The 72089-nt window shown below is 41.5% G+C and overlaps 1 protein-coding gene across 1 annotated transcript; it reads right to left on the bottom strand.

The window, feature by feature from the left end:
- Positions 1 to 26683: 26683 nt before the first annotated feature.
- On the bottom strand, positions 26684 to 49158 carry EMP2 (epithelial membrane protein 2). Its single transcript, XM_084295635.1, has 5 exons — positions 49025 to 49158; positions 33957 to 34068; positions 31505 to 31598; positions 29700 to 29846; positions 26684 to 29144 (listed from the first exon to the last, which is right to left on the bottom strand). The coding sequence occupies exons 2-5, from the start codon at positions 34032 to 34034 to the stop codon at positions 28960 to 28962; spliced, it is 504 nt and encodes a 167-aa protein (XP_084151761.1). The 5' UTR covers positions 34035 to 34068; positions 49025 to 49158; the 3' UTR covers positions 26684 to 28959.
- Between the last annotated feature and the right edge of the window lie 22931 nt (positions 49159 to 72089).

Raw genomic sequence — 72089 nt, 5'->3', positions numbered from 1 at the left:
TAAAAAATTCCCTATTTGCTAAAAGGGCCAGCCTCTCTGCTTCTGTTCTCATGTTTAATTGGTTTAAGTTTCACTGATTTTTGGAACCAGGATAGTCATCATGAACAACTAGAACAAGTTTAAGTTCAAAATGTGAATTTCAGGGTGTTTTGTCCTTGTCAATGTGTACTGCTAAACGTTATCATGATTAAACTGATAAAAATATTAACTATCATTTACAGGTAAAAATGCTGTTCTTCTAGATATTTTCTGAAATCATGTGGGTCTCTTGTCTGTAAGCAGGAGTTTAGAAAGGTTAGTGCTTGTGCTCTGGACATATTTTTGGTTCCTCATACATGGTTATGTGTGTGGGACATCCTCTGAAGCCTGCACAAAATCTGGGCAGAATCTTTTCTCATTGAAAGATTAAAATATTAAAACCAACAGTCCCTTTTCTAATACAGATTTTGAATATAGTCAACATCCCTGTTCATTATGAAGATCCAGACTGCACAGGGAGGACCATCTGAAAAAATTGCTATAGGGATGACAAATGTACTCAAAATGTTCTTGTTTCCAGATCAATTATTGGGCTAACACATTAATGCCTTACAAGCTTTAATGCACTGCTACAACTTTAATAAAATATGTCAGTGTTCACTGTTTGAGACATACTCTGTTAAGCAAGTAACATATCTACCAAAACTAGACCTCTCGGAAGCCTAAGTGTTTTCTTCCTGCAATATCAAATCACAGAATCACAGAGTCATTAAGGTTGGAAAAGACCTCCAAGATCACCTGGTCCAATACTTCAATATTAGCAATATATCATAAAAAGTTCACTGGGTTTAACAGAGAAATGAAACTCTTGTAATAAAGACTAGATATCCTTTAATAATTTAAAGATATTGGAAAGGATTTCTAAAAAGACGTGGGAAGACTAGCTAATAGCCACCATAGTTCCCAATCTTATTAAATTAAATACCACCTATATTGCAGTGAGCGGTGATACAGCAACAGATTTAATCAGCATTTAACATATTGATAACGTTAAAGTCTTACTTTAAGACTGGAAAAGCTAAAGAGCCTGTTATTTTAAAAAGTGGCAGGATATGATAAGATAGTCTAGGTAGTTTTGAAACAGAAGACTGATCACTTTTAGAAAAGAGAATCCAAAGGAAAGGCTGAAGAAAAAGTCCTTGGTCAATAACAAATATTTGTTGTCCTTGACACAGGAAAACTGTTCTAAAATTGACCTTTATTGTTATAAGAAAAACAAACTGATGGTATATGGTATGGAAGAAAACAAATAGAGAAGGGAGACCCCCTATTTCAGTAGTTCTTCAAAGCCAGCATATAGATCATTAATCAAACTTCTTTCAGTCACTAAATTTTATCTTTAAAAATAAAATAAATAAATAAATAAAACTCTCACTTCTAGATTCCTTTCACAGATAATCTTTCTATCCTACATCAGGTCTCTGATTTTTCCTGTGTTCCAAACAGGAAAAACCTTAGGCTGTACCCTGAGGAACACCTCACCCACATGCTGGTACTGCTGCTGAAAGAAACAGCTCTGTCCACCCTGTCATCCCCGGAAGCAGCAAATGCCAACAGTACCAGGAGGAGACAAAAGGGTTCATATTTAGACATTGGAACAGGCTGCCCAGGGAAGTGGTGGAGTCACCATCCCTGGAAGTCTTTAAAAGACGTTTAGATGTAGAGCTTAGGGATATGGTTTAGTGGGGACTGTTAGCGTTAGGTCAGAGGTTGGACTCAATGATCTTGAGGTCTCTTCCAACCTAGAAATTCTGCGATTCTGTGATTCTGTGATATTTGTAGATATTGATAAAGTGGCACTGAGTTTTAAAAATTAAGGTTTTACAAAAAAATTAAAGTTTTTCTTTTAATGTTTTAACAATATTTGATAGTATTTTCTGTTTCTTGAATGTGCATCTGCTTCATGTAAGATAGCAGTAAATTACAGAGATGAGCTCTTTTACCTTTGAATTACACACAGAGGGATTTACCATGCCTGGAACCAGCTTAGGACAGCTGGAGCTTTGCCTCTGCTATGCATTTTCTCTTGAGAGAGGTACCCTGGGTCTGAGGTAAGGGACCCCCAGGTCCCACTGAAAAGCTGGTTTCTAAGCAGTTTTTATTCTGCTCCCAAGGCAGGGTTTTACACCTGCCTTCATCATACTTCATCAGGTTCCTGTCAGCCTACTTCTCCAACCTGGCAAGCTCCCTCTGAATAGCATCCCTATTCACCACTGAATTCCCTTGTGCCCACAGGGAAGTCAGACTAGTTGAGGGAACCAAGGAGCGTGCCTCTTTCTTCCTGTCTCTGCCAGAACCCTAAATCTGCCAGATTCCATCAATCTCTCTTCATCACCTACAGCTCCTCTGCCTGCAGTTTGCTCTGCTCCTATTACCACAAACAAACTGAATTTTATCACTTAAAGCGTGTTGACTATGGTAAGAAGCCTTGAAGCAGCCTTCTGATAACGAACCATGGAGGAGACCTTCATGACTCTTTTGATATGAGTGAGAGCAGAAGACAAGCTGCTGCCAAGGGAATCAGCATGCCGAGCTAGCCCCTCAGCTACATGGCTGGGCTAGCACAGGGTATGATAGGAATGTGAGCATAAAAAGCGTATGTGAATAGAATATCCTAAGCAGTCTGTTCAGAGGGGATGTTTGCTCAAAAGAGGATGTTTGCTCAAAACCTGGTAAAGCTAAGAGGAAACTAGCAATGATGAAGTTTGCCTAAAACATCCATCAGCTGCATCCAACAGTAACCCAGGGATTACCAAGAGGTTTTTGAAGTCAGCTTACAAACAAGTGTGAAATAAGCACAAATACTTGTGATTGCAAACTCTTGTGGTGAGAGGAATGTAACAGAGAAGCCACCAAATCAGGTTTGGCACTGCCATGAGTCACCCTGCTGGGATCACAACCCCTGCCTAGGCCCACAGGGCATCCTCCCTGTGGTAACATCCCTCAGTAAGTTTGCAGATGACACCAAGTTGGGAGGCAGTGTTGACCTGCCTGAGGGTACAGTGGCCCTTCAGAGGGATCTGGATAGGCTGGACTGCTGGGCTGAGGCAAATGGGATAAGGTTCAACAAGCCAAGTTCCAGGTCCTGCACTTTGGCCACAATAACCCTATGCAGCACTATAGGCTTGGGGCAGAGTGGTTAGAAGACTGTGAAGAGGAAAGGGACCTGGGAGTGTTGATCGACGCTCAGCTGAACATGAGCCGGCTGTGCTCATACGGCCAAGAAGGCCAACGGCATCCTGGCCTGTAGTAGAAATAGTGTAGCCAGCAGGGCCAGAGAAGTGATCATCCCTGATACTCAGCTCTGGTGAGGCCGCACCTCAAGTACAGTATTCAGTTTTGGGCCTCTCACTACAAGGACATCAAGGCCCTGGAGTGCATCCAGAGAAGGGCAACAAAACTGGTGAGGGGTCTTGAGCGCAAGTCTTATGAGGAGTGGCTGAGGGAGATGGCATTGTTTAGTCTGGAGAAGAGGAGGCTCTACATTGTGCTCTACAACTTTCTGAAGGGAAGTTGTGATGAGGAGGGGGTCAGCCTCTTCTCCCAGATAACTACTGACAGGACTAGAGGAAATGGCCACAAGTTATGCCTGAGAAAAGTTAGATATCAGGAAAAAAATTTTCTTTCAAAGAGTGGTCAGGCACTGGAATGGCCCACCCAGGGAGGTGGTGGAGTCACCATCCCTCTTGGTGTTCAATAAGCACCTGGACAGGGTGCTACGAGATATGATTTAGTAGTTTAGTGGGTAGTATTGGCGATAGGAGGACAGTTGGACTAGATGATCTTGTAGGCCCCTTCCAACCTTGTGTTTCTATGAATCTGTGATTCTCCCTGGGCACAACAGCAGCTTCAGCAGCAGGGACCCACAGCTCCAGTGTGTGCATGTGAGCTCCTGGAGTGCCTCCTTAATACCCAGTCAGTTACCAAATGCAGAGAGCATTATGAGCAGATGTAGAAGCAGAACACCTTCACACCTCCATGGGCAGACACATAAAGAGAGGACGCTGCACTCTTAGGAGATGGGGCCATGACAAGGGGTGTACATGCAGCAACGTGGGGTGGAAGGTGAGATGTTGGAACAGTTTGTATCTAGTTGCAAAATGGTGTTAAGGAATTGGTGTTTATCAACATGTTGGAAGTGCATAATATTTATGTTTATGTGCTGAATGGCAGATAGTGATCTTGCACATACAGCTCATTGGTTGCTGGCCCGTAATTTAATAAATCACTTCATCCCAAGCTTAATTTGAACCAGATGAGTTGAGCATTTTTGCCTTGAGACATGAACTCTTTGAAGCACTGCATGGACTCTCTCTTAATTATGGCTGCTACATGTCCACAGGCAACATGTGCTGATGTAAAAATAATTGTTTAGAGTGCATTTTCTTTCACTTATGCATATTAGAAAACATAAATTAAAATATTAAATGTGGTAATGCCTTTTCACTAGAGAGGATTCATGTTCACAGAGTGAGATCATGTCATTTCAATTTTGGCTTAAATGTACAGTTCCATTCAAATGTAGGGAACTTGAAATGTTCTGAACAAACTCTGGCCACAAAAGTTTCACTTTGAATGAAAGCAAGATTTGTAATGAGGTATCTATGTTTCATTTGAAAAAGATGAATTTCTAAGCCTTGGAAGCCATCCCATCTTCTTATGACTTTGGACTCCCCCTCGCAGTGATAAACATATGAAATACTACTTGAAATCCAAACCTTGAAAGCTAATGCTACTGACACTTAAAAGAATAGCAGATAAATCAAAACTAATACGAAATGACTGAATATCAAGGGCAAGGCTGAAGCAATGAGAAGATCGGGCAGCCTTAACTTTTCAGGTAAGTGAAGGAAGGCAGTGTCTCGAGGAGACGTCTGCTTATTGTGCACCGTGAGCTGCAGGGACATACATCAGACCTGTGTTTGTTATTTATAATAACAACAAATAAGCAATAAATGTTATTTTAGAAAGAAAACAGAGAAAATATTCTGCCCAGAGGGGACAGAGAACAGGAACTGGTGGCCTTGGCTGCGCCCGCAGCAACGTTTCATCACTTCAGCCGGCCGGCTGTATGTCACCGCCTCGGAGGCGTCATTGTCATGGCTCTGCCAGGCAGCACGGAACGCCTGTGGCCGCACAAAGCTCGCCCGGCTCCGCCAACCGCTCGCCACGCGAGGAGAAACAGATGGAGCCGCCGCATCGGCGGGGCGCCGGCAGCGACCAGGGCCCGCAGCCCCAGCCCCGGGGCCAGCCTCGGCCCGCCTGCTCGGCTCCGGCTGAGGGCCGGGGCTCTGCGGACAGCGGCGGGCTAGGGCCCGGGGTGAGAGGAGTGGCGGCGAGAGCTGCGCAGGACGCGAGAGGTGGGCAACGGGACGGGAGCTCTTCTTCTTAATCATCACCAAAGTATAGGTGGTAATTAAAGTACATCTTCAGTTTGAAACATATTTGTTGTATATAGTCCTAATTATCTTGTTTTGATTGTGTTTGCTTAATAGCACTCTGCATCTCAATATTCTATTTAGAAAAAACAACTTCAAGTTTTTCACCCTTAGTATTGTAATGGTAGTTTAGTTATGTTTCTAAATGATCAAATATTCAAATATTTTGGAGGTTAGTATTTTTACTAGCCTATTAATTTTCAGCTAGGTTACTGGCTTTTACGTTGTTCAGGGTAGGGAGTTATTCTTCCAGACCTGCCTGTTACTTCAGTAACTGCCTCTACTGCCATTGCTGCTGCTTTAGTGGTGATCAGTGGAGTAAAACAGAAATGCCCCATTCTCTGGATGTGCTTCTGCTTGGGTATGATGCAAAACACCTGTTGTATGGTCATTAAATTTACATAGAGCATGGCCAAGTAACAAGACAGGAATAGTTATTTTGGCAAGGTAAGTAGAATCTTTAAGTTTCAGGTTCAAGATTCTTTCTTGACTACAAAGTATTACCTCATTGAAATCCCTAAAGATTAATTATCTATTTTTCATTTGAATGTGGCTTAGAGAAAGAAGGGTAGGAAGAAAGTTCATTTGCTGATGATAAGATGACGGTTCCTGACATGCCTCAGAAGCTGGCTTCTCAGGTGATAAGCCTTAAGGGATCCCTGTTCCCAAGAGAAGGGCTTCCATGGTATGTCAAAGAGCTCTTAGTAAAGGAGAGCTGAGAGGCACTAACCTAAAATAAGGTAAGCATAGCCCTCAGGCAAATTTTGCTGTTTCAGCAAAAGAAAAACATTACTTTCTTTTATTTGCTTGTCTCATGAAGGTAGAAAGAGTGCTGTTGTCACTGGGGGGGAAAAAAAAAGGGGGGTAAAAAGGAAAAAAAAAAGGGGGGGGTAAAATAGATCTCAGTATCTCTGATAAAGTTTAGTAGTGAAAAAGTTAATACTAGCAAACAAATCTTGTTTCTGTCATTGTCGTCGTCATCTTCTGCTACCACCACCACCTCCTCCTCCTTCCCTCCACACTTTTTCCTGAGTTCCTGATTTCTGTGCCTTTTTGTACAAAATACTGTGTCCCAGTTCTAGTTCAAACTACTGCAGTGTTTTTAGGGGGGCACATCAGGTGATTTGATTGATACTGTTCCTTCATGTGTTGTAATTCTTTATGTTGTACTTTAGAAGGAGGTTTGAAAGGTTGATGTAGGTTTCTCTTTTTTTTTTTTTCCTCCTCAGTGAACATTCAGAGGAAGAGGGTAAGCTTCGTAAGCAAGGAAAATACCGCTTGTAAATACATGAAAACTTCTAGTGAAATCACACAAAAAAGTATTTGTACAGTGTCAAAAAAAGAAGAAAAACTTTTGGAAAAGGTAATTTGCAGTGCTTTGAATGTTTGAAGTGTTGTTTTGTGTGTGTTTTAAAACAGATTCATTAATGTTTATAACAAGGTGTGTTTGTGGCGAGGACTAATGACTTCAGGGGAGGACTAATGAGTTGGTGACAGTCTTTCTAGGGAGAATCATATGGGTGTTTGAAGGGGGGATTATTTTGAATGGATTCTCTGTTTATCTGAAATTTAAAATATTTTTGATTGCCATATAAGGCAAAATTTCACATAAAATATGCAAGAATTGGATGCACTCATATATAAGTAACATTTTCTTTGTGAGTGGATCTTGGTATAACTTGAAAGTGTGTCAAACAGTAGGTTTGCTCCTGCATTTGGTAATTTGCTTTAGGCAAACCAGACTTATGTTCTTTCCAGAAGATAGAAGTAGGAATAATTACTTGAAGTAATAACAATTTCTTTCTCCATTTGCAGAGAATATCTGAAAATTCTCCTTTAGCTCCATGACTGCTGCCTTGCCCTGGTCCAACATAAAAAGGAGATTTTTGTTAGGAGGAAAATGTGCTCAAGACTTGGTAGAAAGGGGGGAGGGAAATACTGAAGGGCTGTGGAAACAGGTTAAGTGGTGTTCGGTGCTGGTAGGAAGGGATGAGGAACCAGAACTGAGTGAAAAAAAATAATAAAAAAATAAAATAAAATCATGTGATTATTTATGTGATTTCAGCAGAATCTGAAAGAAGTAGTTGTGTTTATACAAAAAAAAAAAAAAAAAAGACACGGAGAGCATGGGGTTGTGGAGGTGCTGATGCATTCATCAGTTAGATGTCAGGAATCCTTGGGAGATGGGGAATTTAAGGGATACCAGCTTAGTCCTCAATTGACAGCAATTTCTGCTAGTACAAAGCTTTCTCCTCTCTGCGTTGAAGCTGGAGAGGAAAGACTGACAGATTCTGAAGGAGGGGATAGAGTGCAACTTTCTAAATTTTAAAATTAACACTGTGTATATATGTGTACACATTTAAATGTTGATCAATTTTTAGATTTGAAATATTTTTTTTATTTTTATTGTAGATCAGACTTATAACTTATGAATGGATGGATATTTTAAATAATGACTTCTTTAATCAAAAATTAGAAAGTTTAAATAGAAGACTTCTACAAGCTCAATGCAAAAAAAACCATGGAGAAATAGCTATGACGTTCCTAGTAAGTTTCTTTGGATAACTGTGTGAATGTTTTGCTTGTATTGCATATGATTGTGTCGTGGTTCCGCTCGAGTGGGCAGCCGAGCTCCACCACAGCCGCTCTCTCACTCCCCCTCCTCAAAGAGGAATGGGGAGAAAATATGTGAAAAGGGCTCAAGGATTGAGATAAGGACGAGAAAATCACGCAATAATTATTGTAACGGGCAAAACAGACTCGGCATAAGGAGATAGTAAGATTTATTGCCTACAACTAACAAGCGAGAGAAGTGAGAAAACAAAGGAAAAAAAAAACAAAAGCACCTTCCCCCCATCCACCCTCTTCCATCTCCTCCCCCCGAGCGGCGCAGGGGAACGGGGGAATGGGGGTTATGGTCAGTCTACAGCACTTCTTCTCTGCCGCTCCTTCTCGATCACTCTCGTCCCCTGTGCTGTGGGGTCCCACCCACGGGATGCAGTCCTTGATGAACTGATCCGGCGTGGGCTTCCCACAGGCAGCAGCTCTTTCAGAACTGCTCCAGATATGGGTCTGTACCACGGGGTCCATCCCTCAGGAGAAAACTGCTCCAACCTGGCTCCCCTACGGGCAGCAGCTCCTGCCGGGTCACCTGCTTCTGCGTGGGCTCCTCTCCACGGGCTACAGGTCCGGCCCGGAATCTGCTCCGGCAGGGGTCTTCCACAGGCGGCAGCCTCCGTCGGTGCAGGGCCACCTGCTCCACCGTGGTCTCCTCCACGGGCTGCAGCGTGGAACCCTGCTCCACCGTGGTACTCCATGGGCTGCAGGGGGACATCCTGCTTCACCATGGTCCTCACCACAGGCCGCAGGGGACTTCTGCTCCGGCGCCTGGAGCACCTCTCCCCCTCCTTCTACACTGACCTTGGTGCAAGGCTGTTCTCTCACTCCCTTGACTCTCCTGGCTGCTGTGTGGCGCAGCGTTTTTTCCCTGTCTTAAATATGCTCTCACAGAGGCGCAAAACAACATCGCTTATTGGCTCGGATCTGGAAAACAATGGGGCCCTTCCCAAACATGGGGCAGCTTCTAGATCTTTCTCACAGAAACCACCCCTATGGCTCCCTGCTACCAAAACCTTGCCACGTAAACCCACTACAGATTGTTATGTTACCTTAGAGAAAGAAGACGCTAAGCGTATACAATCTTTTCATCTTGTGTGACATAAAGATAAGTTAATAATAGCTTTATTCTCAGCCTTTGTTTGTTGCAATTGTTTCACCATCTACTTGTCTTATATAATAATAATAATATATAACTTTATTTCAGGTGAATATTTGAAGTAATACTGTTTTTCTTTTCTGTTGCAGAGGAAACTATCAAAACTTGAGAGACATATTAATGCTGTGATAACACTTCATGAGGAAGTGTTTTCAAAAATAGCTGTTCATCGGGTATGATGTAGATGCATATGCTAGTATAGGCATTAATGCCTAGTTGTAACCTGCTAGATAAGTGTGGATGTTTACAGTGACTGCTACATTGCTGTCACTTACATTAAGAACAGAAAAATCTGTGCAGAGATGTTAGGTTGATCTTTTGAGGATTTGTTTATTTTCAGTTGATTATTATATTTCTTTTCAGTCATCATGATTAAACAAACTCAGAACAGCATAGATGCTGCATGTGTTGACAGCTTTTGCTTTGATGCTGTTTTGTTGGAGAGACATTGGAATTCTTTCTGTCAAAGGGTCAGACTTCTTTTTTACAAAGCCAAAGCTAAGTGCAGCATACTTACCCCTTTGCATTACCTTTGATCAGCCACTTAGCTATAATCTGCCAGGAATTGCAAATCAAAAACTAATTTCTTAGGTGATTTTCAAATTGAAAATACGATAAATTTAAGTGTTAGCAAAATAGCTGTTAATACATGTGTACTTTCATGGAAGGTATTGATACATTAGTACTAAAAGAAGCTTATAGATGTCCTGGTTTCAGTTAGCACAGAATTAATTTTCTTCCTAGTAGCTGGTGGAATGCTGTGTTTTGGCTTAGAATGAGAAGAGTGCTGATAACACCCCGATGCTTTAATTGTTGCAGAGCAGTGCTTATACTAAGCCAAGGACATCTCAGCCTTTGCTCTGTCCTGCCAACGGGCAGGCTGGGGGGTGCAGTAAGAGCTGGGAGGGGACAGACCCAGGACAGGTGACCCAAACTAGCCAAAGGGGTATTCCATACCATCTGACGTCATGCTAAACAATATATAGGGGTGGCTAGCCGGGGGGAGGGGGCCGGACTGCTCGGGGTTAGGCTGGGCATCGGTCAGCGGGTGGTGAGCAATTGCATTGTGCATCACTTGTTTGTACATACTATTATTACTTTCGTATTATCCCCATTGTATCATCATTATTATTATTGTTATTATTATTTTTGTTTTTTTTTTCTTTTCCTGTCTTATTAAACTGTCTTTATCTCAACTCACGGGCTTCACTTTCCATTTCTCTCCCCCGTCCCAGAGAGGGAGGGGGGAGGGTGAGCGAACGGCTGCGTGGTGTTTAGCTGCCGGTCGGGTTAAACCACGACAGTCTTTTTGGCGCCCAACGTGGGGCCCGAAAGGTTGAGATAACGGCAGATCTGATCAGAGTGTGTTAAACTAAAATTGGTGTAAGGATTAGACCTGCTTAATAGTCACTTGTCATGATGCTGATTGCTTTAATCACAACTCTGCTGCGCCTGTTTTCCAAATTGAGTATTATAGTACATTATTTTCCGTATTTGCTCTCTGTAGTGTTGTTTCTCCTCTCCGGGCCCTGGTTTCAGACCATTATGGTACTAAGTGTTATAGCAATGGCTTATGAGACGATAAGATATCTGGTCATGACTCTAACTTGGTATTTATACTCAGTAACATCGTGGACTCTGTACTTTGGAAACAGCATCTTGGGAACTATTAGCAATTATACCTATTGTTTTTCTCCATTAGAGAGTCAATCTGTGGAGGGGAAAGGGGAGGATATTTTTCCTTACTTGCTTACTCTCCCTTTCTCCTTCACCACCCCTGTATCCTCCTGGGTCACTCTGCCTTCCTCCTTCACCACCCTCTTATCCCCTGAGCTTGTTACAATAGCTCTCCAAGATATTGAATATTTCTGGAATACTCAGAATACCATAGTCTTGTTGTTCTGCCTCATGAATGCACTTCAGATTCTGCTTAAAGTTAAACAACTACTTATGAAGCTCATCCGGAGATCTGCCCGGAGGCAGTATAGTTGTGGGTGGCAGGGAGTATGGGTGGATATGGGCAGGCATCTAGAGCAGTTGGCACCCCCAGTGTGTTGGAAATTCACCCCTGAACAATGGCAAAATCCTCAAAAACTGGCAGAATGCTTGAAAAAAAGGTGTAATGATTCTGGCAGTTCCAAAGTAACACAAATCATTGTAACGTGCTGGGGCCTGGCTCATGCCTATCGAGCTGCCATTGATACTGCTGTCAACTTAGTGACAGACCCTGCGGCCACTCCAAACCCTGTGACAGATCCAACGGCCACTGTGACCCCTACGGTGGATTCTGCAGCCGCTCCAGTCCCAGCTCCTGCAGCCGCTCCAGTCCCAGCTCCTGCAGCCGCTCCAGTCCCAGCTCCTGCAGCCGCTCCAGTCCCAGCTCCTGCAGCCGCTCCAGTCCCAGCTCCTGCAGCCGCTCCAGTCCCAGCTCCTGCAGCCGCTCCAGTCCCAGCTCCTGCAGCCGCTCCAGTCCCAGCTCCTGCAGCCGCTCCAGTCCCAGCTCCTGCAGCCGCTCCAGTCCCAGCTCCTGCAGCTGCTCCAGTCCCAGTTCCTGCAGTCGCTCCAGTTCCAGCTCCGGCCGCTACTCCAGTCCCAGTTCCTGCAACTGCTCCAGCTCCAGCTCCTGAAGCCGCTCCAGCTCCAGCTCCTGCAGCTGCTCCAGTCCCAGTTCCTGCAGTCGCTCCAGTTCCAGCTCCGGCCGCTACTCCAGTCCCAGTTCCTGCAACTGCTCCAGTCCCAGCTTCTGAAGCCGCTCCAGCTCCAGCTCCTGAAGCCGCTCCAGCTCCAGCTCCTACTGCTGCTCCAGTCCCAGCTCCTGCAACTGCTCCAGCTCCAGCTCCAGCTCCTGTAGCCGCTACAGCTCCGGTTCCTGCAACTGCTCCAGCTCCTGTAGCCGCTCCAGCTCCTGTGGCCGTGTCAGAGAAACGAGCTGTAGCAGTGCAAGTTGACCCTGCAGAGGGCATTCCAACCCCTGTGGCAGACCCTGTAACAAAGTCAGAGAAACGAGCAGTAGCAGTGCAAGCTGCCCCTGTAGAGAAGGTGAAAATATGGTACAGAAATTCAAGTCGTTTAGAACGCAGAGAGTCTTCTGCCAATCCAGGTAAGGCTTCTGCCAAAACTAAGTATAGAGATGACGAAGATGATGACGACGCTGGGCCGTCAAGGATTCAGGAGGAGGAAGATGAGGATGCCGAAAGAGCAACAGTAACTACCCGAAGCCTAAACGAGCGCGAGCTACGAGATGTGCGAAAAGATTTTGGTCGCTGTATAGGTGAGCAGCTTGTCACCTGGCTGCTCCGGTGCTGGGACTCTGGAGCCAATTGTGTGGAATTAGACAGCAGGGAAGCCAAGCGGCTGGGATCCCTTGCTCGAGACGCCGGCATTGACAAAGCAATTGCAGATGGAGCACGACCCACCAGCCTCTGGAGGCGTCTCCTCTCAGCTGTGAGGGAAAGGTATCCCTTCAAGGAAGATATTTTATGTCTACCAGGCAAGTGGACCACTATGGAGAAGGGAATCCAGTACCTGAGGGAATTAGCCGTACGGGAAGTGATTTATGAGGATCCAGACCTCAATCAAACATCCACAGATCCAGATGAAGTCAAGTGTACACGACCCATGTGGCGGAAGTTTGTACGGAGTGCACCATCATCATATGCCAGCTCATTGGCAATAATGGCCTGGAAAGAGGATGAGGAACCCACAGTGGGTGAAGCGGCTAAACAACTCCGGCAGTACGAAGAAAGTCTCTCCTCTTCCTTACAGGCCTGCGTCTCAGCTGTGGAGAAACTTTCTGAAAAGGTTCACCAACTTGAAGAGAATCTATTGTCCTCCCCACCTGAACCAACCAGTGCCCACCGACCAAAGGAGAACACTGTGGAGAAACTTTCTGAAAAGGTTCACCAACTTGAAGAGAGATTATTCTCCTTCGCACCTGTACAAAGCAGTGTCTCAGCTGTCAGGGGTAGGCGTTCACCCACACAAGGAAGACGATATGGTGGGTACTCACCCCGTGCCACCCTGTGGTTTTACTTACGAGACCATGGAGAGGACATGAGAAAGTGGGATGGAAAATCTACCGCGACCCTAGAGGCACGGGTACGTGAGTTGCAAAAGAAAACAATCAGGAAAAAGGGATTCTCCGAAAAGTTTGCTGCTCCAACTTCCAGCAGACAGTCCTTCAAACACAGAAACGAGGAAGATTCTGACCAGGATTAGGGGGGCCCTGCCTCCAGCCAGGGGGAGGAAAGGGACAATCGAGTTTATTGGACTGTGTGGATTCGATGGCCTGGCACATCACGCGCACAGAAGTATAAGGCTTTAGTAGACACCGGTGCACAATGTACTATAATGCCATCGAGCTATAAAGGACCAGAGCCCATCTATATTTGTGGAGTGACAGGGGGATCTCAGCAGTTGACTGTATTGGAGGCTGAAGTGAGTCTGACTGGGAATGAGTGGGAAAAGCACCGCATTGTGACTGGCCCGGATGCTCCATGTATCCTTGGCATAGACTATCTTAGAAGAGGATACTGCAAGGACCCAAAAGGGTTCCGGTGGGCTTTTGGTATTGCTGCCTTAGAGACAGAGGGCATTAAACAATTATCTACCTTGCCTGGTCTCTCAGAGGACCCCTCTGTTGTGGGGTTGCTGAGGGTCGAAGAACAGCAAGTGCCAATTGCTACCACAACTGTGCACCGGCGGCAATATCGCACCAACCGAGACTCCCTGATTCCCATCCATAAGCTAATTCGTCAATTGGAGAGCCAAGGAGTGATCAGCAAGACTCATTCACCTTTCAATAGTCCCATATGGCCAGTGCGAAAGTCTAATGGCGAGTGGAGACTAACAGTGGACTATCGCGGCCTGAACGAAGTCACGCCACCACTGAGTGCTGCAGTGCCGGACATGCTGGAACTTCAGTATGAACTTGAATCGAAGGCAGCCAAGTGGTACGCCACAATTGATATCGCTAATGCATTTTTCTCCATCCCTCTAGCAGCAGAGTGCAGGCCACAATTTGCCTTCACTTGGAGGGGAGTCCAATATACTTGGAATAGGCTGCCCCAGGGGTGGAAACACAGCCCTACCATTTGCCATGGGCTGATCCAGTCTGCACTAGAGCAGGGGGAAGCTCCTGAACACCTGCAGTACATCGATGACATTATTGTGTGGGGTGACACAGCAGAGGAAGTTTTCGAGAAAGGGAAGAAAATAGTCCAAATCCTTCTGAAAGCCGGTTTTGCCATAAAACAAAATAAAGTCAAAGGACCTGCACGGGAGATCCAGTTTTTAGGAATAAAATGGCAAGATGGACGTCGTCAAATCCCAATGGATGTGATCAACAAAATAACAGCTATGTCTCCACCAACTAACAAAAAAGAAACACAGACTTTCCTAGGTGTTGTGGGGTTTTGGAGAATGCACATCCCAAATTACAGTCTGATTGTAAACCCACTCTACCAAGTAACTCGCAAGAAGAATGAGTTTGAATGGGGCCCTGAACAACGACAAGCCTTTGAACAAATCAAGCAGGAAATAGTCCATGCAGTAGCCCTTGGGCCAGTTCGAACAGGACCAGATGTAAAGAATGTGCTCTACACTGCAGCCGGGGAGAACGGCCCCACCTGGAGCCTCTGGCAGAAAGAACCTGGGGAAACTCGAGGTCGGCCTCTGGGGTTTTGGAGTCGGGGATACAGAGGATCTGAGGCCCGCTATACTCCAACTGAAAAGGAGATATTGGCAGCATATGAAGGAGTTCGATCTGCTTCGGAGGTGGTCGGTACTGAAGCGCAGCTCCTCCTAGCACCCCGATTACCGGTACTAGGCTGGATGTTCAAGGGAAGGGTCCCCTCTACGCATCATGCAACTGATGCTACATGGAGCAAGTGGGTTGCACTGATTACTCAGCGGGCTCGAATAGGAAACCCCAGTCGCCCAGGAATATTGGAAGTGATCATGGACTGGCCAGAAGGCAAATACTTTGGGATATCATCAGAGGAGGAGGTGGGTCGTGCTGAAGAAGCCCCACTGTACAACCAGTTGCCAGAGAATGAAAAGAAATATGCCCTGTTCACTGATGGGTCCTGTCGTATTGTGGGGAAGCATCGGAGATGGAAGGCTGCTGTATGGAGTCCTACGCGACGAGTTGCAGAAGCTGCTGAGGGAGAAGGTGAATCGAGTCAGTTTGCAGAAGTGAAAGCCATTCAGCTGGCTTTAGACATTGCTGAACGAGAAAAATGGCCAGTTCTCTATCTCTACACCGATTCATGGATGGTAGCAAATGCCCTGTGGGGATGGTTACAGCAATGGAAGCAAAACAACTGGCAGCGTAGGGGCAAACCTATCTGGGCTGCTGCATTGTGGCAAGATATTGCTGCTCGGGTAGAGAACCTGGCTGTGAAAGTACGCCACGTAGATGCTCATGTGCCCAAGAATCGGGCTACTGAAGAACATCAAAACAACCAGCAGGTGGATCAGGCTGCTAAGATTGAAGTAGCTCAGGTGGACCTGGATTGGCAGCATAAAGGTGAATTATTTATAGCCCGATGGGCCCATGACACCTCAGGCCATCAAGGTAGAGATGCAACATACAGATGGGCTCGTGATCGAGGGGTGGACTTGACCATGGACGCTATAGCACAGGTTATTCATGACTGTGAAACATGTGCTGCAATCAAGCAAGCCAAACGGTCAAAGCCTCTTTGGTATGGAGGACGATGGCTGAAATATAAATATGGAGAGGCCTGGCAGATTGATTACATCACACTCCCTCAAACTCGCAATGGCAAGCGCCACGTACTTACAATGGTGGAAGCAACCACCGGATGGCTGGAAACATATCCTGTGCCTCATGCTACCGCCCGGAACACCATCCTGGGCCTTGAAAAGCAAGTCCTATGGCGACATGGCACCCCAGAAAGAATAGAATCAGATAATGGGACTCACTTCCGAAACAACCTTATAGACACTTGGGCCAAAGAACATGGTATTGAATGGGTGTATCACATCCCCTATCATGCACCAGCCTCCGGGAAAGTTGAACGATACAATGGCCTGTTAAAGACTACCTTGAAAGCAATGGGCGCTGGGACGTTTAAAAACTGGGATACGCATTTGGCAAAGGCCACCTGGTTAGTCAATACTAGGGGATCTACCAACCGAGCTGGACCTGCCCAATCAAACCTGTTACGTACTGTAGATGGGGATAAAGTTCCTGTAGTGCATGTAAAAAATATGCTGGGTAAAACAGTCTGGGCTACTCCTGCCTCAGGAAAAGGCAAACCTATTCGTGGAATTGTTTTCGCTCAGGGACCTGGATACACTTGGTGGGTGATGCAAAAGAACGGAGAGGTCCGGTGTGTACCTCAAGGAGATTTAATACTGGGTGAGAATAGCCCATGAACTGAATTGCACCATGTTAAATAGTATATTATACTGTATGTTATCACTACCATGATTACTATAGGTGACTAATTAGAATGTATGGAAAAAAGTGTAACCTGAGCATGACATAAATGGTATGGAATAAGGGGTGGATAGATGTCCTGGTTTCAGTTAGCACAGAATTAATTTTCTTCCTAGTAGCTGGTGGAATGCTGTGTTTTGGCTTAGAATGAGAAGAGTGCTGATAACACCCCGATGCTTTAATTGTTGCAGAGCAGTGCTTATACTAAGCCAAGGACATCTCAGCCTTTGCTCTGTCCTGCCAACGGGCAGGCTGGGGGGTGCAGTAAGAGCTGGGAGGGGACAGACCCAGGACAGGTGACCCAAACTAGCCAAAGGGGTATTCCATACCATCTGACGTCATGCTAAACAATATATAGGGGTGGCTAGCCGGGGGGAGGGGGCCGGACTGCTCGGGGTTAGGCTGGGCATCGGTCAGCGGGTGGTGAGCAATTGCATTGTGCATCACTTGTTTGTACATACTATTATTACTTTCGTATTATCCCCATTGTATCATCATTATTATTATTGTTATTATTATTTTTGTTTTTTTTTTCTTTTCCTGTCTTATTAAACTGTCTTTATCTCAACTCACGGGCTTCACTTTCCATTTCTCTCCCCCGTCCCAGAGAGGGAGGGGGGAGGGTGAGCGAACGGCTGCGTGGTGTTTAGCTGCCGGTCGGGTTAAACCACGACATCTTTTTTTGTGGGAATATTTGAATATTAAGAAGAACAGAAATTTCTCGTGATTAGGTTGACCATATTTTGTTGTGTTTTTATAGGAGAACGAGTTCTGTGAACTGTCAACACCCTCTTCCATGCTGACTGTATGTTTCGTGAAAAATCTCACTTTTACAGGAATATGCTTGTTTAAAAGAAGCCTTTGGAGTCTAAGTCTTTTGGTCTTTCACATCTAAAATTGTAACAAGAGTTGCATGTGACAAACATAGGCTTGTTGTTTTGTTAAAGGCTGTTGTGCATTTTACAAAATTCTCTTTATATCTTCTTGGTTTCTGCCCAAAATCTTTAAATGGAAAGCATAAAATAGGATAAGGTATACTAAGATGCTTATTTTAAAATTCTTAAATATATTAGGATGTCTGGGTTTATTTATTTATTTAACCAAATTAAGCTTCCGGTTATTTTTTAACTTACTTCGGCATCACTGTGCACTTTGGGTAATTTTTGTTTTGTTGCTATGTTTAAATACATCTTGATTACTTTTGCACTACAAATATGACCATGTTTATACCGTAGGTTTTATGACAATGCAGTATTGTTTTCTCCTTCATCAGATAATGCTTCCAAGTTCAGACAATCAAAACATGATACTAAACCATCCTGGACACTCTGCTTTTTTTCCTAATATCATAAACACACAAGGAAGTTTCTCAAATACATTTTTGCTGTCATCTCATACTGGTTTCACTTCAGCAAATGTTTCAGGATATAAAAGGTACATATTTAGATTTGAATACTGAGATGTAGTTAATATCCATACATTGCTTCAAACTATTTATGATGAAATTTATTTTCTTAAAAAAAATAATAATACTGTTTTTCCTTTTTTTTTTTTTTTAATTTAATTTTAAATTCTTTTTAATAATTGAATTTAAACTTGATTGCCATTGGGTGTCCAGTGCTGTTCCTGGTATCTCCAATTTATCCATTGTAGCTGACACTAGATCATCAGTTCTTAAAGTGCTTCAAGAAAAATATCACAGAATCACAGAATGGTTGAGGTTGGAAGGGACCTCTGGAGATCATCTAATACAACCCCCCCACTCAAGCAGGGTCACCCTGAGCACGTTGCACAGGATCGCATCCAGGCGGGTGTTGATTATCTCCGGAGAAGGAGACTCCACAGCGTCTCTGGACAACCTGTTAAGTCTGTTAGGGCAGTGATTTCTTATTGAATGTCAGGAAAAAAAGTCTCTATAAAGGTATTTTAGTATTCATAGATGGAAAATTTTCCAGGTAACTTCTTAATATGAAATGTTTTCTTCTTAAAAAAATCACAAACTTACTTTAATTTTTAGCACACTTATGGAATGAGAGAAATCCAAAATCCAATAAATACTTCTATTTATTATATTATGAAACATTAGGTTAGAATATATTAAATCATTGATCTCAAACTTACATTGATGAAAGAATGCACAAGATTCCTTAGTTTGTTCTGAAAGGTAGTAATCACTTTTATTTTTCCATATGTTACTTCAAGTTTTATTTTACAGAAAAATGTTTTGTTTTGTTTAACCAAATTAATCTTTGCTCATGGCTAAAATAAAATCAGAAAGGTAATTTGATAGTTCATAATCAAAGATGAGTAAGATCAGTAATTTAACACAGCTTGACCAGTATGGTTGTAATTTCCTTGATCATAACAGAGTATTTAGAGGAAAGAGCTGATATTTAACTGAGCTTATATGGTTTAACTGTCACAAAATCTGGCTAGGGTTCTTCTTTGGGGAAATCTTCTGAGTCTGCTGTGTTAAATTGCTTTTCTTTTGATCAAAACAGATGCAATAAAACTGGTGCATCCTGGATACTTAAAATTTCCTCAATTTATATAATATCTGCATGTGCAGAACCTGTTTATAAAGTAGCACTGCCCTGCTGATTTGATGTCTGTTCTTCCTGACACATGGCATCAGGAAGTGCTAGATAAAATGCACCTCAAAAAGGGCAGCACAAATGTAGAACGGATGCCCACTTAGGTATCTTTTTCTCTCAGTAGAATTACACATAATATGTTTCCTGTCCATCTTAGACAGATATTTTACACCTCAGATCAACTGGGCTAGCTTAGCCATTAATAATAAAAGTAAATAATATATATCGTGTATATATATAATATATGAATGTATTATAATATATATATATTATAATCATATAAATTCTGCAGGAATTTGCTTTGCTGTCCACACTATAAAATTGACCTATTAGCAGGTATGCATTTTGGTTTGCATAAGGGCATCTATTTTTGATATTTTTGAGTATTAAATGACCTTGGAACTGAGACAGCAAAATATGCCTTCATAGATCCCCGTGTACCTGCAATTTACTATTGCATATACTAATGCCATGAAGTTGTTGGGTTTTGTGCAGTGTGAGAAATTAATGGTTACAGTTTAGAGAGCACAAACTGTAGTACTAGTGGACAGAGTTTCAATTAATGCATACCCCTATTTTTAAGAAACAAACTGAATAACTTGTTATTTTACTAAGGTGGAAGCAAGTAGAATTTATATCTATAAAAGATGTCTAGAATATGAATGCTCCTTAATTGCATATTTCACTGTTAAAAAAATAAAATGTAGGAATTCACAATTTAGTCAGTAGAATGGATTCAAAATGTTTTGTTGGTGACATAAATTATATGGTTTATTAATGGTTGATTTACCGAGCCATTACTTTGTTATTTTAATTATGTTTTAATCAACAAGTTCAACTTTTCATTGTTGATGTATTTGTGTCACCATGTTATATGCCTGTTTGGAAATGAATTGATTCTTATACATCTCTAAGTTTTATATTTTTTGTTTTATTAGTTCTGATGAAGTCAGACTGAACTCTGTGGAAAGACAAAACTCAGCAACTACAAAAAATTCAGGTATTGAAATTTAACGTGGAATTCATGAATGCTAATTCCTATACTGCAGAATATACAAAATACATCTAGAATATTGTCAGCAACTTTTTTTCTTTTAAAATATCATTAAAATACACTTGTGTTTCCAAAATATTTATAGGCATGGCAGTTGTTTGTTTCTTTGTTTTTAAGTTACATTAGCATGTCTTCACTGATGATGATGTCCATCAGCGGATTTGCATTACTTTAAAATTCTGGAAATTAAAACAATTGAAACTCTTGTATGATGGGACACAACTGGAAACTTGTATATATTCAACACACTGTTTTTCTACTACATTACTTTCAGGGCATAAGAAATTAATTTAATTGCCTTTGTAATAAATTGGTATAACAATAGATGTTTCAGAGCACTACAAACTCTAGGTTGTTTGTTTGTTTGTAATAAGTTCAACTGTCATATAAACAGTGTAAGTGACAGTGTGAGAGTTCTGAGCAGCCCTTCCCTCATTCTGAGATTGCTACTTAAAGGAACTAAATATCACCCTTTAACCAAGAGTAATGCACAGTAAACGTTCGTTACAATTGGACAAATTTACTGGGGGGGTGGGGGTAATGTCAAGAAAAATGTTATTCCAAAAATCTTGACAAACATGCTCAGAATGCAAATTTTCTCATGCTGCTTCCCTACAGAGATGTTTGATTTTTAGAACCCCTCTGAGATGGTTCTGGGAGGGTTGGGTTGACTTGCTAGATAGTTGCTGCTTAGAGGCAGCACCAAGTGTTCCTGGCAAGTCTATCACTTCAATAAGACTGCTGTCCCATGTGTTCTGGGAGTGGGGACAGGTAATATTCTGCTGCTCTGACAAGCTCTAAAAAGGATTCTTGTCACAGTGTACATTAAGATTTATAGATCAAATGTGTTTGCATGTTTTAAACTTCTTTGGAAATTTGTATTACAGTGATTCTACATTACCAAATACCCACACAAGCAGAAATGACAAGAAAAGTTCAGGTAAAAACAATAAACTAAGATTTTTTATTATTATTATTCAAATAAAACCTATTTTAGTTGATGGTGCATAGACTGCTTCAATATCCTGACTTTTGAGTTAGTTTTATAGGTGCTTAAATTTGAGGCAAATATATGAACACCATTATGGGAATGGCAGTATGGGGACTGTCATTACCTCTGGCTTGTATTATTCTATCACGTTCTTAAAGGTGAACTTACAAGGAAAAGAACGATGTGAAAAGTGATGAAGAAATACCATGCTGCTTTCCCCTTTGGAAATTGAAACCTTGTCTCCTGGATGATTGTAGTGAATGAAAAACTGCAGAAACAATTGGGTTGTGGGCACAGGAAGCTGAGCAAATGAGAGACGGAGATGTTGGTCAGTCTTGAACCATGTTAGTTTTGTATCTACTTATTCAGTTTCATTTATTCTTCATTTTGGATAGAACATGAATATTTCAAGGAAAAAAATCAAAACTATCAGTCTCTCTCACCATAGACAGCTTAGTCTGACTTGTTTTTCAATCCCTTAAACCTTTCCCATCTGAAAAGCCACTTGGTAGTCTGTGTGCAGAATGCTTTTTCAGTAATTTTGAATCTGACTCTGTAGTCCATCTTGGCTGTTTTTTATTTTTATTTTTTTATTTATCTTTTTTTTTTTTTTTTGAGAAAATCATAAACAATTGCAAAAATTTAAGTCCTGAGGAACATGGATGGCTTTTACCCCAGTAATCTCTATGTCCTCAGAAATCCAGAGATCACAATGGGACTGAAGTTTGTTTAGTAACCTCTTTCTTACCAGTGAGTTAAGTCAGTGAAATAATATTGGTGACAGCAGCTTAGTCAATGGGATCAAATTAGCAGTGCTTTTTCTTCTTCTGGGAAGGGGGAGTAGACAAAATTGTATTGGTCTAAATTTGTATATACTGGTATAAAAACACATAGTGTTTAATGGTTAATTAAATTGATCAGCTGAGTAACTATTTTCCATGAGAATATCAAAGAACATAAAAAGGTACAATTTAGCTCTTAAACTGTTAGGTCCTATATAGTTTTTGTTTGTGTATCTAGTACTGAGGACACTTTCAAGAACAGCAGGACCCAAACAATTAGATGACTTTCTAAATAGTTTGTTGCTAAACATCAGGTATTGCTTTTACTTCTTTGAATTTCTGGGTATATACTATGCCTGGCTCTACAACTTTACATTTTTACAAGACTTTTCTTGTTTTAAGAAATCTAACCTAATATATAGAATTCTGTTCTGCAAACTGTTAAGTAATCTTCTTATTACTTGATCTTTAAAACCAAAAGAGAAGCTTTATCATGAAATTGTATATTGTTTTATCAGAGTGAAATGAAGGGAGGAAAATTCAAAGTGATGGGTATAATTCAAGAAAAAAGCCATAACTGTAGCAAAGGTAAAAGAAAAATGTTTTCATTTACTTTTCAATATTCTCATTTTACTTTTCAAAAATATTTTCATTTACTTTTTCCTTATCTCTCTAAACTTAATATCTGAAGTATAGCTATGTGTTATTCAGTTTATTTAAGGATAAAATAATTTTATAAAATCATAAAACTGTATGCATTTCTCAAAAAAAAAAAGCACTCATGCAATAGCAGCTGCTTTTGCATGTCTCCATAATAGCAGCAAATGGATTTTGGAGATCAAAAGCAGTATTTATAAGAGATATCTGTTTACTGGCTACAAATCCTGTCTATTGCTCTCACAACCTCTACTCCTAACAGGAAAGTTATCATATTTATACTTTGTTGCTGTTACGCTGAACAGTCTTGTTAACTGCTTGGTAATAAAGTTAGTCACACTGTGTCATTGGAAGGGATAGTGTTGAGTATAAACAAAAGCGACTCCTGTTCTTCATCCAGCTAAGTGTAGGCTTGTTCTCAGCGTGATAGGAACTGATTCTCATTCTTGCTACGAACATGTATTAAATAAGTACTTCTGGTGAAGGTAGGCCTAGTTTTTGGTGGTTTTGTTTTGTGCTAATTTTAAATTGGGTCCAGATTCTTTGCAATCACTACTAAGCACATTCCATATTAGAATAATTTTTAAATCCAGTGACGTGAAAAATCTAAACAAATGTGTTATTGGATCCACACATCTGTATTGTGTCTTTTAGTTGGTTTCACAGCTTTGATAACAGGTATATGTCTTTGAGAACAATTTGAAAGCCGTTTTGCTGGTGGAAGAAATTTGCAGTTAATTCTGTATGGGATGAAGTAGTATCCATCTAGTATCTATGACTGGAAGATAAAAATCAGTGGTTACATGGATTCAGGATGACTGATTCTGTTTCACTTACAGTTTAGTCCAGCTAGATTATTGTTAACTAAGACTAAGCAGTCTGCCAGTTTGAAGAAATTTTTGCTTGGTGGATTGATTTGTAAAGATAGGAATATTAGCCTGAAATTGACACTTCTCACAACAGGGAAAAAGTCACAACCTGTGAAGAAAAATCATTTGTAAAATCCTTACTTTGTATAGTAAAGCTGTCTTATGATAGTTTATTGGGATAGAAAAATAGTTTTTAAAGCTTGCTTCTTGTTTGCAGAGCAGAGAAAAAGATCAGAAATTTTTACCAAACTAATGGCATTCAAAGCCAGTGTGCCTCAGTTAAGGGTTCCCAAAGCTGGGAGAACAAGTATCAAATGAGTTACTTTCAAACTCAAATGATTTTACTCAAACTTAGTACGGTATTAATTGTGGATTTGCGTATTGCAGTATGCTTTAGAACTGGATGGCATGTTAAAAGATATTTTCAAATGGGAAAGGAATGGTGTTTAAGTAGTTGGGCTTTGAAGGAGCGGGCTGCTCTTTCACCACGAGGAGGCTCTATTGTAATGCTCAAAGAATAGTAAAAACTTTGACAGAAGCAGGCAAATAAGTAATGCTAGGAAGTATTATGGCTAGAACCCCCCCCCCCCCAAAAAAAAAAAAAAAAAAAATCCTAACCCCTAAACTTGTCCCAGTTTCCCTTCCCATTTCCTCTTCCTCCCCTCTGCTTCTCCCTCCTCCAAATTTGTCATGACTAAAAATGTGTTAAAACATTATTTGCTAACAGGATTTAAATTTTTACTCTATGAACAAAACAGTTTTGATTCTTCAACACAGATATTTAATCATGGATATGACTTCTGCTGCTGAAAATATTTTACTAAAAAGTAAATAAAACTATGTAAAGTAACATATTAAAAAAAAAAAAGAGAGAGAGAATATAGTACCTCTTTTATTTTACCTCTTGCCTATAATATGTTAAAAAGGTTGAATCTGTGAAGCAGTGAACACAGGCATTATATTCCTACTTTGTCCTTTGTATTAATATGTGCATATTCAGTTTGAATGAAGTTTTCTGAACCTTAGCGTTTATGACAGCAGCACAACTGCTTTTTTTATTTTATTTTATTTTATTTTATTTTATTGGGGGGGTATTTGTTTTTGATTCAAATTTGCTGACTTGAATCTTAAAAATACAGTTTCACTTGTTTGGTACTGGTGGTTTTTGTTGTTGTTTTGTTTGTTTGCTTTGGAGGAGAAATAGAACACAAGCTTTCTTCTCCAAGCAACAGCAGTAAAATAGAACAACATCTGCACTACATGATACAGTCCAGACATCATCAGGATTGTTTCATATGTGTTGAAAATGATAATAATAGTTTAATTTTGTGACAGTGCCTGCTGGTTTACTCAGCCATGCAACATACACCTGTTTTAAAACTAAGCGACTACGTACATGCATGTTTTTTTTTTGTTTTGTTTTGTTTTGTTTTGTTTTCTGAATTTGTTAATGGGGGAAAGGTTCAGAAATTCAGTTAGTTAGCAATGATCCATGGTAAACAAATATCCCTCTAGATGTAAGGCACTCCCTTCAATAGCACACAAGTTTTTGTTTGGTTGTTTTTTTTCCTAAGTTGTTATTATGAGCATGCAAGGAGTATTTTCTACTTCAGGTAAAAACCTACTGGGAAGGTAGCATGTTGCTGACATTTGGTTTCTGAATGTCAATATGCAAACATGAGATAATCTCTAACACTTGTTAGCTTGGAAACTATAGACAGTAATAATTCAGAAGTTTATGTATTTACGTGAAGGCAAGCTTGTACGAATAAAAATTAGTGCATTTGGCTTCTTCTTATTGTTGTTAAATAACAACTGCTTTTGTTTTGGTGCCTAGACTTTCAAGCAGTTTCCACATCAACCTCCACTGCCAAGGATCCTTCCTTCTCCAGAGCTTGCTGAAAACCAGCAAAACTGCTCTTCCTCAGAATCCTGAAACTAGAAGAGGCCTATGTGCAACTGTTGTCATGGACACTTAACGGAAGTTGATCCAAAGTGTGCTCCCCTACCCAGTTATAATTTGTGTCTTCTCCATGAAAACCTCAATAGTAGTTCTGCATCACATTGGAAGAAAACAGGCAAAACAAGGACCTTTTCACTTCCAGTGGCAGGTTATCACCCAAAGAAGTACTAATTTGTCATTTGATTAAAAAGAAATGTGGAGATTACAGATCATTCTGTGGTAATCTATAACTCCTCTCTCTCAGTCCCGGACTACCTTATGAACTGGTCTTCTATTCTTCCATTATTAATTACTATATTCTTACTTGCAGTGAGTTTTGAGTCTCGTGAGGGCAAAAATGTCAAGGTGGATTCACAACTGCTAGGTTATATTCTAATAGTTTGGACTTTTCCCTTTTGTCCACTATGATTAGAATGCTGAAAGTTTTATGAAGTTTGGGAAATTGTTTCTGTGGAGTTGCAGGGAGGGGAACAGGGTTTGCTTTAGAACAATCTATAGGAACCCATCTGTACTTCTGTCATTTCAGTGCAAACCCAAAGCTTGGACTGCAGCAGATATGGAAGCACTGGCTTGTTTCTAACATCTCTCACATAGTCAAGGCACTCAGAATAATCTTAAATGCACAGCTGTTTCTGCAAATGAGGAAAAGAGAGTTTACAAGTAATCTTCCTATCACAGCAGGTGTGGATGTTGCATTATTCAATAGCTATTCTTGTGGGGCCATGCACTTACATGGTTCAATACACTAATGTTTTCTCTGCTTACCCTGAAAGGCCTTCAACAAAGGACAAAAATAACCAGCTTATGGTTCTAGTACAGGCAGGAAGAATTTAATTTTACCTGTTCACACAAATACTCAACTATTTCTCATCCAGCATTGTGTAAATATATCCCAAAATTAAAAACAAGGTCAAACTGCTAAATGTATCTAGCTTGCTATTACAGTACAATAATTTGTTTTAACTTTATTTTCATGTACAGCTTCAGAATATATAGAGCATAGAAAACTGTGTATTTTAGAGGCACATCAGGTAGAAATAATATCCTAAAGTATGTTTATCCCATTAACTCTAATCCAAGCTTTTTGGCATTTTCTTGGTACTTAGAACATTCACATCTGTTCTATGTGGAATCATGTATATGCTGCTGTTTGTATGCTACAGTGAGCGTGGTTTTCATTTCTAAGTAAAGGGACTGCACTTTTACTGTTGAAGCTGAGTTCAGGTATATATACATCTTTATTTTAAATATTCATTCTATAAATGACCTAAGCATTGTCAAGGCAATAAACTGAAGAAGCATCTCTTCGAGTCATAGTAGCTTAAGTTATAGTTTTATAGAACTATATTCTAGATACAAAAGTTTAAATCCCTATTTGCTTTAGAATTTTTGTCGTACTATTTCATGTTTGAATAAGGCTAGCAAAATGTCTAGCTTATACTCTATCTACTCTTAGCCTTAAACCTACATCTGTTTATTTAAAACAAATTCTACTTGCTAGCAAAATTCAGGCTTTGAATCTGAAATGTATTCAGCAAACTGTAGAAACACTTTTAAAAAGTAGGGTAGTAATGCTTGAATTTCAGAGTGTTCACACTAAGAGGGAAAGAAAAACTGACAAAATACTAGTGTCGTTCTAGACTGGTGAGAACGCATTTTGCTCAAACCGATTTATTGCATTTTTTTTTAACTACTATTACTTTTATTTGCTCTTCTACTTACATGTGTAATTTCTTACCAGTCTTGTTGGGCTTTCTTCGCTCCCTAAGATAAGTATTACATGTCAAAGCATTTTAGGATGTTCAAGGAATAGAGATGGAACTATCGTTAGTTCCATCTCTATTAGTCGTGTTGGAGACCATTCCTATACCGGTTCAGTTTTGTAACTGAACTTTTACTCTGTGAGAAATCAAGGATGAATTATCTGCAGGAATGGGTCAAACCATCAGCTGATATATAACAGCGTAAGTTATCAACTTTAATAGAGCTACGCTATTTTGTAATAACAACTTTATTCTGTATTAAGTGTAAAACCTCATCCAAGACCTATTTATTTTTTATTGCCTATGTATTGGGCCAGCTGTAGAGAACATACTGAAGTAAATACATGGTTAGTGCTTTTACAAAGTCAAATCTGTATTTAAACATCAAAACTGTGACTAACCAGAAAAAGCAACTTCATTTATTCTCCACCTTGGTCTCCAAACTCTGAAATCACCATTAGCCAAAGCTAGTATTATACTGCTGAACAGTTAAGCCTGGTATTACAGTAGAGATTTCTCTCACAAAGTTATTGAGAAATAAAAATCACCAAGTCGTTTTATTTTGAAAAACTATCCTGGAACTCATAAACAAAACTATTACACTCTGATTTCTTTCCTTTTCAAGTAAAATCCACAAAAGAATTTAGAATTAGTTTGGTAAAGGCCAATTTCCTAGTGGGCAGACTCAGGGAATGCTTTTGTAAATGATATATTAGCCAGGAAATTACTATCTAATCAAAGCCCAGTGTAATAAACATGTTGACTTTGGCCATTTTTTCTTTCTTTCTTTTTTTTTTTTTCCCCCAGAAAGACTGCACAATGCAAAAATAGAGGGATATAGGACTTGAGTGGAATATCTCTTACTCCTCAGACTACTCCAGTCCCAAGTTGTACACTGCATTTGCTGGTAACTTCTCTTGCCAAAGGCTCTGAATGCTTAAATGAAATGTGAAGGAGAATCAAGAGAATGATTTGCTGGAGTACAAAAAGGAGTTGTTTACTTTTGCAAAGCAAGTGGTTTTAATAAAAGCTCGATGACACTTACTGCATGTTATAAATAGCAGAACACTAGTCTTCTGCTAGAACAGGCATGCTGATTGCAGTTTTGGGCTTTTAAAATTGTTTGCTTTTGCACTGTGATTTTGGTCTAATTTTTGACTCCCCTATATTTTTCCCATCCCAAAGGGCTAGATCTGGGCCAGGAATATGGTTAGCATATTGCTTACAAATTAATTTGCAGAGGTTTTATTTGTAATCTGGCAGAAGCCAAGAACAAACTGTTAATGCCTAGTAAACAGAAAGCCATTGATGATGATGAAATATGTTTTAAAAAAAAAAAAAAGGAAAAAAAAAAACTTGCCTCTGTCCTGCTCAGCCCCCTGATCTGCTGGTGCCAGGCATTGCATTAAACCTGCCATTTTTTGGTATTCTGTTTCATATCAAGAACACAGTACATTTTTAGAGAAACAATACCTTTACTACAAAACCATGTAAATGATTATATACAAAATGGTTATTGGAAATTGGTTTTGTACTGTAGTGACAGAAATAACTAGCTGCTGACATTTATTTACGCTTCCTTAATATTAGGTACATAATGCCGCTGATCAGAGTAAAGGCAAATGCAATCCAGGCTAAGACGAAGGAATAGCCATATTGGCCTTCAGAAACTTCAGGGATATATTCATTGCTCTTGTGCAGTTCTTCATGCCTATCTGTATAAATGGAAGCTGCAATCATAACACACAGACCTAGAGGAGAAATAAAACAGCAAGATTTAGTAACCTTCGATACTGTCAATATGCATAACTATTCACTGACTTCCACCAGTGTCCTTTTCTGCAAACACTTATTTTCCATTCTCAGACTAAACTGGGAGCATTTCAGGACACATTTTCCATTTCTTTGGCAGGAACTAAATGTGAAGTGCTGTTGTGTATTCATGTCATTTGCAAAGAACACAAAATGATTCTAAACATCTGGATAGTTTTAAGGACTAACAAAAATTAAGGAAGAACCTGCCTATAACTATTGCAGAGTTATTCAATTTTATCGAGATGTTCAGAATCTTAGATATTTTCCCTTCAAAATTTAAATTACTTTACTTCTGATCTGTGATATTATCCTTGTTTTAACTGACTAAATAGTACAGAATGGAGCAGTTCCATTTTTAAACAAATATGCAGGAGAATATATGACCTCCAGAGCCCTACAGATTACTCATGCAGCTCATTCTTTTGGAAACCTTTTTCCCTTTCCTACTTTCATGTAATCATTAAATTCACAAGTGTTGAAAAATCACTTACATGACAGGAGCTGGATAATAGAGGTTAACACAAATCTTTCTCCTTGCTTTAGACGGAAGAGTTGAAGAATGAAAACCAGAAATGCCACGCAACAGAAAATAGTAGATAGGATCATGGAGGCCTGAACAGCCTGAATTGATTGATACTCTGCAAAAACAAAAGCAACCTTGGTTAAAAACACAGTCTCTCTCTCTGCCTACTCCTGCAATGAGCAGAGGGGCAGAGCTATGTTCTCTAAACAGGAGTTCAGCTCATATAGCAAATCAGTTGGTCATGTGTTGCCTAGGAGGGCCCTTCTCTGCTTTCTTAGTACTACCTCAAGGGAGGCTGTAGCGAGGTGGGGGTTGGCCTGTTCTCCCACGTGCCTGGTGACAGGACGAGGGGGAATGGGCTTAAGTTGCGCCAGGGGAGTTTTAGGTTAGATGTTAGGAAGAACTTCTTTACCGAAAGGGTTGTTAGGCATTGGAACAGGCTGCCCAGGGAAGTGGTGGAGTCACCATCCCTGGAAGTCTTCAAAAGACGTTTAGATGTAGAGCTTAGGGATATGGTTTAGTGGGGACTGCTAGTGTTAGGTTAGAGGTTGGACTCGATGATCTTGAGGTCTCTTCCAACCTAGAAATTCTGTGATTCTGTGATTCTGTAATACAGCCAGTGGATTAAAGACTTAAAAGCTTTTTATAACTCTGAATAAAACCCCAGATAGACTAATTCTCACATACCGCATCCTTTTCTACCCTCTATATACTAAAAACACAGTGGAAGTGCCAGGTGTCCAAAGTGACTTGCAGCTGCAGAACCAGGCCTCTCACCAGAGCTGAAGACAGCTCTATTCCATAAGAAGTATCCAGATGTGAGAGCCACTCTCAGCACAAAAGATTCCTTACAGGTTTTTCCTCCTGCCAATCATCCTTTATAACTAGGAGCTAAAATAACCAATAAAATTTTAACAACATGCAGCTAGTTTGCGTAACTTGGCTGCAATGATATGGACAAGCCGACCTGCAGAGATAAGCTGCTTATAGCACCTCTGCTTTAGCATAGCTGTCAGCACGTCTGTGAACAGCAGACATACCTGAGCTACATTTAATCTACCTAGTTCTGGTACCTAATTTCAATGAATGCATAGTAATTCAAACCTACCCCAAGCATGGGGTAATTCACGTTACTTTAGATAGGCCTGTGCATAGCAGGATTGTCTCACTGCAGTATGGATATGCCCTAAGCCAATTTGACATTCAAGCAGCCAAGTTACTTTAAAGCTATATGGCTCTTCATCTACTTCGTTAATATACACAAAGACTGAAAGTGTGGGAATGCAGCAAATGTAGCACTTGAGAATAAAAAAAATATTTATTTTGGTGAAGCAGGGTAAGTTAGGCTGTGCTATGTGTTAATTTATCTTTGTTAAACTTCAGATTACAGTCTTAGTTTCCTCCCATCCCTGTAAAGCAGCCAGTACTCTCATGTTCTTTCAAAGCTAAACTTCAGTTCTGAGAGGCAACTTCTATCACTGCAGAGCCACTTTCAGATGACTTCACTGTTTTTACCTGATCTAGAGTAAGAGTACTTTGGCACTCATTCACAATTGTTTGTGTTTACTCTCTTGTCCTGGGCTACAGTTTTTTCTGTTTTCCTCTTACAGAAACTGTTGCAGTAGCTGGCTTTTCCAAAGAGCCACTACTAAAGATTTTAGAAAACAGGAGCAGTTAGCATATGCATTTTTTTTGAACAAATGTATTACTTTGCAGTGATTTTACCAATCTCCCACTAATGGAACCGCGACATACACGTGCAGAAATACTCACCTCTGAATTGATCAGTTATAGCTCTGCAGGTGCTAGTGTTTGTGGTACACATTCTCCAGACATCTGTAGAAAAATTATCTCCTACCCACCAGGCCTGCAAAATAAAAGCAAAGGGCTCTTACACAAAAATAAATTAAAAAATAAAAAATAGGGGGGTGGGACGGAAGTGTTTCAAAACAAAAAACCTTCCCTCCTTAGTTATCCTAGTGGCTCCTGATCAGATGCAACAACTGAACAATGTTCATTTTGCTACTTAACCACTCAAACTAAATTTCAATTCTAATGTGCTTAAAAGCATTCATACAGGTTAGGTATCAAGAAAGTGAGGGCAAGAAAGGTGTTACTCTACTGTATCTTTAGATGGGAGGGGAAGCCAACAGCTTCAGGAGTTAGAAAATAAGTTTGTGTTCTCAGTATAGAACTGAAAGCCTCAGTACCCCTGTTTGAGATCTGGATTTGGGGAGTAACAAGCAGAGAAAAGGTATCAGATGTCTTTCTACATGTTTCCTGATAAATTTCATGCTGAGTCATCTAGTGACCAAGAAACTAAAGGCTGCATCAGTTGCTATCTGTTTGAACATGAGGAATTTAAAGCCAGACAACTCTGAGGTTTCCATATTTATTTATTAGGTATTTTGGAATAAAAGGTATCTCCTTATTTATGTATCATTTTCATTTTAGAGCTGTGTAAGGTAAAAAAAAAAAAAATAAAATAAATGGGAATAGATAGAATAGATGGCAGTCCTGAAGCACAAGGGATTTTCTATGTTTGGACAGAAATCTTGGATGTTTGGTGATTGCTCGCTCCTTAAGATATCTAGACAATGATGCTTTTGTTCATCCGTAATACCCTCTTTGGGATGCACAGCTCTTTAAAGGGTTGGGAAATAGCAGGGTAATATGCAGGTGAAACAGAAGCCCTGTTTATACATTTTCTGGTTCCTGGCACTGACATGAACTAATCTCAACTTAATGAAGCTGTGCTGACAATGTGCAAATGCAGTCCGTAGACTATGGCATCTGACTGGCAGTGACAAGTTCTCCCTGTGGTAGTTCTGGTTTGGTCTTTTAACATTTAATGCAAAAGAGAACTACAGTGACTGAACAGATTTTTTTGGTAGCCTGGGAAATACAGCAAGCATTCCACAAAAGTGGCATTTCCTCAGGAAATCCGTTCCAGTTCCAATAGCTACCCAGGCCTTTGCTTTGACTAGATTTGGAAAAATATGACTTTTAAATATGACTCCTGGTAGCATCTGCTGCTTATGCAGACATTCCAGAAACCTCACAGAATACCATGCAGCTTAGCAAACAATACACTAATAAAAACACTAGCGTATTACGACAGCAGCCAAATGTGTCATAGTAGCACTGGATTACTGGCTTTAGGAAAAAGCATTACTTTCTCTAGATGTACTAAGCCATTTTTTTTTCAGTCTAAGTGATTAATTTCAGTCCAATATATGATTTTTTCAGCTTTGAATGCTTTTTAATCCTTTCAAAATGATTTTCATGACAACATAAAACCCGTGAAGGTGATATAATGTAATAGGAGGTAGTTACACAGTTTAAGTTTGCAGTTGTTTTAAAGTAGTCAATGACACAAAGCAGAGTGTGTGGGTTTGTACTTCTATAACAATTTTTTGTTGTTTTTTTAATCTAGCAGACCTGAACTAAGAATTATTCACTTGTCCACTGTCTTAGCTTTCTAAATATCCAAAGGATCAGGTTAAGACAACCTGGTTTTAGTGCTCAGTTAATGACCTACTTCAACGTACTCAATCAACCACCTGACTGAAAAATAACAACTCAGTCTGTACAATTTTGCAACACAAAGTTGTGGCTAATACATCATTTCACTTAGAGCATAGTGTCTGGAAAGACTGGGATTGAAACCGGCTTCAGTGAGTAAGGTAATGTATTTCAAGCAGACAATTTTTTTTGTCAAGCCTGTGTATTCACTGAATCTCTTAAAGAAATAAAGACTCCAGTGCACTGTTAAGAGGACCAATCATTGTGCTTCAGAAAGAGGTCATTCAGATTGAGAGTTAGATATAAACATTGGAAGATAAATTTCTTCTGGTCACAAAAATAAAAAGGAAATTTGAAAAGAAAGCTGCATGATTCAGAAACTTTGTGCTGAAATCGCTTCAAGTGGATATAGACAGTTAAATTCATGTCTGAAATTATCCTCATCTGAGGCTGGTTTGAAGAAAAGCTGCCACCTCTTTATTTAGTTGCATGATTTTAAGTGTTACACAAGAACAAACCTCGGGAATAGATTTTTTTTTTTTCTTATACATGTTTTTGTTCTTCTACCAGGTTGGTGGAAGACCTTTAAGATTCAAAACATACCTAGAAAATAACTTGAAATTCTGTAAGTAAGAGTACATTGTATAAAACAAAGAAAAACCTGGGTGTTTGAAGGACAAAGAGAAGAAATGACACATACATTGTCAATAGTTGAGATGAACAGCAGTGCTGCTGAAGTTATGTGAAACACAATAATGAAAGCCAGAAGAATCAACATCCTTGAGCTGAGGAGACTTCAGTCCAAGATAGATCTGTTTAAAAAAAAGAGTATATATGATCATTCTTTAAAAGCTGTTAACTGCTCAACCTGTCATTACACTATTTCACAGTGGCTGTGAGTGGTCACAGTCATCACGAGTGTGTTTGATGCTGTTTGTTCGGAACATCGCAGGCAGTTCAGCTCCAGAGCACACATTCTGTCTCCAGAGGCACAAGATTTCACTTAATCAGACTTTTAATCAGTGTTACAGCTTTCAGTTTGTTACCTGTGACAGGTAGCCAGCACCACTGGTGTTAAGATGAAGCTCAACTTGAAGTGAAGCCAAGAGGTGTATTAGGTAATATGCCAGTGAGATGGCTGCAGTGAGCAAACAGAGAAGTTTCTGCAAGCTTCTCCAGCAAGGGTATAAAACACTCCTTCATGTTGACTTTTAGAGAAGTACTTTTCAAACTATGGCCTCATTTTCATTTGATGCCAGAATTTCACTGGCTTTAGTCCTGTTTTAGTCCTGGCTTTAGTCCTGTTTTTAGTCCTGGCATTTTCACTGGCTTTGGTCCTGTTTTCACCACGCTTTCAAAGCAGGAAGAACTGCAGATTTCAATAGGATGCTGATAAAACAAAATTAAGTGTGTAAAGAACTACCTCCTATGTGTAGGAACAGGTGTGTTGTACCTTAGGCTTCACACAGGTTGTCTTTTGTTCATACAGTCACAAGTTTTACCCACTGGTGAATGATTTAGGGCTACCATTTTCTCCAATAAATTTCTCGGACAGATAGAGTGGAATAAATCAGTTAGCAGCATAACAATCCAGTTAGTTATTTCATGTTCAGTAACTTAATACTGTCTCTAGTGCCCCTCTTATCTTCTTACCTTATATAGCCCATTTCAAATCTCAAATGAAAAAGAAATAAAAAAAACTTAGGCACAAGGGAACTTTTTTTGATGTGAAATCCCCAGGAAATCTATGGACAGATAACAAATAGCTATGGCAAACTAGTTATTAACAGATAAGAATATGCAACTGCTTGGCATATTTGTTATCTTTTTCTTATTGTACATAAATTCTTAACAATTATCATATGCAATATTCTACAAAGAATCCCCAGTTTTGCTGATATTTTCTTTGTATTTAATGTGTACCATCTGTGTCACTATCTGCATGTTATCACTCATCAGTACATTAATGTATGTTTCTCCACTTCCTTAGCTTTTGAAATTTTCTTGTATGTCAAATGATCATATCCATGCAACACACTAAAATATGTTATTTTTTTCATGTCTAACACTCTCTCCCCTACTGCTGTGTGCTACACTCACAGACTACACATAGCGCAAGTAATGCAGACGGAGAATTTAACCAAATAAAAGGACTACTTTGACAGCATTTTTGAAGAGAATAGCAGCTCTACAGGCACTCTCATCAGTCCAAAATACAACTACTCTGCAAAACTTTAACAAAAAGTTAACAGACAGCATATAAACATGCTAAATACAGACTAGAAGTTCCAGACTAATCCTTCACCCTCTGCACTGCAGGATAGCACTTCGCTGCAGCACCGTGTTTAACGAGCAAAAAGCCAAACAACGTTAAAGAGCTTTTGAGAAAATGATCCAAGAAATTTACTTCTACATCTAATTTGAATGATTGCATTGGAAAGCTACATCAAATCCTAAAACAAGGAAAGCAGCTAGTCAAATTTTTACCCCTTCCAACTTTCTCGCTATTAAACTTGCCTTTTCAGCCACAACAAGAACCAGAAGTGGTAACCTCCTCCAAAGAGCTGATTCCACCACATGACTCAAGATCTTCTGAATCTACCAGCCGCATTCTGCTTCTAGAAATGTCATTCATGGCTCTCTACTGAGCCTTACTTGAATGAAAGGAAGGAAGAAGGAAAGGAAGATATTTTGTGGTTTTGTATAATGCCACATCAAAATATTTTCATTGTAAAATGTACCAGTCTTCTCACTGCACTCTCTTGTCTTGTGGTTAGTTTTTTTCCAGAGTTTCATTTGTTGCACAGATGGCATCTAAGCAGACAATAATGCAAGTCATCTGCCCTATAAGGAGAGAGAATCAAATTGCACTCTATTATTTTAAGGCTAACAATATATCTTATTACGTGATGTGTCATGAATTAAGAGAGACAGAGAAAATGTAACCTAATTAAAACCAATCTTCTAAAATCGAGACCTGCCAGCCCAGAAAAAAATCCACTTAATTTCAATCAACTGAATGTTTTTGTTTTACTGCTTTCAGCCATAAACAGAAGTGTTTCAAACAGGATGGATAAACATGTATGGGTGATGAGAAGACAGTGTATGTTTCTCCCAAATAAAGACAAGATTAAATGAAAGAGCATTCAGTTTTGTTTTCACAAAATAAAACCACAAAGGCCAGTAAGAGCAATTTCATGCTTCTCTTCTAAATAACCTTCCTAACAGCCATTTTTAGACACTTCCTCCTGGCTTGCTGGCCTGGCTCCTTTCATGAGCTGCTACAACTACCCAGCACACAGTACAACAGCAACCGCACACAGATACAGGTATTAAATGCCCTGGGGGGAAGGAAGCAGAGAGACCAAACCCAGGTCGTTCATACTAAGGGAAGACAACCACTGCTTGCTCCCAGGAGAGCAGAGGAAGACCTGCAGATTTCAATCTCTCCTTTTCTCCTACGATGCAGCTGGTGCTGATGCAGGAGCTCCTACAGTATCCACACCCCTCTTGAGGCAGAAAAGACTTCACCTCTCGGCCCATTAGCAACCAGTCCTACTTCAGCCCAGACAAAGCTGGGATTTAAAAGTTTATTTTGGATATTCAAGATTCTTTTACTCTCTAAGTAAGAAGCTCTTCCTCCCCTGGTCCTCTGAGAGCAGCCTGCCTGGGCACCTCTCCTAGAAGAAGGCACCTCCTTTCCTCTCTTGTGAGCTGGCAAATTATGTCCTTAAGTTTTTGCATGGAGAATTTCAGAGAACGCTGTTTGCATTTGCATTCAGAATTCTTAGTGTTTTAATTATTCATTGCTATCAAAATGCTTTGGTAGCATCCTGGTCTGCATGCTAGCTGTAGTCCTCTCTGCTTCTTATTCATTGCTAACTGTTCCTCAAGGGTTCTCTTCAGGCTCACAATTGTTTCCAGCTTTTAGCAGCAGTCTGAATGCCTGCTGAAGCTTGCCAAGCCAGCAGCGTGCCACCTGGCAGCGAAATCAACATCTGCTTTTTGCCTCCCTTTCTCAAAATGGAGGGTACCTGCTGGAACAGATCAGCTTGCTCTGCTGTTTAACTTGGCTCAGTTCTGCTCAGCAGAACCACCAGCAGTTCAGGTTAGATTAAAACTCTACCTTTTATATTTAATATATATGCAGCCAGGAAAAAATATTGCTGAAAAGTGGTTACTAATGAGAACAGAAAACACATTTTTTAAATCCCAGTGCTCTAGCACCTCATAGTATTACATATAAACAAGAATCTACCAACAACTATGTTAAGAAGATTCATAGAAACGATCAGACTTTTCAAACAAAATTTTGGTATCGATGTGTAATGTGACAGAGGATTATGAAGTATTTTTTCATTTCCTTTTTTTGCAGACGTGGAAGCACTGCCCTATCTACCAGTGCTAGTGCATGCTGCTATAAAAAGGCTTCTTGCTCTGCCAGGATTCTTACTCTTAAATTGCTCATCTTTCCTGTTTCAGTTGCTTGATTATAGGTAAGAGTATTTGTGTTGATCAAAAGCTTTCTGGGTAGAATCACCCGTACTTCCTATCATTTGAAGTGATACGCATGATGCTCTCTAGTCAAGGTATTTCTAAATTTTAAGTACACTGCCCTGAAGCATGAACAGAGACTGGGATGATGCAAAAGATATTATTCATCTTTCTCCAAATTGGTTTCAATTATTTTAATAGTTTCTACACAAACACAAAAAAGCTTTTTGGACTCACTACGGATATCTTTTTATAGAGGCGATGGAGCCACTCTTCACAGACATGCACGACAAAAGGACTAGAGGCAACAGTCGCAAGTTACAACAAGGAATAATCCAATCGTAAAAAAAATGCTTTAACATATTCAATAAGCACGATCAAGTACTGGAACTGAGCCCAAGAATCTGGGGGTTCTCCATTCTTGGACATCTTTGTAAGTCAACTGAAGCAAGGCCTAAAGCATCCTGAGCCAACCCCATGCTTGGAGCAGGGCTCCGGACTGGAGACTTCCAGAGGCGCCTCCAGCTCTGCTCTCCTGCCACTCAGCACCTATTTCAGGATACCCTGTACTGCATCACTGGAGGAAAGTCCAGCAAAGCTGTGAGAACAGAGAGCTTAAAATATGACTTACTTCATTGCAGTTGACATTAAAAAGAGATGCTGGGATTGTGCTAAGAGTTACGTTGGATGACAATATGAATTCTTCAGTTGCAAGACTCAGCATTTAACACCACAAAGTATGTGGTAACACCAAATGTACAGGTCCAGCCGAGCTAAAAGTGCGTCCTACCATTGAATCCAGGAAGAGTAAGTTATGAGAATCCTATTGAACACATCCAGATTTGCTGTGGCAATAAGGTTTCCCACAAATGCTGTTATGTTGCGGGACACTTGCATAAAACACATTGAAAACAGAAGGCCAGTTATATTAACAAACATTTTTTCAATTAATGCAAAAGAACTGTTCCTGGGTAACACTCTAATGCTGCCTGATTTTGCCCAGGGAGCATAAATGCAGCAGTTGGAGTTATCTTTATTTTTTTTTTCAGTGATACAGTAGTATTGGAAGCAGTAATTTCCACTTGCAGTATTAGAGCATGATATGATGTGCTTTATAAGAGGTGGCTAAGGGCCTTCAAGACATGCAGAGGCAAGTTCATTTTTACAAGATAAAACAATACAACACTCACAGAACTACATGGCTGAAAGAAAAAAAAAAAAAAAAAAGGCATCAAGTCCACGCTTCCCAACGTTTCTGTGTAGTAAGCAAAAACTGGCTTGCCTCTCTATGTCAAGCTCCACCCCTACACCTCCAAAAAAAAAGCTTCATTTTATCTCTAAGATAAACTTTATCTTTAATGTCCAGCAGTACAAAGAGGCATGCCTATTTGAATTTCTTCTGCTGTTTAGTACAGCATGCAAGAAAAAAGGAAAGCTCTGCCTTGGCCAGCTCAGCAGAAGGTTAATCACTACTTTCCAGTTCAGATGTGATCTCCACAGGCTGTGCTTTCATTTCATCCCATGTGGTTCCATTTTGCTACCAGGCTATTTCTCATGTTTGTGCATCCTTAGTTTTTGCAACCAGAGAAGCATGTACATCATACGGTCTGTTTATCCCATGCTCATCTGCATTGAGAAGACCAGAGCTTCTCCCACCACACCGCCTCCTTCGCTCACTTCCTAAGATGACTTCTTTTTCTCATCTTCACCTGAGCTCCCACACAGAGAAAATCTGGAAGCAGCACATAGCAGGGCGAGCACCCACAGCACAGCTCCTGCTCGGTGCAGATGGCAGCTGGGCACGCAGACTGCTGGTCGCCCACGGTGGGTGTGCTGAACAGACACACCCCAGCGAAGGGGCTGGGGATCCTGCTGAACAGGTCAGCGTACTGCAGCCTTCTGAGCCGAGATTACTCCTCATAGCCAGCCCAGCAGGTCTTTGGGATTCAAGGATTCAATTCGGCTGAACTTTCTCAAGGTCACCACTGTAAAACCGAATCAAAGCGAGCCTCCTTAATTAGCAATTCTTCTGCCCCTCAGTGCTATAATTAAGACTGTATTTGTGAAGCTAGGAGAAAAAGGTTGTATTCTGGTCTCATGAGAAGCCTGTCATCTTGTGATGCATCATAAGACGTTTGGATTTACATGATAAGCACTTCATTCTGCTCTGAGTTCTTGCCACATCCCAAGGCATCTCATGACACAGACACAACTCAGGAGTCAGTGAATGTTGTACCTGTACCATTGTCTCTAAAGGTCCATAATATTCCCTGGTTTACAAGGAATGGATTGACACAGTAAACATTTTCACTTTTTTTTTTTCTTTTACCAAATACAAAGGGTTCTGTTTTTCTTGTGTGGTTCCCCAAACTGGAGCCAAAAGTGGAGTAACTTCAGAGAGCAAGCCTATCAAAAGTTTTGAGGGTTTCAACAGTTCTCTAATGCCTAAATATTAAACAACATAAAAGACAAGAAATTCAGGAAATTTAACATCAAGAGGACAATTATACCAGTTGAAACAACTCACTCCAATTTCCTTACTTCTGCCCAAGTTAATTTAACAAATGAAAACACCAACATTACAAGCTACAATTTACTGAGTGATGTTCCTTAAAACAAGGCAAATAATCCTCAAACTCATACTTCCTTTCTACACTTTGTCCTTTCGATATTCTCCAAGCCAACCAGCACATAAGACTGCGTACCACAGCATGGTTTTAATGCTCGATTCTCTGCTAACGAGCTTTTTTTCCAGTTAATTTCTTCGTTATGCAGGAGGTGCCACCAGCCTCCTGCAGCCACCTTTCCTCGCCACCACTATGCAGTTACCTCCTGGTAAACCACTTATACAAACTCCAGTCACACTTACTGCTTGCTCTTGCCAACTGCTTTTTCATTCAAGTGATACTGGATTAAAACTTCTTAGAGATGCAGAGAATATCACTTCCTTAATTCTTCACATACCAGTTACACTTTTATTTTCAACCTCTAGTGGTGTATGAAATACTGGTGGCCCATGACTGTATACACTGGCCCTATTCACAGTCTGTGGTAGTATCCATACATTAATTCATCATTTGATTAATTCTCATTGGATCATTTGTCTAACACAAAACTAACACTGCATGTAGATTTACTGCATGTAAAGACTCTGCTGCTGATATTCCCTGAAAAACACATTGATAGCTCTCTGGTGCATGAAGTGAGCTGCTACTGTTAGAGCGCACAGATGTACAACCTGCAAAGAAAAATTTGTTTTCACATTTGTTAAAGTCTTATTTGTAAGTGTAATTCAGCAGCTAAAATACAGGTTTACCAGCAAATGTGGCAGTCTCTCCATTTGTGCTCGTATTCTGTTATCAGGGAATTGAAGATACTGTAGAACTAGTCAGATGCAAACTTTTAAAATCTAAAAAGATTCAGAATGCTTATTCTTATATTAATCCCCTTAGGTCTATGAACTGAAGATTTGTATGTAATTTGTAACTTGTATGTAATGTACATGTGTCTTTGCTCTTGGATACATCTGAACTCTGGCTCTGTAGATAGCATCCCATCAGCTAGGACAGGAAAGAGTAATTTTTCCAGTAATAGGTAGTAAAATGTGTTACTTGACTTAAAGGAACCTTATACATACAGCTATTTTTCAAAGTCCTTTATCACAAAGCGAGGAAATTAGAAGGAAATGAAACAATGTTCTCAATATACAACCACTGCTGTTCCGTTAAAAAAAAAAAAGAAGAAAAAAAAAAAGAAGAAAAAAAAAGAAAAAGAAATCAATACCACAAAAATTGAATTCACAACATTTTCTAAAGCTTCTTCTCTTTGGACTACAATATTTGTCTGTTTGATCCAATGGCAAAAAATGAAAACAGGATCATTCCCCAGATCTATGTTTTTGGTGCCCTTGCAGCAGGCTATCTTAAAAAGCCTCAATCTCAGCAGCTAAGAGTGCCAGCTTGTTGGATTTTACAGTGAAGTACGGGGGCCTGGAGACAAACTGGCACAATACAGTGTGACCTGGGTTTTTATCCAACTTCTTTCAGGAAGTCTTGCCTTGAAACCAACGCCCTGAGGTCTGCTGTTTGCTTGCACCAAGGTGAACGTTAATGTGTACCCACAGCTTAATAAAACCTTTTGTTATGGCAGTTGGATGTTTGTCCATGGTATGGGACTGCCTGGAGAACAGTAAACTTACAGTGAATAATCTCATGTTCTTGGCCTACTGATGACCTAGGTGTGAGGGGATCCTGAAGCACCTATTTCATGCTAAATCTTAGCTCCTCCTCAGAAACCCCACTACCAAAAGCAGGACAGACCATGCTTACCAGTCTGCCAGTGAGGCCTGGCAGATCTTCCCTGGACTTCCTCCACTCTCAGCATATCCTCCTTATCAGATCTGTGCTATTAAACCAGAACTCTGAGGTCTGGGAAATTATAACCCTGCTATCCCATACCTTTCCAATCAAAAACAAGAAAAAAAAACTGCAGCAAAACTGGCTATCTAGCTGCTAGCTACTGAGAACCAAAGAAATTGATGTTTCTAATTCCTTAGGAATGCTTTTAATAAGGCTTTGACCTAGGGATGCCAGTGCTGCTGCCACTTCTGTAACTCTGACAGTCATTTATTTGCAAACAAGTTCAGACTGGGTTTAGACTTGCCATACCACTCCTTTCACTGTGGCCTTGCACTACAAAGTCGCTTTGCCATGGAGCCTTTGTGGGAAGAGCAAAAGAAAACAGGCAGGGTGTATGGGAAAACACTAGCACAATGCTCTGCTGTGGTGTGGGGAAGTGGCACTCACAGGGAGAAGGAGCCTTTCGACACCTTACCTGAAAATCCTGGAAAAGAGTCTTGGGCTTAAAAGACTCAAGATAGATGTATTCAAATGCTCCAGCAAGAGCTGGAAGAGAAGTGTCCCAGCTACCACGTGCTGAGAAGAAAATTTAGCGGGTAAAAAGCTGCAATTATACAAGCCAGCTACCTATACCAGGTGGACAGATCCACAAACCAGCACCCTCCTCACAAATCAATCAAAAAATTGATTGAGAAGAATACATTCTGCTTTTTCCCTAAAGCTGTCATGTACCTGCGCATTTACAATAGATCCTAATCTCAGACTTAACCTGTCCAACACAAAGCACACTGGTGTAAGGTATGTGGCTGTAACACCTGGAAGGGTTACACTTCCCCTCTCATTCCCATTACGTGGCTGTTGCTTGTGACCTCCACCATCTGCTCATTCACCTTCAGTTTTAAATAGTCACATGCCTTTAGAAAAATGCTAGCTTTTTAAATGAAAGATGCCCCATGGCAGCATTCTGTTCAAGAGATCCATTCTCAAGAGGCAAAAATTGAGAAAATCCAGCAGTAATTTCAAAGAAGGAACTGCCTGTATACTACAGGTTTGGGTCTCTTACAACACATGCATGTTTTCTCTTTCACAGAGCCATGAAAAAAACACTACTAAATACCTTTAAGTGTGTATGTGTAGAGCTTAATTGTATACTCACAAATTTGGAAAACACCCACGCATCCCATTTCAGGCATTAAATACAATCTTTCTGTTCAGCCAGTTTGCTCTAAGTTGTACTCCAGACACCACTTCAGTATAAACAAAATTGTGGCATACATTAAAACCCTCCTAACAATCAAGCTGGTCTAAAAGTACTACAGGCTAGTTCTCCTAAGCTAAACAAGACAAGAACTTCTCGTTCTGGCTTGTTCACCTCCAAAGACAAAGACAGACTGGCAATGTGCTTGCTTGCAGGTCAAGGCAGACACACAGAAGGAAAAAGAACCATGTAACCTAAAGATGAGAATAAATGGCTATAAATCAGGTGTGAGCACATTCAGGCTGGAAATTACAGCTCTCAGAGCTCTCAGGTTCTTGGAACAACATTATCATTACCACAGCAATAAAAAAAATAAATAAATAGAAGAGCTGCCTTCGCAAACAGGGATTAAGTGATAGAGTGGGAATAAGCTGGGGAGTAGGGCTGACCCGAGAGGTCCCTCCAGTTGGGTACACCTATGAAGGTTTTGCCAACAGCCTGGTTTGGGTCTCCATATTTTCTGCAACATGCTTTAGCAGGATACACATGGCCTTAGCACTGCTGGATTCCTTTCTTTCCTTCAAAGACTTCAGGTGCTGCTGGGAGCAAAGCCAAGCATAGATCTGTGCAGTGGAGTAACACAGGACACAACCATGGGACCAGCAACATGCAAGCGGCTTTAAGGCAGGATTAATTTCTCGGGTGGGTGGTAAAGTTGCAACGAGCAAGGCCTGTACCTCTTCCTGAAGGTGCTCCACAGGCCCCTGTTGCCTCCCAGCACTGGCAGCTCTGGTGCGCGGCTGCAGAGCTCACTGCAGGTTGCTGGCACCATCCTGCCGCAGGTCCAGGGGCTGAGCACACAGCCACCTGCAGCTGGGACAGGGACATGGATGGGGTACTCCAGTGAGCTACTGAGCTGTGGGAAGCTGCCTGGGAACCTGCTCCTGCAGCAAGTAACTGAACTGAGGTGTGGCCAGGCCTCACCCCTGCTTGAGACACTGCGTGTCCATGTTTCGGTGCTGAGGCTGCCCCCACTCGGTGCCTCATCGGGGCAGGGAGGGACAGACCACGTGTAACACCAGACCTTTTTCATCGGGTTGACAGCTTAAATGTGTCATCTGTCTGATCTAATAAAAAAAAAAAAAGAAAAAAAAAAGTAAAGAAACAAAAAAGAAAATAGAAAATGAGAAAAGGGGAGAGAGGGGAGAGACAAACAAGCATAACCAAACCTGCAGTGTTAATTCCAGAATTAACAAAGAACCTGGGCTCTACTGACTATAGACTTCTGCTTATCCAAAGACTAATCCAGATACAACAGAACAGCTTGAGTGATTTATGTTGTTCCACCTAATTAACCAACAAACAAAGGCAGAAAAGGTCTGTTTTTCCAGATTGAAAGCAATGTGTTTAATTCAGTAGAAATGAAAGCTGATATTGTTTTAACTTTGGCAGATGCTCTATGGAAATTGCTAGCAATTAAATGTGTTGCATTCACTGTTGTAACATTTTCAAACTGCTTGTTTTGATTTGGCTATGACTAGCGCTGTATTGAGAAATTTGGATTTTTGTTATTTCAGGGTTTACACATCATCTATCAGGAGTGTGAAAATAACATCTCTATTGACTGTAGAACAGTTGGCTATAGAACAGAAAGCAAACTCTTCCCCCACTACTACTGTTTTGTCTCACAGCAACACCGTGGCATGTGACCGGATTTAATACTCAACCCAGCAATCAATCACACAGAATCACACAGAATTTTCTAGGTTGGAAGAGACCTCAAGATCATCGAGTCCAACCTCTGACCTAACGCTAGCAGTCCCCACTAAACCATATCCCTAAGCTCTACATCTAAACGTCTTTTGAAGACTTCCAGGGATGGTGACTCCACCACTTCCCTGGGCAGCCTGTTCCAGTGGATCAACCTTCAGAACACCATTTTTACATGCTACTTTGTAACTGTTGCAATGGAAAGGGAAGCTTCAAGATCAGCAGGACTTCTAACACCACTTTTGCTGCAGAGCTGCACCCGGCAGGTGCATGGCTCTGTGGCAGCAGAGCCTGGCCACCTCCTGCCCCAACAGCGATCCACCCCACGGCCCCCTGTGCCGGGTGGGCTGCCCTTACATGCCTGGCTTGGTTCTGAGTTTGAGTTATGCTGCTGGTTTACAGCTTCCACGGACTGAGGGCTGCCAGCCTTGCAGACCAGGTGAGCCCAAAAAACGCATAGCTCAGCAGCAGCACCAGGGACTTCTGCCTGGAAGAAGGGCATGTGTCCCCTTCTGTGCCTGCACTGGGCACCCAAGGGAGTGTTCAGACCGCCCACCTCTGCTGTCTGCACCCTGTGCAGTTCCAGACAAGGTGTAGTGTTTAAGAACCAGAGAAGTAAACCACAAATATATATCCTATAGCCATCTCCAAAGGGTGCTTGAGTCAGTCCACTTTCTGCTCAACCTACAGACTCCTGTGAATGTCTCTATACAGCCAGAGGGTTGTATTTTAAGGTCACACCCAAATTATGAGGCTTCATCTGGCATGCACATACCATCATTAAACCTGCCCATGAAACTTCACAGGCAACATAAAAAGGTGTAATTACATTTTCCTTATTTAGTGAAGAAATAATAATTCCTTTGATGGATGAATTCAGGCCATCAGGCTTTCTCTTGAATCCCACCCAGCCAGATCTGTTTTCTAAAACCTGAGATGCTTATCTTCCTGATGAAGTCATGAGCATCACCTGATACAGTGAGATATATGCTACAAAATTATCTCCTTTCTAAAATAGTAAAGCTTTCAACAAAGACAGTAAATACCAAGACCACACCACAAAGATCACTGGTTTGCTTTGAGCATCAAAAAAAACAAAAAACAAAACAAAACAACAAAAAAAAAAACAACAAACAAAACCTAACAAATGTTGAACAGCTCCAACAGCTCCATGAATGGAATTCCTTAGCGCTGTGGCTTAGCGCTGCTTTCCATCTGAGACCAATGTGATTTCAATAAAAGACGTGCATTCCTTTCCACTTTCAAATTTGGCTGTGTTGAAATATTATATGGATTTTATATATAAAGTGTTTGGTACACTTCAGAATAAATCTCTTTCTTATTAGTTCCTGTATAAAACAGTGCCTTTTTCTGCTGGGTCTTCTTCCAACAGGAATGTGGCAGTAGGACCTGGAAAGAATATCTTCTGCTGGCTAGCAATACAAAAACCTTGTCCCCAGAGACCTACTTATCTCTAATTAAAAGCATTCTTGTAGTGATTTATGAGGTGGTATCATGTCTTACATGACATTCTAGACACAAATAGAACACAAAGTCTAAGTGCAAAACCAGAATATGCACAAACCAGAGAAGTGAAAAAAAAAAAAAAAAGAAAAAAGTCTCCTTGTGCCTTTCATTTTTAAATACCTCTCATTTTTAAATGGACAGGAAAACAGCATTATGAAAGGAGACGGACTACAACTAATATATTTAGCAAAAACAGAGGAAGGTCTTGCTCCTCTAAATACCAATATGGGACTCATCAGTTCAACATTCTTCTAATCATTGTAGGAACTTCAAACCCAAGACGGTTAACAACCTTGAGACAAACAACACCACAAAATAAAAGGCATGAAAATGGAAGTGACAGAAAGATACAAAACAACTGGGAAGCAAGAAATGCTAATAAATCAAGGCATGATCAATCGTTAACCATCACTGAGTACAAGATGAAGCTGAAGATGATTTCTTTTAAGCAGCGTTGGCCAGAAACAGTAACTATGGCATCTGAGAATTGCAATAGAGCTTGTCTGAGAATATGAAGGCCAAGAGCAGCCATCAGTCTTAACCTGCTCTGTCTGTTGAACAACTTCCATTATTAGCAAGGCTTTAAATCTGTGTAAGCAAATAGCATACAGTGTTTTTCCTCACTGGCAGACCCACAACACAACCAACACTGTTTGGGTGTTTATGACAGAATTCCTTTCAGAGATCACAAATAAATCATACACCACCAGTAGTGTCTTGCCTACTAGTATTGTGTTGTTTTTATTTGAAATAATATCAAGAGACTGTTTTCTTTCCTGAAGGAGTATGCTAACAAGAAACCAATGAAGAGATTTCATGGTATTAATGCATTTCACTCATTTCACACTTAATGTTGACAGCTAATCAGTTAGCAGAATAATTCCTGGTTTCCTCAAAATCAGCCCGGCCTGGCTGGGTATGCAGCTTACTTGATAAAACCTACATCAGCCATGCAGCTGAAGTGACAAAACCTGTATGCATCTTTATTCAGCACAGAGGAGGAACCTTCCTACAGGTATCCATTCTCCAGCTTGATTTTACAAGTTCACAATGGGATGCAGAAGGCGCCTCGGCTTTTTCCCCATGCTGAACCACTTGCGTGTGTTCATCACATGCCTGCCCACCTCTGCAGCCACCTGCCATCTGTCCCGGCAGCCCTTTTCCTGAACTGCCCAACACTGCCTGGGCAACAAAGCTTCCAAAATTCAAGTCATAGAGCAGGTCCAGATGGAAGTGTCATTACAGGGTATTTTTCATTTGACAGCAAAAATATCTGCTCAGGCAGGCAAGAAGGCTTACTTTACACAGTTAACATACCAGCACTGGACGTAAGGAGTCTGAAAGTAAGGGAAGAGAAAGTGCTGCTTTTTCTTTTTTGATGGAGACTGGCCAACCCTAGTTCTAAAACTCCAACCCTATTTCTAAAACTCCTAAAAAACTCTAAGAAAATGTGATTTTACACATCAAAATGTGCAGATTATAGCTATCCCGAGGGTTTCTCCACACACCTCTATGAAGTCAGATACTTCTACGATGCTCAACTGCAGTAATTACTCATCATTTCCAAAGTATTCTCAGGTGCTGAAAAGCAAAGCAAAACAAAACAAAACCAAACCAAACCACACCACCTCCCTGCACCATGTGAACAAAGCATTTCTGCCAAGAATTTAACAGAGAGACTGAGCGGCAGATTTCTTGGTGGCAGTGGGCTCTGATCGAGCCCCAGGGAAGTCAGGGAAAGGCGAGCTGTGCAGTATTAATCTCAGAGATGTCCAAACAAGGAGCTGACCTCTCAGATGGAATACCCAGCTCCACGAGCAGCCCGCGCTGCTGAAGCTGAATGGCCCCTCCAGTACCTAGCACGTTAATGTCCCAGGTGTCAGCCGGGCATCACAGCTGCAAAAAGCACCAACGGGACAGACAGAATGGCTTTTTGGACCTGTAGCTCGACTCAAGTGGAAAAACGCCTAGCACTGGCAAAAATGCCATAAACCCAAATCTGCACTGAATTATATATAAATGTATTTTCTTTCCACTAGAGGGGGTGAGCTGCCAAAAACAATCCAATCTTACCGTAGTGTACGCAAACTCCTTTCAAATCCCATCAACGAGAAAAAAAAAAAAAAAAAAAAAAAAAAGAGCGGAGAAGAGAGACGGCGAACTTCAGGAGGCCCGGCCCGGCCCCACACAGCCCCTTGGGGGGCGGCCGGGTCGAGCTCCGTGGCCGGGACGGAGGGGGGCAGCGTAGTAAACAACGCCCCCCCCCCCGATTATATTTTCGTATTTTTGTCGCGGTTTCTTCCTCCCCCCAGTTGCAAAGCGGCTCCCCCCTTCCCTCACGCACCTCCCGTCCCGTCCGGTCCTGGTGCCGGCGCCAGGCCCCAGCCCCTCACGTCCCCCGCCCAGCCCGGCCGTACTCACTGCCGGGGGCCGGCGGCGGCTCTCCGCCCGGGTGCAACCGTCCGGCGGCGGCGGCGGCGGCGGCGGCTGCCTCCTGCCCTCCCTCCTGCAGAAATGATGTCAGACGCGGGCTGGGTGTGGAAAGAAAATAATTTTCAAAAGTGCTCCTCGGCCGCCTGCGAAGGCAGAGGTGTCTCCGTGCGTGTGTGTGTGTGTGCGCGCCCCGAGAGGGAGGGACGGGGCGAGCACGGGAGAAACTTTACCCCGCCCGTTTCCACTCCGCCGCCCCCTGCGGCCGGGGCAGTGCCGTGAGCGCGGGGCTCCGCCATCCCCGCCCTGCAGAAGGGGAAGGTGTGCCCGGGGCAGGCTGTGGCAGCCCGCCGAGGGCGGGCGGGGAGCAGGATGCACGTCCGTCGAGGCGGGACGGGCCGCCCGGGAGTGGCGCGCTCTGCCCGCCGCCCGGCACTGAGGGACGGCGCGGTGCCCGCCAGGCTCTGCGGCGAGCGCCTTCAGTGGTACCAGCGAGGATGGATGGCGCGGGGAGCGCCCAGCGGAGCTTGTGGGGGGGGGAAGGGAGACCCCCAGGGGGACGTGGCGGGGCGGCCGGGAGGCGCCATTTCGCGTCGGTAGCCCGCCGCGGTAACGCGCCTCCTCAACGCCGCCGCCCCGCTGAGGCGCCGGGGACCGGCGGTTCTGCGGCCGTCGGCTGCTTGTCAGGAGGCCGCCCGTTCCTCCTCCCGGCCGGGCTCGGTGCGAAAAGGCCCGGGACCAGGGGAGCCGGCAGGCTGAGCCGCTGAGGGAGTGAGGGAGCGGCCCGAGGCCGACCGGAGAGACAGTCATGTTAAGGCAAAGCCTGCTTCACGGAGAACGTTATCTCCGCTGAAGCGGAGATGACAGAAGTCATCTTTTTCGTCGGAGAGAAAAAAAATTCTGTCGCCAGCCGGGCGATGCTACTCACAAACTGAAGACTAATTCAACTTTTGTTTGCCTTGCAGATTTCAGTGTTGGTACAGCCTCTTTGCTTGCTCAGAGGGCTAGAAGGTCTCATCTGCTGTTCCTAGTAAGTTCCTATCACTGCTTAAAGTTGTTTCCTCAAGTCTTTACACAAACAGTAGCTATACAGTTGAGCAAAACACTGTTATTTACTACTCAAAAACTAGTAGCATGACCTGAATTACTTCATTGCACCTTCACCCTCTGAAGTGCAGTGCTTGGGGCTACAAGCAGCTGTGGGAAATCTCCTGCCTTGCTAAAAAGTAAAGTTACAGTCTAAAGGTGAAAGAGTCCCATCACATGTACATGCACCACCATGCCAACCTCTAGGAGCAATTCAACTGGAGAAGATGATATTGTGACAGAAATCCCTGCTGCTGTGTCAGTCACTCAGTTTGCAATTAGCTTTAACTCTGTAACAATTTCCAAACTTCAAAAGCAAACAAACAAACATAAAGTTATGCTCATAAATCAGTTTAGAACCACAAACAGGAATATCCAGTACCATAAACAGTACAAACTGCAGAACTGTAGATTTCTATATGGTCATATATCCCAAGTTTCTGTGTAGAAGGGACTGACAAAGTCCTCTAGTGGCTGCTACTGTTGACCATTCAATATTTTCTGGTAATTGCTATGTAGTTAGACAGGAATAAGAATACAAAGTGGCTCTAAGAGGAGAGGCTTGTAGATTTGAAGGAGCAGAAGAAGGAAGCTTGGGAGCATCAGCAGAAGAGGGGTCCCTGCTTGTTAATCCCCGGGGAATTTCAGGAAAGAAAGTGGTACCTTGTTCTGAGCCAACCACTAGCAGCATAGGCAGCCTGACCTCCACCAGGATGAAGCATTAGAGCTGCAGTTATTTAAAACATTCCCTTCATACACAGACCTAAGTGTGCCAGTGGAATTGTGCTATTAAACAGAACACTTGGTTTTTAAACAAAAGATGTTGTTGCTTACAACTTAAGTGACTAGAAAGAGGAAAATTGATTGTTCTATCTCATTATATACTGCATTAAAGGCATTGCTTGCTAGAATGTGTGTAATATTGCCCCTATAAGAAAACACAGTAACATTTAGTGGTAAAAATAGTTCTTTCTTCTTCATCTTCTTCATCTTTCTTCTTCATTAATTTCTCTTGCCTGTGTTTATAATTGTTGTATAGTTGTCATCCATATTTCATTCTTAGAAGCTAAGAATAAATATTTTTCAAGCAGTATCAACACGCTGCCAGATGACTTAAGGCTTTAACTGGAAACAAGTTATCCAGATTTTACTTTTCAGCCTTATGCTGGACGGATGTTCTTCGAGTGATCTTTTTTAATGCATTGCTAAGTGTCTCAAAAGTGCTGTTGACCTCTTTCCCGACTCCTCTTTGACCTGTTTGCATGGAGAATAACACTGTGAAGGAAAAGGTGGCATATCCAAGTACCTCCCTTGGCAAGATTATGTGGAAGGATAAGCTTTTGAAAGCAAAGTTACTGATGATAGAATTCTTAGTGAGCAAACACAAGACAACCATTCTGTGTCAGTTCTTCCTGCTTGTCTTGTCATATCCTAGACTGCATCTTTACCAGCAGGTGTAATTTGTAAATGAGCAGATGTTTCTCTCCCACTATCAGCTGTTGTACTCTGAATGAGCAGTGGGCACAATTTACCCATAATAAGTATTTTTTCTATTAGGTATTCACTTTTATAATCAAGGGACTTTTGGAACAAGGTCTCAAAAGTGCAGGCTGTGTAGCCATCATGACCAAGACAGTATTATAGAAATTCAGGCTAAAGTGTTGGTCTTAGTAGCATATTTGTATGCACAAGATACTGAAATTTTGATGTGAAAAAGCTTGCAGATGATTTGCAGATATGTCAAGGAAGACCATGATATCAGTGTTGCTCTGATTAATTTAGAATTAAATAGAATAATAGTAATTTCTTTTTTTTTGCATTTAGTGATTACATAGCTGCAGTTTTTAAATCTTCATTCACAAATATGTAGAAATAGGAAATAACAGTGAAGTTCCACAATGAGATATAGTTAAACAGAGAATCAGTGTTCTAACAGAAGTATTGATAAGAACAATCTCTCCTTTCCAGCATTACTGTTTATTTTAGAACATACGTTATATCAGAGTTCTCAAAAGTTGTTGTTCACTGAGAAATTTCAGTAGGGTTTCATAGAAATGTAGAATCACAGAATATCCCAAGTTGGAAGGGACCCACAAGGACCACTGAGTCCAATTCCTGGGTCCGCAAAGGACTGCCCAAACATCAGACCATATGCAGTGTCCAAATGCTCCTTGATCTCTGTCAGGCTCAGTGCCATGACTATATCGCTGGGGAGCCTGTTCTAGTGCCCAACCACCCTCTTGGTGAAGAACCTTTTCCTGATAATGAGCCTGAACCACTCCTGCAGGTTCAAGCCATTTCCTTGGGTTTGATTCTTACTATTTCTTTGGACAAGCCAAAAATATGTGAGTTGTGCTGCCTTTTTTCTTTTTATTATTTATTAAAAAAGTTTTTCTTAATCTGCTAGGAAGAATGGTATGGATGTCTGTATTCTGTGAGCAACCAACTGAAAGTTGTATCCTTGCTCTTTCTCACTGCCACTGAACAGGGCAGGACATCTGTAAGCTGAAAGATCCAAAACTGTACTGTTATGACAAAAGATAGGACTACTTGCAGACAAAGCTGATTTCAATGTAGGGATGTGAAGAAGGCGATAGAAGCCTTAATTTAGCACTCAGATATGATGCTGAAGAGTCTTACTTTCCATAAGGCTTTTCAGACATAATGTATCATTAGTGAAATAAATGGGACTAGACGATAAAATCTCTCAGCTTTTCCATTGTAAAGAAATACAAACGTTATTTTGCTTTTAAAAAATAGCTTGGCTTTCTCATCAATTTATGGAAAAGTTTCTTAAAAATTTAAGGACAGTGGGAAGGGAATACTTTTTTCATGATGTGTATTAACAGCATTATGTATAATTTTCTTTTTCACACATTATTTGTTTTTGCTGTGTTTACACCTACAGAAGTATAGAAAAATCCAAGTTGGAATAGACCTCAGAAGATCACCTGTTCCAAACTTGTATTGAAAACAGGGCCTTAGATCAGGTTATCTAAGAGGCTGTCTGAGTAAGTCTTGAATATTACTGGTATGGTAGATTCAGCAATTCTTTAGACAACCTCACAATGAAGATTTTTTTCTTATATCCAGACAATTTTCTGTGGAGCATCTTGTACCCATTGCTTCTTGTCCTGCCACTGTGTGTCCTTGTGAAGGGAGTACCTCCACCTTCTCTGTAACTATCTTTCAGGTATTGGAATACCATGAGGCCACCCCTGAGGCTTTTCTTTCCTAGGGTAAACAAACCCAATTCTTTCAGGATTTCTTTATATGTCTAGTTCTTCAACTCTCTGATCATCTTAATGTCCCTCTTCTTGGCCCTCTATAATTTTTCAATGTTTCACTTGAACTGGGAAGACCAAAACTGGACACAGTATTCCCTGTGTTGGCTAAAAAGTGGAATCCAGTGGAATCCAGTGGAATAACCACGTTCTTTAATCTTCTGACAGCTCTTGATAACATGACCCAGCAGGTGACAAACCTTTGTAGCAAGGACATGCTGCTGTCTCATGTGTAGCTTGCCCATCACAGTCTCCAGGCCCTTTTCTGCAAAGCTGCTCCCTGGGCAGCTGGCACCCAGCCTAAATTGTTTCTTGTCATCACTCAGTCCACATTGCAGGACTTTGCATTTGTTGAGCTTTGTTGAATTTTATGCAGTTCCTGTCTGTTCCTTTTTGTCAAGGTTCTTCTGATTAGCAGCCCTGCCACCTTGCTTATCAACTGCATCTCTCAAGTCGGTATAGTCTGTGAACTTGCTGAGCATGCCCTCAGTGCTACCATCCAGGTCGCTAATAAAGACATTAAACAGTAGTTAATGCTCTTGGTATTGTCACCCGAAGGATTCTGCGGGTCACCGGCTGGACATTGCAGCACTGGTCACAAATCTTTGAGCCAGCCAATTTTCCAAACATTCATTGTCCAGTTCGCCAGTCTGCATGTCACCAAAATGATGATAATATTAACCATTTGGCCAAGGCATTAGAGGGCTTTGATGATGAAGGGGTCTTTCTCTTCCTGTAGTTGTTTCCATCTGTTCTGGTTAGTTTTGCTCTACCTCCCACTTACTGCATCTCTCGTGTTTGAATATAGGATGGCTACCATTCTAGACTTGGTGGCTCATGTATACCCATAAACAGTAGCACATGGGTTGGTATAAGGGGTTTATATAAGGAGCTTGTGTAAGATGACCCAAAAATTTATTCTCTTTTCAGGTTGAGTTGAAATTACAAACTTTTTAGTACAACACTTCTACTTTAGCATCTGAATTAGAAGAAAGAAAGTCTGAATATAATGGCCTTCTTTAGCAAGTTTAGACCTGTTTTTTAAGCACCAGCAGATGTTTCATATATTCCTCAAGGTATTAGTTGAATTGAAGTCCAATAAGATCTCTCATCTATTCTTCTGTAATGTCAAAAATTAGATCTGATTGAGATATCGGATCTCTACCTTTGCATTTCTTTTCTGGTGATTGATGTGTATAAATGAGTGAGAAAATAACCTTTCCATAGCAGGTTTTTTTTTTTTTTTTTTTTTTGACAGTTATATTCTAAAATGTAGGCTGCAGGTTGCAAGTTTCCTCTTAGTTTCTGTCTCCCAGCAGGGTGGATGCTGAATTAACCCAGTCATTGATTCCTATGGCTGGGAAAAATAAATAAATAAAAAGAAAAAAAAAAAGGGAGAACGACTGTATTCCTGTTTGAGCTGTGTTTTTTCTTTATTAGTTTTTCATGTGAAGAGGCAGTAATTGCCAAATGCTTAGGAAGGTGTAGAATGAACTTCAAAGCATTCTTAAAAGAACACTGATAGAAGAAATGTCATATGCACTTCAGGTATAGTAGCATGGGGAAAACGAGCACACAGCTTTAGGTTTTTGAAAGGTCAGCTTACACATGAGGTGCACAAAACAGCCATTTGTAATACTTCGTCTGGTGCTTTCTGTGAACAGTAAAAGTTGCCTGCACTTTGTGGTGCTGTCATTCACAGAGCTTCCTATGCTGCATCTTTAGTCTTTCCATTGTTAGTCACTTTTTCTTAGTGTAAGTTCTGACAAATAGCTATGCAGGAATACAAAGGTGAAACCTATATTTTGTTCATTTACACTTAAAAATTCTTACAGGGCGTTCTGTAAAATAGGGCCTGGATAGTTCAAAGGTAATATGAAACACAACTGTAAATGCTCAGCCTCGGAAGGTTTGGTAATCTGGAACTGAGATGCCTAAACTACTTTCTTTGGAAACATCCATGCCGTATTATGCAACACACAAAGTGTTAGGGATAGAATTAATCTACTTATAAAACATATGTTTTTTGGAGAAAAATCACGATCTGCTAATGCTCAAAATCCAGATGAATATGATTTCTTCCTCCTGCGGGCCTTAGGAAATATGCTGGAGAATGATTCCACCATTGGACAGCTCTGTGAGGGGAGGAAGGGACAAAGCAACAAGGCTTCTTCTCTCTCTTTGTTGTTTAAAAGGCCATACAAAGGGAGCTGCCAAATGTAGAACATCAGCTCACTGACTTCATTAGCCACCAGCCACCTAACAAACCACTGAGGCACACCGAGGTTCTCACAGCTTTGCCCTCACCACTTCTTCCCACCTGTCAGTGTCAGAGGGTTCTTTGCTTTTGTCCTGGAGAGCCCTGGTATACCTGTAGAAAGTGTTTCACACCTTTACAACCTCTAGTGTGCCCTTGGTAAACAACCTTACTCACATACCCTTTACCCCTCCAGCCTTGGGAGCATTCTGTCTTCCCCCCAAAGAAACATAACAAGGTTAAGTAAGAGCTGTAGCTTCCCAATAATCCTTGACTGTTTGAGAACTGAAGTCCTTATTTAGGCTTGCTGAGCATAGAACAGTGTTCTGAGAAACTTATGAAATCCTGAGAACTCTGAAGATACTTTCTTTTTCTTACTTCCCCGGCTCCATCTCAATGAGTACAACTCCCCAACTGCCCCTTATTCTGCTGTCACCTGCTGAACCAAATGGTGTGTGAGTCCCTCCCTCCCCAAAAATACACCTGAAAATGAAAGCCTTTAGGTAGCTGCAGTAAGGCTTTGCTGAAACAAGTGAAAGACTTTGGCGTAAATAGCACAGAATATCAGGGAAGTCTGTCCCGTGATTTATGCAGTAGACATATAGGATATATTATTTCCAATTTTCCTTTTCTTTCCCATGTTGATCTGCAGGACCTGTGGAGATTGTTTAATTGAAAAGGAAGAGCTCGCCCTTCCTTTTCTTCCCCACTCTTGCATGTTCTCTTGAAAAATGCTCTTTTTGTATTAAAGTGGTAGGAAACCAGTAAGATTTCTTTAAGGAAACCAATAAAAATTCTGACAAAACTAGCCAAAGCAAACTGTGTTGCTGCCCCTGGAAAAGTTATTACTGGATCTGACAAAGCTATTTGCCAGTGCAGTGATTTCATTATGAGAACTTTTTAAAAGCAGTATTTCAGAAAATGGTTATGGATGATGATGGCAAAAGCATTCAGTCCAGCAGTGGTGAAATCAGAAGGATATTTTGTTTCTGCTGGCTAGTGGCTCTCTTTAGCCCATATGCAGAGATCTTCTATTTAGTCATGAGTTGTGCAGACTCATGATAATAGTAAATAAAAAAATAAGCTCGGTAATTGGATCTAGCTGTTAAAATCTGTAAACTTAGGTTTTGACAGCCTAGCTTTGTTTGGAAAACGAAAGCAAAGAAATTGGAAAGGACTAAAGGCAAGCCACAATTAAAAAATAAATCGTGGAGCCTCTGAAGTACAGTACAGTATGTCAAGGACTTCATACATTACAAATAAACTTGTATGTTTCTTTCCATCCTGCCAAAACAATCGCAATAGCAACCCAACCCTCTAAATCTATCAGCTTTACTAATCAAACACAGAAGAAAAAGACTTCTAACCAGTTACTGTGCTAGAGATATGAAAACAGTAGTCTAGATCTTGATATTAAAAAAGAGGACATGTTATTAAAAATAAGGACTTGGTCACAGAAAACTTACGATTGTTTGAAATCTGCTGACGTGTGTGGTTAAAATGGCAAGACTAGGATATGATTGGGCAAACAAAATCCAAAACAAGGTCAAAGTGCCCTCCAATAAAGAAACAATTTTGAAAAGTAGCCACTTGTACTGCTTAGATAGAGATTATATTTTGTCAGTTTGGTTACTGACCTTGTCACCCAGAAAGCAGAAATCTTGAACTGCTCACAAGTCATTAAGAACAAATTAAAAAACTTGCTTGCCTGTGCCTCAAGATAATTGCTCATTTTCAGCATATTTCAAATAGCATCAGATGTTTAGAATGTAGGAAATGAATAAATGTCATTTTTCATCTCATCTGTAAAGTGAAAGAAGCTATTTAGGATTCCTATTTTCTATTAATGTCCAAGCACACAAAGAGACTTACCATTCACAGCAAAAGATGAATGACAAGCAGCTCGACCAGTGAGGACCCTGTCCTGATGTGTGACTGTTCTGTACAATGCACTTGTAAATACCCAGAACTGGACTCTCATCCATCTATAAGGTGCTTTACTGTGGGGCCCATGCAGGAACTGACAGCATTCCTTCAGCTTTCCCACTTAAACGGCAAGCCTCTGTGCAGACACACTTCTCTGCATATAAATTTGTGCACACATACACACGTACACTTCCAAATATGTACACATAAAAATTCCAGTCCATCAACTGGGTCATCTGAAAAGAATTTTTGGATTAACATATTGTCTGAGGGCTAGCACACGCTACAAAAACTCTTACTGTATGCCATTTGGAAATACATTATCTTTGTTTACGATTATAGTATGTCTCCATGCATGCAAAGTGTTAGCTCCTTCTAAGGCTGTCTGTTAGAAGATCAGAACATTGCTCCTACTGAAGCCTTACATAAGTTTAAGTATTTAATGATCACTTTGCTAAATCTCACAAGAAAAGCATTACAGGAAAGGGAGAAAACTCAGCCTCTACAGATTTTAGCACACACCAAAGTCAGTGGGATATGCATTTGGATTTGGATGTGCTCTATGTGAGCATTTTGGTGCTGTGTGAAACGACAATGAACTAGATTCTGACCTCAGATACGCATTTCTAAATCTCATTGACTTAACTGGCTATTGCCACAGACAGGATTTGGACCTGTGTACTTTTAAAAACTTCTTACAGAGTGGAATTTGTTTCATAGTGATTACAAGAATTAACACTAAATGGGCATAACATGAGCCCAACCATTACTAAGAACTAAAGTTTTTATTGAGTTACAGACTATTCTAATAACAAACGTAAATTAAAGGTATTAACAAGTCTTGCAAATTTTACATTTTAACTTCTACTATGTAAACAGTGCAAAAGGGTATTGAGAGACAGCCATGTGTTGTAATTCTTGCAACATCACTAGGAGTCTCAAAGCACTTAGCATTTTCTCAAAGACAGTCACAGGAATATTGGGTATGAGGGTAAAAGGCTTTATTCATATTCAAAAAAAGAAGAAAATATCATCTAAAAGAAGCCCAAAATTATTTTGTGAAACCTCTCATTTTTTAAGCCAATCACAAAATGTACTTATGTTTGAATGTAGGTACTTGGCAATACTAAAATGCTATTATACAGGTCTTCGTACAAAAATAAATAAATAAATAATAAATAATTAATCCCCAAAGCAAGCGAAGCTGTATTGTAATAGCTGGAACCTATATATACACTAATTTTAAGTAAACTTTGGGAAGTAAGTAAATGCCATAGTGTTGCAGCAAGCTGTAAAGATCACTTTGTCAGAAAGGGTATGGACGAGAGCTACTGGTTAGTTTAAACAAAGACTATTAATGAATGGAAAAACTTTGAAGCTGAGAAGGAAAATACTAACAAGAGAGGTCTGTCGGCACCGTGCTTGCAGCCCTGGGTGTGTGTGGCCCTCCTCCCTTTTCCCTCTGACCTGCTGCCTGTTTCCACAGGAAACAAACACATGTAAGTCAGAGGAAATCGAAGTGTGCTCCGCCAGGCAGGCCGTTTGTCCAGGACTGACGTCTGCCCGTCAGAATAGGTACTGAATAAGTTGGGCAATTTGAACAGCATCCCTGGGAGCAAACTGCGCAGTGTTGGGGTTTAGATCAAGGACAGGACTTTGTGGAAGGTAGTAGCAGCACTGTAAGTTTTAAGTGAAAGCCATTAAAAAATGTATTTTTATTTTTTAAGAGGTAGTGTTATTAGGATGATCAAGAAGTGACATAAGGCAAAGTACAGGATTTTTGCAAATAAGTTTTCAGTAGGTGGAGGGGCATCAGGGAGGTACCTGCAAAAGAAGGGGAGAGCAACAGCTCAGGGCATAATCTGGTGGGTTTAACAGAAAGCAATTTTTGAGTGAGATCAAACTGCATGGCTTGTACAGTACCTACGTTCAGGACCTGGCTCTTCAACCTGATCTGCAAATACTTGTGTTGAGAAAGATGGAGATGTATTTGCCTAACAAAGAGGAGAGCAAATTTAACTAAGCTGAATTTCCCCACTGATTGGAGGTGAAATCTTCTGTGGAAACAAGTGCTATTCTGGGAAAGGGTTTCTTTCTCCCTCTCTCCTTTCCCCTACCTCATTCCAGGACTTGAACACTTGCAACTGTTTCCTTGCCAGGCAAATATCATCCACCACACACTTGGATCCACTTCGTTGCTTCTTGCATTTATGCTGTGATTAGTCTAGACTTGTCTCGCATTGCTTTGCATTCCTGGCAATTTTAAGGAAACATATGTCTTGTTGGCAGCATGCAGGCTGCTCAGATTGAACGAGATGCGGCCGGAGTGCCCAGGCTGGCCTGCTTTCAGAAAACCACAACAGCCTCATAGCTCTACCTTTTAAGAATCCCATCTAAACTGTGTTGCTTTCTTTTCTCTGCAGTTAAAATGTCACGTAGGATGCTGTTTACAATCCTACCAGTGGAAAACCGTATTCTCATATAACAGCTAGCCTTGCAGTTCTTCCTCTTTGATTTACTGAGCGAATATATATCTCAATTTTGTTCCTGCGCAAAGCCATTTTACAGGTGTGTCTTCACAAAGATTTGACAGCAAATATAATCCAAAATATTTCAGAAGGAAAGGAATAACATGAGTTCACATTTCCATACAAGTTGTGTAACTCATTTGATGTGCTTAGCTCGTGGAGGAACCAAATGGGCCAAGGTCTTCTCTTGAGATCATCTTGTCCTGAAGGTTAAAAGTTTGGTAGGAGGGCACTCACAGCAATGAATGAAAGTTTCAAAATCTGATCATTTATTTATTTATTTATTTGAGAGTGGGCAGGTAACCAAAACCCTCTCTTGAGGAGCTCATTGAACAATGCAGAAGGTTTTGGGGATTGCTTCTTTTCTTTTTGAGGTAAATTATTCTGTTGGTTAGAATCACAGAATCACAGAATCACAGAATTTTCTAGGTTGGAAGAGACCTCAAGGTCATCGAGTCCAACCTCTGACCTAACGCTAACAGTCCCCACTAAACCATATCCCTAAGCTCTACATCTAAACGTCTTTTGAAGACTTCCAGGGATGGTGACTCCACCACTTCCCTGGGCAGCCTGTTCCAGTGCCTCACAACCCTTTCAGTGAAGAAGTTCTTCCTAACATCTAACCTAAAACTCCCCTGGCGCAACTTAAGCCCATTCCCCCTCGTCTTGTCACCAGGCACGTGGGAGAACAGGCCAACCCCCACCTCGCTACAGCCTCCCTTGAGGTACCTATAAAGAGCGATAAGGTAAATACAAGCTCAAGACTGCAGAGACTTCACTAGATTTACTTTTCTTGTAATGGTCACATCACTTCTTACCTAGGAAACGGACTTTATACTTACCTGCCATCCAGGCTTATTATGAAGCTTAATCAGCCTGTCAAAAACTAATTCTATGAACCTTTCAAGATGGTGGGTATGTTTATTTCCATTGAACTGATATGGTTCTTACTGATGCACTTTTGCTTTGCCTTTCGTGGTGATCTGAGACTTACTTTTATCTAAAGAATGATAGAGACAGAAAAATGTTGCTTGAAAGACAGAAGAAAGACTGTCTAGCTCAGTATTTAAATCCTCCAGGGGTGGAAATCCCACCACCTCTCTCTGGGCCTGTCTCAGTGTTGTACTGCCCTCCTGGTAAAGAAGGTTTTCCTAATGTCAAGCCTGAACCCTCAGAGCTGCAATGCATGATTGTTGCCCTTGCTATGCTGTTTAACAGCATGTAGGAGAGTTTAGCTCCAATGTCTTCATAAATCCCTTTCAAACAGTTGTAGGCAGTTATTAGAATTCCCGTTAGCCTCCTCTTCACCAAGCTAAACAAATGCTCTCTTTGTAGAATGTATGTGAAATTTCCTGCACTACGCAGTGTGAAACAAGCAGGGAGAGAATAAGCAGGAGAGCTAGATGAGAGCGTGGTGCCACAGCAGCTGTGTCTCATGAGTAGCACTGAAGTATCTGTAGGGTTGAGGTGCACGACACTTTGCTATGCTCAGTTCACCAGAGGGTATTTGGTAGTGAGGATGACAAGGAATTTCTTAGCAATGGCATTTTTTTTTAGAATCTAAGGACATATTTATGTCATCAGTTCCCTATTTGGTCAGGTTTTAGATGCAGATAAGTGAATCATTATAGGTATCAGAAAGTTGACATTTCTAAAAATGACAGCTGTGCATAGAATGTGAATGGTATGTGCCTAACCATTTTCTGCTGTCTCTACTTAAATGTGTTAATGTGTGCCTAGGTTACTCTAGGAATTAAGATCTGTGAGGCTGCAGGACCCATGTTCTGGAAGCCTCTATACAAAGAGAATTAAATTTAATATTAAATCAGTCAGGACATATGTTAATTTATATTTTTGTATAACCTACAATGTGTCTTAGGGATAAAGAAACTATGGCCCTTAATCGCACAACAGCAACAACATTATCTTGCTCCCAGTTATGTATAAATTCATCATTTAAAGCTCTGTGTTTCTTTATGTAAGTAATAATATGCACTTGAAAGTTGTTCCCTGTGGCACAGCGCCATATGTTATCATGAAAGCACTATAAGAATGTTACACATGACCTGTTTGGCCCACTCTGTTTTAGTTTAATCTGTCACTGTGTCAGGGTGAGAGAATATTTCCATTTTAGTAAAGTTTACAGGTTTTGATTGCATTTATTTTGTCCATATACAAGCATGGTTGGCAAAACATAATTCACTAAATCAAAGTATCTACCCTAAGAGGATTTTGAGAGTAGAGACAGATGATTTGTTTCAACAGCACAAAGCTAAGGGGATGTTGGGACATAAGAATGTAGGTGTAGGTGATATTGTATATTGGAATTAGCCTAATGTTAAGGAATATATAAATAAAATAAAGGAGAAAAAATTGTTTTAAGGTTTCATCCTCTACTCATAGTCTGAGCATTCTTTCAAGGAAAGGATAAGAGATCAGTAATGCTCATGTACGTAGCTGTATGGAAGGTAACAGTGATGTGTTGTTGTTTTCTATGAGCAACTGAATGGGCACATGCTAAGATAGACAGTCACTGTAGATGCAGTACATTATCTCCAATAGTACTTGATAACTTTATCTATAAAGCTACTTCTCCTTTTCCTCTGTTATTTCATATTCATAGCTTATGAAGTAAAGGAGGTTATTTCAGCTAGTAGCAGTATGTGCTTTCATACAATGGGTAAAATATATGCAAAACAATGTAGGTTTCTCACTTCTTGCATTCAAGACTGTGGAAAGCTGATAAACATGGAACTCATGACAAAATTTATGGGTGTTTTTTGGCAAATGTAGTTGTATGCATAATAAATTGATGCCCTAATCATTTTTCAGATTTCTAAGCCATTTAAGTGCAATGGCTTAAGTGGAGTTCATAAGTATCTGCTGGTTTTGTTGAAAAACATGGAAAAATCTTTTCCTCTGCTCTGTAATAAACTTACATTAAGCAAGAGTATAGTCCTAAATATCATTCAGTAATTTTGCTTCCTGTAGCCCAATCATTTCTGACTGCTAATTTCATTTCTGACTGCTAATTAGACATCTGCCTTTTTGTTTAAAGAGCAAACAGTACAGCAGTCTGCAATCTGTTTAACTTAACTTCACGAGAAGGGTGTTAAAATTCTTCAGGGTCTGCCATGTTCATCCTTTGTTGATAACAGTAGTGCCTCTTTGAAAAGATTTACTGCTTAGCAAACATGTTTCAGTTCATTAATGATTTATGAAGTCACGGAATGCACAAGATTTCTAGCCACTTTTAGTGGGAATTGTAAGAATTGGACTTTTAGTTCAGTATAAAAGTAAGAATGCCTTTTGTAAGGAAACATGTACAAGTCTATGTTAAATAAGTTTTTAATTGCTTGCAGTGCATTTCTATGGTAACCTTTGTCCGATGACGTATCTGTTCCAGAATCTCTTGAATTATTTAGCTTGTCCAATGTGATGGTTTGCAAAGAACTGTGAACTCATCAATGATAAATCACACTCCCTGAGCAATATATACACGTATAAACACTATATATATGCATATATAATATGTATACACTGAAGATATAGTCTATAGTCTATAATCAATGTAGATTTACACTATGGGTTGTATACTACCGGTCTTCCATAATTCAATCAACAAAAATTGCTCAGAGAAACAAAATCCCAGGAGCATCATATCATTTCATGCTGGAAGGTTACAAGGAAAAAAAATGCACCAAGATCAGATCACAGAGCAGAATTTCTCCCGTGATAGCAAGGCTGCGTAATGCATGGTCTGCTCTTGCATCTGCCAGCTGCAGTCAGACAGACTGCACTGCTGAGCAGAAGTTGGAAGAGATTAGATAATACAGGGAGTAAATAATAAAGTGGAGCATGAAATACTTTTGTTTGTTTGTTCATTTTTTCCAGTAATTTCCACTTATTGCCCTTGTAGTGGAGAAGTGAACATAAAGAATGTTTGAAACATCTCGTGTTTTCTCCTTTGTTCAAGGAGGTAATGCTGGTCTGCACACACACACTGAAAGGAAGAGTGCTGCTAAAAAAACAGACCAGGTTGGCACTCAATCTGGTCATTAACAGTGCAATAAATACCCAAATTTAAAAAAAAGTAAATATCATAGGGTAAAATGCCTAATTTTAGCAACACTATTAACATACAGTCAGTTATATTACAGTAACTATTACTATTCATTTAACTTCCAAAATTTTTCCTATTCCAAAGACAAAGTGGTTATATCATTCTAAAAGCTCTGTCTATTTTGTAATATTTATTTTAGAACTATTCAAACTCACATATGCTGCTTAACCACAAAATGCACTGTAAGATCATATTATTACAGTAAATCTTAGAGAGATGATCAAGTAATATTTTAACTAATACATAGGGAGCAGAAAAACTAGCAGGTAGCTTGCAAGATCACTGCTGTAATCTACCTCTAGTTTCTTTGGACCTGCAAATCTTTGTGAATAAAGAAATAGAAAATAGGAATTACATCCTGACCATTCTGTGTGTCACCCTGAAGGCTTCGATTTTACAAGCAAAACAGATGCAGTCACAGTTTCTGAACTGAACTTTTGAAGCCTTTTCATTCACAGTGTTCTCCTGTGTTTTAGGAGAAGTCAGTCAGAGCGAGTCCATCAGCCTCAGATGTTGTGGGAGGCAAATATCTGAAGGAAACATCAATTTTAAACAAAGATTCAGATTACAGACACAGCTAGCAATTACCTTTCTCTTGCTTTTGCTGTTTCTATCAGCTTTACTTTCAAAATTCCGGAATGGGTTGTTTTCTCATTTGTTTCACTCCCTCCAAACCTGGGGAATGGAAATGTTATTAAATATGAAAAGACTTTTCTTTTACATCGTTTACCAAACAGGAGCTTCACTGAGAATTAGATGAAAAATATATATATATATCATGCACTTCTTAGAAGTCTCCTATAGAAAACTTTGGCTTAGTTGTAGTATTGTGAATTGTGGAGCTGATGTCTGACTTGTCTCCCATTTTTTGGCCAAAATTTCTGATCCACTTAAGACATCTTGGGAATAGTTTCTTTTAACTATAAGCATTTACATAAGTAGTGTTATAAATGCTTTATGCACATGAAAATGCTCTTACAGTCTGACAGTCATACAAGAAATACTCCTAAGTACACTGTCTACATGGTACTAGACTTATATGCACCACTGATCATTCTCTTCAAAAGGTATGTCCTGTTTCATACATGCAAAACTCAGCCTTGGACGACAGGTTGACCATGAGCCAGCAGTGTGCCCTCGTGGCCAAGAGGGACAATGGGATCGTGGTGTGCATTAAAAGGAGTGTGGCCAGCAGGTCAAGGGAGGTGATCCTCCGCCTCTACTCTGCCCTGGTCAGGCCTCACCTGGAGTACTGTGTCCAGTTCTGGGCTCCCCGGTACAAGGAAGACAGGGAAAGAGTCCAGCGGAGGGCCACAAAGATGATATGGGGCCTGGAGCATCTTCCTATGAAGAAAGGCTGAGAGACCTGGGCCTGTTCAGCCTGGAGAAGAGAAGACTGAGAGGGGATCTTCTCAGTGTATATACATATCTGAGGGGTGGGGGACAGAAGGATGTAGCCAACCTCTTCTCAGTGGTTTGTGGGGACCTTGAAAGATCATCGGGTCCAACCCCCCTGCCAAAGCAGGTTCCTCAGAACAGGCTGCCCAGGTAGGTGTCCAGGCAGGCCTTGAATATCTCCAGAGAAGGAGACTCCACAACCTCCCTAGGCAGCCTATTCCAATGCTCCGTCACCCTCACCGTGAAGAAGTTCTTTCACATGTCAGTGCGGAACTTCCTGTGCTCTAACTTGCAGCCATTGCCCCTTGTCCTATCCCCACAAACCACTGAGAAAAGGTTGGCTACATCCTTCTGTCCCCCACCCCTCAGATATATACACTGAGAAGATCCCTCTCAGTCTTCTCCAGGCTGAACAGGCCCAGGTCTCTCAGCCTTTCTTCATACGGAAGATGCTCCAGGCCCCGTATCATCTTTGTGGCCCTCCGCTGGACTCTTTCCAGGAGATCCCTGTCTTCCTTGTACCGGGGAGCCCAGAACTGGACACAGTACTCCAGGTGAGGCCTGACCAGGGCAGAGTAGAGGCGGAGGATCACCTCCCTTGACCTGCTGGCCACACTCCTTTTAATGCACACCACGATCCCATTGTCCCTCTTGGCCACGAGGGCACACTGCTGGCTCATGGTCAACCTGTCATCCACCAGGACCCCCAGGTCCTTTTTGTCAGAGCTCCTCTCCAGCAGGCCATCCCCCAGCCTGTACTGATACTTCGGGTTGTTCCTTCCCAGGTTTAGGACTCTACACTTGCTCTTATTAAATCTCACTTGGTTTCTTCCTGCCCATCTCTCCAGCCGGTCCAGGTCTCGTTGAATGGCAGCACAGCCTTCTGGCGTGTCAGCCACTCCTCCCAGCTTTGTGTCATCGGTGTACTTGCTGAGGGTGGACACTATCCCCTCATCAAGGTCGTTGATGAAGATGTTGAACAAGACCGGACCCAGCACCGACCCCTGGGGAACACCACTAGTCACAGGCCTCCAGCCAGACTCTGCTCCGCCATTGACCACCCTCTGAGCTCGGCCAGTCAGCCAGTTCTCAACCCACCTTGCTGCCCACTCATCTATCCCACACTTTCTCAGCTTTGCTAGTAGGATGTCATGGGAGACAGTATCGAAAGCCTTGCTAAAGTCAAGGTAGATGACATCCACTGCTCTGCCCCCATCTACCCAGCTGGTGATGCCATCATAGAAGGCAAAGAGGTTGGTCAAGCACGACTTCCCCTCGGTGAATCCATGCTGACTACTCCTCATAACCTTCTTCTCTTCCAATTGCTTGGAGATGGCATCCAGAACAAGCTGCTGCAATACCTTTCCAGGGACAGAGGTGAGACTGACTGTCCTGTAGTTTCCTGGATCCTCCTTCCTGCCCTTCTTGAAGACTGGAGTGACACTGGCTATCCTCCAGTCTTCAGGCACCTCACCCATTTTCCAGGACCTTTCAAAGATGATAGAGAGCGGTTCGGCGATCACATCTGCCAGCTCCCTTAGCACACGCAGATGCATCCCATTGGGATCCAGGGATCTGTGTGCATTGAGCTCACTCAGACGCTCCCGAACCACTCTCACATCCACCAGAGGGGAGCCCTCCATTTCCCAGACCCTTTGTCCTATTGCCAGGGTCGAGGAGTCCTGGGGGAGTGTCCTTGAAGCAAAGACAGAAGCAAAGAAAGCATTCAGTATCTCCGCCTTCTCAGCGTCTCCCATTATCAGCAAGGGACCCACATTATCCCTAGTCTTCCTCTTGCTGTTTACATACTTAAAAAAACCCTTCTTAGTATCCTTTATCTCTTTTGCAAGCCTCATCTCTCGGTGGGCTTTAGCCTTCCTTGTCGCGTCCCTGCAGGCCCTGACAACACTTCTATACTCCTCCCAAGAGGACAGGACCTTTTTCCACATTTCATAGACCTTCCTCTTCCTTTTGATCTTATTGATGAGCTCCTTGCTCATCCACGCAGGTTTCCTGCTCCCCTTCCCCAATTTCCTATTCTTCTGGATGCACCGATCCTGAGCATGGAAGAAGTGCTCTTTAAATGTAGCCCAGCTCTCACATGCACCCTTGCCTTCTAGCAACCTAGCCCATGAGATACCCCAAGCAGGTCCCAGAAGAGGTCGAAGTTGGCTCTTCGAAAGTCCAGGGAAGCAATCCTGCTTTTAGCCTTACTTCTTCCACCAAGTTCCATCTTGAACTCCACCATCTCATAGTCGCTGCATCCCAAGCTGCCCCCGGCCTTCACATCCCTAACAAGGTCATCCCTGTTGGTAAGGACAAGGTGCAGGAGCACCCCCTGCCTCGTCAGCTCTTCCACCACCTGCGTCAGAAAATTGTCTTCAATGCATTGTACGAACAGTTTAGACTGCACGTGTCTGGCCGAGTTGCTTACCCAACAGTTGTCTGGGTAATTGAAGTCCCCCATGAGGAACAGCGCTTGCGATTGTGAGGCTATTACCAGCTGCTTGTAGAAGGCCTCATCGACCTCCTCATCCTGATCTGGTGACCTGTAGTATACCCCCACAACAGTGTCCCCCATACCAGCCCACCCCTTAATTCTCACCCACAAGCTCTCCACTTGTCCTTCACCCTCCCCCAGCTGGAGCTGGGTACACTCTAATTGCTCCCTCACATAAAGGGCAACCCCACCCCCTCGCTTCCCCAGCCTGTCTCTCCTAAAGAGGACATAGCCCTCCATGACAGCATTCCAGTCATGCGAGCTGTCCCACCACGTCTCAGTGATCACAACGAGATCGTGGCCCCGCGACTGAACACAGATCTCGAGCTCATCCTGTTTATTTCCCATGCTCCGTGTATTGGTGTAAAGGCACATTAGGGAAGCAGCAGGTGCAGTTACCCCTGGGGGGATGCAAGAAGAAGATACTGGATGGGGGATCGGGAATGCTACCTTCTCTGAGGAGCCCTCAGACAATCCTATGGGAGAGCTCAGAAATTTTTCCCTGTCTTCAACACTGACAGTAGTGATGACTTCCCCCAGCCCTTCTCTGTCACTTTTAGCTCCCCTCCCTTCCCCCATCAAACCTAGTTTAAAGCCCTGGTAATTAGCCCAGAGAGCTTGCTCCCTAGTTTAAAGCCCTGGTAATTAGCCCAGAGAGCTTGCTCCCCAACACACTTGTGCCCCACTTGCTGTGCTGAAGTCGGTCAGCAGCCCACACACCCAGCTTCTCAAAGGGCTGCCCAAGATCAAAATACCCAAATCCTTGGTCCAGACACCACCCCCTCAGCCAGTCGTTCACCTGTCCTGTTCTCCTTCTTCTTTCTGGGTCCCAGTCACCCAGGGGAAGGACAGAGGAGAATACTACCTGCACCCCCGATCCCCTCAACAACCTTCCCAGGGATGCAAAGTCCTTTTTAATATCCCTCAGTTTTCTAGTTGCAGCTTCCTGGGATCCAACCTGAATGACAACAAGAGGATAGTAATCCTCCGGTTTAATGAGCTGTGCCAGAGCCTTCCTAACATCTCTGACACATGCCCCAGGAAGGCAGCACACTTCTCTGGCTAGGTTATCTGGGCAACAAATAGGAGCCTCAGTGCCCCTCAGCAAGGAGTCTCTGATCACTAAGACTCTCTGTTTTTTTTTTGGTGTCAGTGGTTGTGATGCTGTGCTCTGCCCAGCCCTGATCCCTATGCTCAGTACTTCCCCCAATCTTGACTCTCTTCTCAGGGTTGCTTCCCAGGTTCTGACTACTGTCCAGACCTTCAACCTCATCCTTTTTCCGCCTGAGAAGGGAGTCGCCTACAATGATTACCCTTCTATCTTTCTTGGAGTTTTAGGTTAGATGTTAGGAAGAACTTCTTCACTGAAAGGGTTGTTAGACATTGGAACAGGCTGCCCAGGGAAGTGGTGGAGTCACCATCCCTGGAAGTCTTCAAAAGACGTTTAGATGTAGAGCTTAGGGATATGGTTTAGTGGAGGGCTGTTAGCGTTAGGTTGGAGGTTGGACTCGATGACCTTGAGGTCTCTTCCAACCTAGAAATTCTGTGATTCTGTGATTCTGTGATTGGTGTAGGCAGTCTTGAGGTGTGGAGTCGACTTCCTTGCTCTAGGCATCCTCCTGGGTAGACCTACTACCTCGTCCTTACCCACTGGTCTCTCAAGCTCCAGGGCCTCAAGCCTGTTGTGTAAGGGCACCTGGGAAGGTGGGGCCGGTAGGGGGGGGCGTCGCCTGCGAGGTCAAGCAGGGACCTGTTTCCATTCCTCCTCAAGTCCCAGGTCCCCTCCCTCTTCCCGACTGCGACAGGGCAGGGGGTCCACCCCCACTTGGTACCTCTCCTTCAGGCCTTACAGAGAGTTACCCCACCAGTATATCTCCTGCTCACACTCCCTGATGGCCCTCAACCTCTCCACCTCCTCCTTAAGCTCTGCCACCAAGCAGACAAGGTCATCCACCTGCTCACACCTCACACACACAGTATCTCTGCCTCCCTCAGACGGCAGCAACAGGCTCAGACACTCCCTGCATGCAGAGACCTGAACTGCCTCATTTTTGAGCGGGCACTCAGTCTGGGTCATCACAGACTTAAAAGTTTTAAAAGTGAAGCCAGTCCTCTTCTGTGATAACTTAGCCACTTGTTGCACTGATGTTTTACTTGCCAAATAATTGCTCTAAATCAAGTCAGAAGCTTGCTATTATCTCTCAATATTGGTGACACAGTGCAATATGAAAACACAGGGATTCTAAAAGTTGCTTTGCTGCCAACACCTTCTGAAAGAACCAACTTTATAGCATAATTAAGGTATTTAAAAGTATGATCTGCTTCTTTTTTTCTAGAACAGTTACAGGCATGCATAAACTTACATGTACAAAAGAATAGGAGGGTGGAGAAAGCTATACCTTGGACAAACGCATGTCAAATGCTATTAGTTTCTGGAGAGCTTTGTTGGGTGGCTTGAGGCAGTAGAGAACAGCGTCTAAACATGTCCAAAGTCAGACACTGAGAACTGCCAGGTATTTGGAAGATGGTGACAGGTAATGCCCCAGAAATATTGTACTTGGGGAAATTCTCCCTAATGGAGGAAAATGGAAAACTTGCAGTTCATCTGTAACTTTGGTAATACAGTGATCCCTGAAATCCTGCCTTCTCCAGGCCTGGGTTGCTCTTTGATCCTCTCCCTGGAGGGAAGGGAGGGAATATTCCTTGCCTTCTTACCCTTCTCTTTAGTTGAAAGGTAGAAGCTTTTTCTATATTTTCTCAGTCATTCTGGTTTTTTTGTTGTTGTTTTTCCACCTCACAAACAGGGCAAGTTAGCCTGTTTCACTACTCTCTTACAGCCTTGCAGGACTGCTGTAGCTGCCATAAAGCCTTGCAGAAGGTACTGGAAGGTAAAGGTCTTGTCCTTATAGGCCTCTCGTGTATGTGGAAGCCATTGTAGTTTGCAGATCAAAACAGAATTTAGGTGTTGTGAAAATAAGGACCTAAAAATGCTTTGTAGATGCAAATGGTTGTGGGTTTGGTGGGATGTAGTAACATTCTATCATTAGCATTTAAATTGCTCAAGCAGTTCAAAAGCCATATGGGATTTCTAAATTCTTCCTGAATGAGTATGTGAAGTCTACTGTATTGAGTCACTTATCCACTGTGTTCTCATCTGAGTTTCCCTATTACTCTCATCCATTGAAGTTATTTGTCTTAGGATGCTTCATCCAGTTCAGGATGTCATTGCAGAAGTCCCTGGGGAGCTCTTTACCACGTTTTCAGAAAATGTTGCACTGGCTCTCAGCATGCAGGCTTCTGATGCTGAGGTCAGATTTAGGTGCATTTCTCTGTTCTGTTCTAACAAGCTTTGTCTTCTTCAAACACAGTATGAATCAAATGGAGACTGGATTTTTGTATCGATCCTCCCAGTGGATCACAGTGGTTTATAGCAGGTCTTGGGCACATGTACCTAATGCTGCAGTACTTGTTCAGCCTGAGAGGCTGATGTCACAGAGAGGTACCTCCAGTTATCATCTCAAAAAGGTATCTGTTTCTCTCCCTCTTTACCCATGTCCTGTTTCATTAGATGCATAACTCTCTTCTAACCAAGCTCTGTGGATGTGGTTTAGGAGGAAGCTAATGCTGCCCTTTCAGTAAAGAAGCTCCATTTTTTTTTTTTTTTAATCTATTTAGGATTAAATGTAGCTTGTATTCTGTCTTTATTTTAAATATGTCTGACTCAACCCAGTAAGAACGGCTTTCTATTTAAGGACCAGAAGGACACAAATCTGAAAAATTCTAGAGCTGTTTCTTTTTCACATATTCTCTTTACATATATGATGTAGCTATATTTTAAAACAGTCTGTTTCCCATATGTGAGAAGAGCAGCACTTTAGTCAGTGTATTAGGAAGACTATACTGAAATCCAGATCTTTTTGGAGTCTTTGGGAGCTTTGAGACTTTTATGTTAGT

This window comes from Netta rufina (assembly GCF_964035555.1).
Source record: "Netta rufina genome assembly, chromosome: 15".
In the NCBI taxonomy this organism is placed as follows: Eukaryota; Metazoa; Chordata; class Aves; order Anseriformes; family Anatidae; genus Netta; species Netta rufina.
This window is presented reverse-complemented; position numbering and strand designations above follow the sequence as displayed.

Coding starts and splice junctions, on each gene's coding strand:
- EMP2 (XM_084295635.1), bottom strand. CDS start 34,034: ATGTTGATTCTTCTGGCTTTCATTATTGTGTTTCACATAACTTCAGCA. Junction 31,599..33,956: donor TCATCTCAACTATTGACAAT/GTATGTGTCATT, acceptor TTTATTTTGCAG/GCCTGGTGGGTAGGAGATAA. Junction 29,145..29,699: donor TATTATCCAGCTCCTGTCAT/GTAAGTGATTTT, acceptor TTTCTCCTCTAG/GTCTGTGTGTTATGATTGCA.